The sequence below is a fragment of the Sapajus apella genome, unplaced genomic scaffold (genome assembly GCF_009761245.1).
Source record: "Sapajus apella isolate SASKATOON/1434 unplaced genomic scaffold, GSC_monkey_1.0 scaffold9, whole genome shotgun sequence".
Classification (NCBI taxonomy): Eukaryota; Metazoa; Chordata; class Mammalia; order Primates; family Cebidae; genus Sapajus; species Sapajus apella.
In genome coordinates this window covers 313622-365212 of record NW_022436949.1, presented here as the reverse complement: position 1 = coordinate 365212, position 51591 = coordinate 313622, and the positions used below count along the sequence as shown (strand labels likewise).

The 51591-nt window shown below is 40.5% G+C and overlaps 1 pseudogene; it reads left to right on the top strand.

Moving 5' to 3' along the window:
• Window positions 1-1970: 1970 nt before the first annotated feature.
• LOC116551118 lies at window positions 1971-18945 on the top strand (annotated as a pseudogene).
• Window positions 18946-51591: the final 32646 nt, after the last annotated feature.

Here is a 51591-nt window from a genome sequence, read left to right as displayed (position 1 = left end):
TTGAGACGGAGTTTCACTCATGTTACCCAGGCTGGAGTGCAATGGCGTGATCTCGGCTCACCGCAACCTCCGCCTCTTGGGTTCAGGCAATTCTCCTGCCTCAGCCTCCTGAGTAGCTGGGATTACAGGCACGCACCACCATGCCCAGCTAATGTTTTGTATTTTTAGTAGAGACGGGGTTTCACCATGTTGACCAGGATGGTCTCGATCTCTTGACCTCGTGATCCACCCGCCTCGGCCTCCCAAAGTGCTGGGATTACAGGCTTGAGCCACCGCGCCCGGCCAAGTTTTGTATTTTTTAGTAGAGACGGGGTTTCACTACTTTGGCCAGGTTGGTCTTGATCTCTTGACCTCGTGATCTGCCCACCTCAGCCTCCCAAAGTGCTGGGATTACAGGCGTGAGCCACCGCGCCCGACCTATATTTTACATTATAAATAAAAATATATAATATTTTTATTATTCACCTTGTTCAGATGAGGACTTCCAGCTATAGAGACCGAAGGAGCCACAGGTAGAGCAGACATTAACACCAAGGCATGTGTGATTCTGGGGTGCAGCTCCCACCCTTGGCTGCCTGGGTGCTCCTTCCTGAACCTACTAGAGTCTTACTAGGGCGGTCTCGTGACATCCCCTTAGGCACCCAGCTCAGGCTGCTGTCTGAGTGTAGAACTGAGCCCATTCAATTGATGGCTCAACTTAAGCTTCTGAAAAACCAGTCTGATGTGGTTTGGTACATCTGTCGTTGGCTTATTTGTTTTGCGTTCATTTTTACGGTTTTCAGAAAGATTGGTTGAAGTGCTGCTGGTGGCTGTAGCATTGATATGCAGGGAAGCTTTTTGATCTGTGAGCTTTCTAGGGGGCTCACAGATTGCTAAGCTGCACTAATACCCTAAGCCCCTTTCATTTGGAGCAATGTAGATCCCAGTTCATGACTCCCAGAAGCATAGGTTCAGTAATTTGGCCACAGGCCTAGAGAGTGGGAGGCTGTAGAGACTTGGACTAATGATGAACTCTTGCCTCCCCCAGGAATATGTGGTGTCTGTCATAAGGTCCAGAGAGCTGCCTTCCACGGAGACCAGCAGAAGAGTGAGCAAACATGAAGTCCAGTCCTGCTATCCAGGCTGCCATTGACCTCATGCAGGGGCAGCAGGTACCATCATGTGCCACATAACCATGTTTCTATCGGTGATGGATGGTGTATCTGATGGTGGTCCCATGAGATTATACAACTATATTTTTACTACACATTTTCTGTGTTTAGATACGTTTAGATACACAAATACTTACCACTGTGTTATAGTTGCCTACAGTACCCAGTACAGTAACATGCTGCACAGGTGTATAGCCTAGGAGCAGTAGGCCATGCTGTACAGCCTAGGTGTGGAGTAGGTTATGCCATCTAGGGTCAGGTGTGTATGATCTGTCATAGCACAATGACAAAATTGTGTAATGACATATTTTCAGAGCATGTCCCCGTCATTAAATGATGCCTAACTTTTTCCCAGGGAAAACCCAGTCCTCTCCATTCCTAAAGTACCTTCTAAATGAGATCAAACGAAAGTGGTATGAAAACATTACCTTTCGGCAGAGGGTGATGGCTCACGCCTATAATCCCAGCACTTTGAGAGGGTGAGGCAGGTAGATCACCTGTGGTCAGGAGTTCAAAACCAGCCTGGCCAACATGGTGAAACCCTGTCTCTACTGAAAAATACTAAAAATTAGCGAGGCATGGTGGCAGGTGCCTGTAATCCCAGCTACTTGGGAGGCTAAGGCAGGAGAATCCCCTGAACTCGGGAGACAGAAGTTGCAGTGAGCCAAGATTGCAGCATTGCACTCCAGCCTGGGCAACAGAGTAACTCCATCTCAAAAAAAAATAAAAGGAAAAGAAAGTATTACCTTTCTCCCCCCAGAAGCAATGTGCTTTGCGTTTGGGATGAATCCATTTGATGGATAGTGTAGTGTTGAAAGCATGGCAGAAGACATAGTAGAGTCCATTATTGTTAACACCGTGTGAGTCAGGGTGAGGGGTGGAAAGTACCCGGAACAGCCGGAAAACAACTCAGAGATAAACCCTTGTCTCTTTTTCTGTGAGCCCTGTATGGTTCTTCACTTCCAGCGTGGCAGTCTTCAGAGCTCTTGTGCAAAAATAACACCATACAGTCCTTCCCAGGAAACACCACTTACTGTCCTTACTAGTGTTGGGAAAGAAGAGAAGACACTCTTAGAAATGTCCTTAAAAATGAGACTGATAACGGACTGTGTCTTAGAGCCTTGAAAGGAAAGGAGAAGTTGTAGGTTAGCTGGGAATGTCAGCTAACCTGAGCCTAGGGACCCGAGCCCAAGGGCAGACCGAGGCTCCCCGGCACAGGGAGGTGCTGCCTGTGATAAGGGGGCAGCACTGGCACTGTGCAGGCTACTCCCTAGAAAGATCAGCTTGAATATGCCTCAGGCTGAGGCACCAGGTGGAATGGGAAGTGAGTTCATGGCGGTAATTTAGTTCTCCAGAGTTGTAGTTCTCCAGAGTTCTTGTCTTAGGACTGGATAAGAGTGGTTGGAATGCTAATTGCCCAAAGGGAAACCCTGGACTACCCTGGCCTCCCACAGGATTCTCATAGTGGTTGCAGCTCCCTGAACTGGGAAGGCCAGAGCCGGTGTTGCCCAATGCTCTCCTTATCCAGTATGCCACGCACCCACCACCAGCAACAGATGAGTATGGTCATGAGTGTGGTCACGTCTCACCCAGTCATTTGCTCAATTGTGAAAAAGAAATTGTTGTTCAGAGAAGAGCAAAGTGTTTTTCTATGAGCCAAAGGTTGGTCAGGATATGCTAGTGAGGAGGACTAGAGAGTGCGTCGCAGACACTGATAAGGAGCACTGGGCAAGGGCACTTCTCTCAGGGCAGAGCCCACAAGGAGTGCCCCGGCCCCAGAAACAGGAGAACTGAAGGCTGGTGGGGGTCTACCCAGTAGTCCCTTCCCCACTGTGTGCCTTTAGGCTACAGCCTCCAAGGCCCAGTGCCCCATTTTCTCCCCCACACCACACTGGGGAGGAGGCTGACCCTGAGAATGGTACAACCATCTGCCTGCCCCTGGGCGTGGATGCTCTTGGGCTTAGTTCTTTCTCTGCAGTAGGAGGGTGTTTAGCTACACGAGAGAGTCTCACCTTTGACATTTTATAACCTTCAATCAGTCTAGCAAAGATCTAGAATTTATTGTGATAGAATTAAAAGGTTTACCTTTTCCTACTTACATGCACATGGGTATTTGGGTACCATATTTATAATTTACAATTAGTTTGAGAGAGAGAGATTGCAACAGTATGGTTGGGGGCCTGGTATTTGAGGCATTTGCTGGTGGGCATGTTTTGAACATGTATTGGGCCCTTATACGTACTGACACCTAACTATTCCCATCACTGTTGGACAGGTGTTTCTCCCTGTGCTGGGAAGACAGGGACGCCCCTCACTAAGGTAGAGCTGCTATGGGTAGTCTAACTTCTGAGGACAATGAACCCCTTTTCTGGCAGGGTAGGATGGGGAGGAGCAAGATGTGAGAGGGCACTGGGCAGAGGAGGTGCCCATTAGTGACACAAAAACCTCCATTCTACTGTGAGGCCTGTGGAATGCAGATGGAAAGCAGGATTCCCACTAATGAAGATCTTGTAGAAAAGAGGCCCAGAGAGGGACAGTAGATTTGTTCAAGGTTACACAGCCAGATGGTATGAAGACAGGGCAGTACCATAGTCGCTGGGTCCCTCGTCTGATGATGTTGCTGTCTCTGCTTTAGTACTCTGTAATGGGTCTGGAGCGTGCCACGAGGTGAGGGTTAGTTTGGAGCGTTTGCCACCCTGGCTCTCTGGATGTGGAACTTGCTGGGCTTTGTGGTTTTTCCATCAGCCATTGATAGGAGCAGAGTGTTGTAGTGTTCTGTGGCAGAGGCCACCCAGGGAAGCGATCGACTGTAAGCACAGAGCCAGCTGCCGCCCGAGGTGTTGTGGATGGAGCCTAAATGTGTTGTTTTGCATGTCTCTCCTTTTCCTTTTAAACCAAATTTCCCTTATCACACAGGTTTTCAGCCAGCTCATCTACTCCAAAGTGCCGGGAAGTTCTTATTTCCCTATATGCAGTGGCTGTAAGAGATCTAGAGCTCTAGACAGCTAAGATGAAGGAGGATTTGAAAACTTTAGTTAGGTAATTAGATAATTATTGAAATGAGGGAGCATGGATCCCAAAAGTTAAACAGTCTCAAAGGGACACTTGGTACCACCTTAGGAGTCATTCAACAACTCTAAAACAATGAAGTCACTACTTTGACTACTGTTGCAATGTACCTTGTTTAGCATAGTTGGGGAATGTGGTATTTCAGATCACTGAAGTTTATCCTTTCAAATGCCAAAATTAATAACAACCCCAAAACTTTTTTGATTGCAGTTTCTTGAAAATGGTATGCTTCCCTGCCGTGTTAAACTGAACCTTTATGGATGGCCTCCATAGGGCTGAGAGGGTCTCACCTCTGCTTGGGTGGGCCTGGTCCTGAGGTGTGGAGTCAGCTTCTCTCTTCTTACCTCTCTGCCCTCTTTTTCAGAGCTGTCCCTTCCCTGAGACACTGTCCCTACCTTCCCTGAGACATTGTCCCTATATATAGGTAAAGATTTCCTCTACATCTCATGGTTTACTGACTCTGTGTCAAAAACTGAAAAGCCAAACCATCACCCTTGGTAAATTATTAGGTATGATGTAGTCTGAGTACCTCTCTTGTGGAATAAGATGCTTAGCTGGCCACCACACCGTCTAAAGAATTTTGTTTTGTTTTGAGACGAAGTTTTGCTTTGTCGCCAGGCTGGAGTGCAGTGGTGTGATCATGGCTCACTACAACCTCCGCCTCCTGGGTTCAAGTGATTCTCCTGCCTCAGCCTCCTGAGTAGCCAGAATTACAGGTGCGTACCACCATGCCCAGCTAATTTTTGTATTTTTAGTAAAGGCAGGGTTTCACCATGTTAGCCAGGATGGTCTCCATTTCTTGACCTTGTGATCCATCCACCTTGGCCTCCCGAAGTGCTGGGATTACAGGCGCAAGCCACCACACACGGCCCTAAAGAATGTTTTTGGCCAGGCACAGTGGCTCACGCCTGTAATCCCAGCACTTTGGGAGACCGAAGCAGGCGGATCACGAGGTCAAGAGATTGAGACCATCCTGACCAACATGGTGAAACCCTGTCTCTACTAAAAAAAAAAATACAAAAATTAGCTGGGCATGGTGTCTGCGCCTGGAATCCCAGCTACTCAGGAGGCTGAGGTGGAAGAAGCACTTGAACTGGGAGGTGGAGGCTGCAGTAAGCCAAGATTGCACCACTGCACTCCAGCCTGGTGCTGGAGTGAGACTCCATCTCAAAAAAAAAAAAAAAAATGTTTTTATTTCTCTTTTAAGAAGAATAAGACCAGAAGTGTGACTTCTAGGCAAGTGGAGAAATAATAATCTCTGTCATTTATCCATGGCTTTATGGACTTGGTAGATCTTTGAGAATCCACTAGGTGTCAGGCTCCATGGTTGGTACTGTGTTTAGAACAGTATTCTCTCACTTGAGGGCACAGTGAGTACTGTGACCATGTTGTTTGTAGTAAATTACATGGGAAGTTAGCTTACCCTCACAGAGGATGGGAGACAGTTGTTGCTAGCATTTGCATATTCATTAGCCTCCCACCTTCTCCCTGTTGGAAATTTAACTGTCCCACACGTACAGCAGATGTGTATTGTAGTAACCTGTGATGCCTGAACTGTTCAAGATGATCAAGTTAAAATATTAATGTGCTGAGTTAAATGCTTTATTCAGCTTGTCTGCATCTAGGTTATCTAAATTACGCATCCACTTCAAAAATTCTGACAGTCACCTCTTCTCTTGGAATAATTATTTTAATGTAATTCAGATATCATTTTATCATAGCCCAGCAGTACTGGGGAGGGAATGACTCTAAATTTATCATAGTAAAATCATATTAAATGATATTTCACTAATTCAGAATTGGGGATAATTTGGCAATTAAAGGCAGAGTGTGTCATTCCTCTCCTGGAAGTAATGAACAGTAATGATGGGATCACAGAGATTGTCTTGCTTTTTGCTTAAAAAAGAGATAGAGCAGTTTTTAGATTCTTTGGAAATGTTGGATTATCTGCCAAGAAATAATTGAGAATTAGTATTAATGGCTCCTCCCCCAACTCCACTTTCCAGACTTCAGATGGAATCAACTATGTATAATGTCAAAGTTAGGAAGTTGCATTTCTTAAATATTTTTTGTAAGCCGCCTTTTGCATTTTGATGAAGCTTTAAGAGCTCCTCTTGGGTCCAGGGGAAGATGGTAAACAATAACCACTGGCAGTTCCCATGACACTAACCCTAGTGCAGGTTCTAGGGATGTTGTAGGGCCGTTTCAGTTCAATCTTTTTCTTCTGTTTAGAATTTTTATTGAAACGATTTCACGTGGCTGGGCACGGTGGCTCACACCTGTAATCCTAGCACTTTGGGAAGCCGAGGCAAGTGGATCACCTGAGGTCAGGAGTTCGAGACCCTCCTGGCCAACATGGTGAAACCCTGTCTCTGCTAAAAATACAAAAATTAGCCAGGTTTGCTAGCAGGTACATGTAATCCCAGCTACTTGGGAAGCTGAGGCAGGAGAATCATTTAAACCTGGGAGATGGAGGTTGCAGTGAGCCGAGATCACGCCACTGCACTCCAGCCTGGGCTACAGAGCGAGACTCCATCTCAAAAAAATAAAAAAGAAAGATGAAATCTCAGATATTTCTGACCTTCGACTCCTCAAATCTATTTGGTCCAGACAGCCTCTTCCAGTACTCTGCGTTTTGCTAATGGTAGAAAAGCACAGTGGCTCACACTTATAATCCCAGCACTTTGGGAGGCCGAGGCGGGTAGATCACCTGAGGTCAGGTGTTCACCTGGCCAACACAGCAAAACCCTGTCTCTACTAAAATTATAAAAATTATCCCGGCATGGTGGCATGCACCTACAGCCCCAGGTACCGGGGAGGCTGAGGTGGGAGGATCACCTGAAACCAGGAGGTTGAGGCTGCAGTGAGCCAAGATCATACTACTGCACTCCGGTCTTGGCAACCAGAGTGAGACCCTGTCTCAAAAAATAAAAAATAACAATAAAAAATTTTGTTTAATTAGCCAGATGTGGTGGCACGTGCTTGTAATCCCAGCTACTCAGAAGGCTGAGGCAGGAGAATCGCTTGAACCTAGGAAGTGGAGGTTGTAATGAGCCAAGACGATGCCACTCACTGCACTCCAACCTGGGTGACAGAGTGATACTGTGGCAAAAATAAATAAATAAATAAAATAACAAAAAAGTAGCATCCAGCACCAAAGAGGAAATAATAATGACTTCCTGTAGACATAGCTCTGACCAGTGCTTATAATGAAAACATTACCTCCCTTCAGAGTTCCCCCAGGGCTTAGGTGACCTTGGCTGTGAGTAGGAGTAGTGGATTTCAAAATCATACGGCTGTATTACTCTAATAACAGAAGACTCAAGCAGTCCTCTCACCTCAGCCTCCTGAGTAGCTGGGAGCACTGACTGGAAAGAGAGGCTTGGGTGACTCAGTTGGGTGAAACACAGAGAAGGCAGCACAGTACAACACATGGAATATCTGAAGCAGTTTTTAAAATTAATTCCAGACAGAAGAGGGCAGCACACTTCACAGGGCCAACTGGACAGGGGAGCCATCCAGGAGACCTATGATGGGTGGGGAGCAATAGCAAGGGAGAGGGAGGGACCTGAGAGTAGAAGCCTTTATTGGGATGTAAGGAGCTACCTGAGCAGGTTTCCTATGGGGAGGTCTAATTGATGGGTTAAATGCAAGCAGGCATGCATTCCATGGAGTCATGAATGACTGAGAGAGGTGGTCACTGATATATCCACACAGTCCATGTGAGATCTGTGGGGTGAGGCAAGTAGGTTATATCAAGATGTCCTATAATGAAGCGGTCACCAGGAGAAGGTTGTATAAAGCAGTTATTGGGATTAGTAACATTGAGAAACAGGGAGGAGGTGAACTAGAAACTGTTGAGGGTGACTGAACCCACTTCTGATACCAGAAAGTCCAATTTGTATTTAAGAGGGATGCTGAGGCAACAAAAAAATTACAAGAATTCACTACAGAATACTTGGGTATATACAAGCATAGGTCCTTAGATTCTGTTTAGCACTATCTAAACCAGATTCAAGTATCAGCATTTAAATTAAATATCTATCTTGGAATATATACTATTCCTTGAACATTCTGATAGAAACAGCAAGAGAAAGCAATAGCATTGTTTTACTGCATAGCAGTGATTACATTATGTTTTGCATCTGTTTTTTTAATTAAAAAATTGAGACAGGGTCTCATTCTGTCATTTAGGCTGGAGTGTGCAGTGGCGTGATCATAGCTAACTGCAGTCTTCTTTTGAAAAGTGTTCATATCCTTCGCCCACTTTTGGATGGGTTTGTTTGCTTTTTCTTGTAAATCTGTTTTAGTTCTTTGTAGATTCTGGATATTAGCCCTTTGTCAGATGGGTAGATTGCAAAAATGTTTTCCCATTCTGTTGGTTGTCAGTTCACTCTAATGATTGTTTCTTTTGCTGTACAGAAGCTCTGGAATTTAATTAGGTCCCATTTGTCTATTTTGGCTTTTGCTGCCAATGCTTTTGGTGTTTTAGTCATGATGTCCTTTCCTATGCCTATGTTCTGAATGGTTTTGCCTAGGTTTTCTTCTAGGGTTTTTATGGTGTTAGGTCTTATGTTTAACTCTTTAATCCATCTGGAGTTAATTTTAGTGTAACGTGTCAGAAGGGGTCCAGTTTCTGCTTTCTGCACATGGCTAGCCAGTTTTCCCAACACCGTTTATTAAATAGGGAATCCTTTCCCTGTTGTTTGTTTTTGCCAGGTTTGTTAAAGATCAGATGGTTGTAGATGTGTGGCGTTACCTCCAAGGCCTCTGTTCTGTTCCATTTGTCTGTATCTCTGTTTTGGTACTAGTACCATGCTTTTTTGATTACTATAGCCATGTAGTATAGTTTGAAATCAGGTAGTGTGATGCCTCTGGCTTTGTTCTTTTTGCTTAGGATTGTCTTGACTATGCGGGCTCTCTTTTGGTTCCATATGAAGTTTAAGGTGTTTTTTTCCAGTTTTTTGAAGAAGGTCATTGGTAGCTTGATGGGGATAGTGTTGAATCTATAAATTACTTTGGGCAGTATGGCCATTTTTGTGATACTGATTCTTCCTAACCATGAGCATGGAATGTTTCTCCATCTGTTTGTGTCCTCTCTTATTTCCTTGAGCAGTGGTTTGTAGTTCTCCTTGAAGAGGTCCTTTACATCCTTTGTTACTTGTATTCCTAGGTATTTTATTCTCTTTATAGCAGTCGTGACTGGGAGTTCACTCATGATTTGGCTCTCTGTTAGTCTGTTATTGGTGTATAGATATGCTTGTGATTTCTGCACATTGATTTTGTATCCTGAGACTTTGCTGAAGCTGCTTATCAGTTTAAGGAGATTTTGGGCTGAGATGATAGAGTCTTCTAAATATACAATCGTGTCGTCTGCAAATAGAGACAATTTGACTTCCTTCTTTCCTAATTGAATATCCTTTTTTTTTTTCTTGTCTAATTACTCTGGCTAGAACTTCCAATACTATATTGAATAGGAGTGGTGAGAGAGGGCATCCTCATCTGGTGCCAGTTTTCAAAGGGAATGTTTCCAGTTTTTGCCCATTCAATATGATATTGGCTGTAGGTTTGTTGTAAGTAGCTTTTATTATTTTGAGATATGTTCCTTCGATACCTAGTTTACTGAGAGTTTTTAGCATAAAGGTGGTTGAATTTAGTGGAAGGCCTTCTCTGCATCTATTGAGATAATCGTGTGGTTTTTGGCTTTGGTTCTGTTTATGTGGTGAATTACATTTTTAGACTTGTTTATGTTGAACCAGCCTTGCATCCCCGGGATGAAGCCTACTTGATCATGATGGGTAAGCTTTTTGATGTGCTGTTGCAATTTGTTTGCCAGTATTTTATTGAAGATTTTTGCATCTATGTTCATCATAGATATTGGCCTGAAGTTTTCTTTTTTTGTTGAGTTTCTGCTGGGTTTTGGTATCAGGATGATGTTGGTCTCATAAAATGATTTGGGAACGATTCCCTCTTTTTGTATTGTTGGGAATAGTTTCAGAAGGAATGATACCAGCTCCTTTGTACATCTGGTAGAATTCAGCTGTGCACCTGTCTGGACCTGGACTTTTTTGGTCAGTAGGCTATTAATTGCTGCCTCAACTTCAGCCCTTGTTATTGGGTCGAAACCCTGTTCAAGGTTTCAATTTCTTCCTGGTTTAGGCTTGGGAGGGTACAAGTGTCCAGGAATTTATCCATTTCTTCCAGGTTTACTGGTTTATGTGCATAGAGTTGTTTGTAGTAATCTCTGATATTAGTTTGTATTTCTGTGGAATCAGTAGCAATAGCTCCTTTTTCACTTTTTATTGCATCTATTTGACTCTTCTCCATTTTCTTTTTTATTAATCTGGCTAGTGGTCTATTTTGTTGATCTTTTCAAAAAAACCAGCTCATGGATTTATTGATTTTTTGAAGTTTTCTTTAATTTTTTTTGTCTCTGTCTTCTTCAGTTCTGTTCTGATCTTAGTTATTTCTTCTGCTAGCTTTTGAGTTTTTTTGATCTTGCTCCTCTAGCTCTTTCAATTTTGATAATAGGGTGTCTATTTTAGATCTTTTCTCACTTCTCTGGTGGGCATTTATTGCTATAAGTTTCCCTCCAGACACTGCTTTAAATGTGTCCCAGAGATTCTGGTACGTTGTGTCTTCATTCTCGTTGGTTTCAAAAAACATCTTTATTTCTGCCTTCATTTCATTGTTTACTCAGTTGACATGCAGGAGCAGGTTGTTCACTTTCCATGAAGTTGTGCGGTTCTGAGTTAGTTTCTGAATGCTTAGTTCTAATTTGATTGCCCTGTTGTCTGAAAGACTGTTATGATTTCCATTCTTTTGCATTTGCTGAGGAGTGATTTACTTCCAATTATGTGATCAATTTTCGAGTAGGTGCAATGTGGTGCTGAGAATAATGTATATTCTGTGGATTTGGGGTGGAGATTTCTCTGGATATCTATTAGGTCTGCTTGGTCTAGATCTGAGTTCAAGTCCTGCATATCCTTGTTAATTTTATGTCTCGTTGATCTGTCAATATTAATTGACAGTGAAGTGTTAAAGTCTCCCACTATTATTGTGTGGGAGTCTCAGTCTCTTTGTAGGTCATTAAGAACTTGCTTTATGTACCTGGGTGCTCCTTTATTGGGTGCGTATATATTTAGGATTATTAGCTCTTCTTGATGCATCGATCCTTTTACCATTATGTCATGCCTTTCTTTGTCTCTTTTGATCTTTGTTGGTTTAAAGTCCATTTTATCAGATACTAGGATTGCAACTCCTGCTTTTTTTTTTTTGCTCTCCATTTGCTTGACAAATCTTTCTCCATTCCTTTATTTTGAGTCTCTGTGTGTCCTTGCATGTGAGATGGGTCTCCTGATTACTGATGGGTCTTGACTCTTTATCCAATTTGCCAGTCTGTGTCTTTTGATTGGGGCATTTAGCCCATTTATATTTAAGGTTAATATTGTTATGTGTGAATTTGATCCTGCCCTTTTGATGCTCGCTGGATGTTTTACCCATTAGTTGATGCATTTTCTTCATTGTGTCGATGGTCTTTACCATTTGTTACGTTTTTGGAGTGGCTGGTACTGGTTGTTCCTTTCCTTGTTTAGTGCTTCTTTCAGGAGCTCTTGTAAGGTAGGCCTGGTGGTGACAAAATCTCTCAGCAATTGCCTGTCTGTAAAGGATTTTATTTTTCCTTCGCTTATGAAGGTTAGTTTGGCTGGATGTGAAATTCTAGGTTGAAAGTTTCTTTCTTTAAGGATGTTGAATATTGGCCCCCACTCTATTCTGGCTTGTAGGGCTTCTGCAGAGAGATCCACTCTGAGTCTGATGGGCTTCCCTTTGTGGGTAACCCAATCTTTCTCTCTGGCTCTCCTTAGCATTTTTTCCTTCATTTCAACCCTGGCGAATCTGATGATTGTGTGCCTTGGGATTGCCCTTCTTGAAGAATATCTTTATGGTGTTCTCTGTATTTCCTGGACTTGAATGGTGGCCTGCCTTGCTAGGTTGGGGAAGTTCTCCTGGATAATATCCTGAAGAGTGTTTTCTAGCTTGGATTCATTTTCTCCGTCACATTTAGGTACACCTATCAAACGTAGATTAGGTCTTTTTACATAATTCCATATTTCTTGGAGGCTTTGTTCATTTCTTTTCATCCTTTTTTCTCTATTCTTGCCTTCTCGTTTTTTTCATTGAGTTGATCTTCAGTCTCTGATATCCTTTCTTCTGCCTGGTCGATTCGGCTATTGAAACTTGTGTATGCTTCACGAAGTTCTTGTGCTGTGTTTTTCAGCTCCATCAAGTCATTTATATTCTTCTCTAAGCTGTTTATTCTAGTTAGCATCTCATCTAACCTTTTTTCTGGGTTCTTAGTTTCTTTGCATTGTGTAACCACATGTTCTTTTAGCTCTGAGAAGTTTGTTATTACCCACCTTCTGAAGCCTGTTTCTGTCAATTCATCAGATTCATTCTCCATCCATTTTTGATCCCTAGCTGGTGAGGTGTTGTGATCCCTTGGAGGAGGAGGCGCGTTCTGGTTTTTGGTGATTTCATCATTTTTGCACTGGTTTCTTCCCATCTTAGTGGCTTTATCTACCTGTGGTGTTTGTAGTTGGTGACTTTTATATGGAGTCTCTGAGTGGATGTCCTTTTTGTTGATATTGAAGCTGTTTCTTTCTGTTTCTTAGTTTTCCTTCTAACAGTCAGGCCCCTGTGCTGCAGGACTGCTGGAGGTCCACTCCAGACCCTGCTTCACTGGAGCCACCCACAGGGGCTGCCGAACAGTAACGGTTGCTACTGGTTTCTTCTTCGGTTATCTTCGTCCCAGAAGGGCACCCGCCGGATATCAGCCCGAGCTCTCCTTTATGAGGTGTCTCTTTGGGTATACGGGGGTCAGGGAGCTGCTCGAGGAGACAGTCTGTCCCTTATAAGAACTCAAGTGCTGTGCTGGGAGCTCCGTTGTTCCATGCAGAGCTGCTGGGCAGGTACCTTTAAGTCTGCTGCAACAGAACTCATAACCACCTCTTTTCTCAGGTGCTCTGACTAGGAAAGTTGGCTTTATTTATAAGCTCCTGACATGCTGCTGCCTTTTATCAGAGATGCCCTGCCCCGCACGAAGTAGTCTAGTCACAGTCTGCCAGCAGAGATGTTGCTGCCGCAGGCTCTGCCCAGCTGCTGTGTGAACTGCCTCAGTATTGGCTGACTTGGTAGTGGCGGTATTTGGTAGTGGCCGATGCCCTTCCCCCCACTGAGCTGGACCATCCTGGGTCCAGCTGCGCTTGCTGCGAGACTGTCAATCCAGAGCATTTCAGATTGCTTGTTTTGTGGGGGTGGTACCTGCCAAGCCAGATTGCCTGGCTCCCTGTCTTAGCCCCCTCCCTTTTAGTTGAATGGGTGGCTCTGTCTCCCAGGCATTCCAGGCGCCAATTGAAACGGCCACCCAGATTTGTGTGAGTTTCTGTGCACCAACCTGCAGCACCAGCCGTGCTGAAAACTCATGGTGCTTTTCGGCCCAGGAATCTCCTGGTCTGTGGGCAGTGAAAACTTGTTTGGAAATGCAGTGAGCACTCACCCTGGGCATTGTACTTGCTGGGAACTGCACTCTGGAGCTGTTCCTATTCGGCCATCTTTCACTGAGCCTTTAATATGGCACCACGCCTTGGGAGATCAGCCTGGAAGAGTATTTTTTGTTGTCAACAGACCAATAGGTCTTTTTTGTTTGTTTTTGAGACGCATCTTGGTCTGTTGCCAGGCTGGAGTGCAGTGGCACAATCTCAGCTCACTGCAACCTCTACCTCCCAGGTTCATGCAGTTCTGCTGCCTCAGCCTCCACGTAGCTGGGACTACACATGTGCACCACCACACCCAGCTAATTTTTGTATTTTTAGTAGAGATGGGGTTTCACCGTGTTGGCAGGATGGTCTTGATCTCTTGACCTTGTGATCTGCCCACCTCGGCCTCCCAAAATGTTGGGATTGTCGGCATGAACCACCACTCCTGGCGGGTTTTGTTTTTTCATCCATTCAGCCACTCTGTCTTTTGACTGAAAAGTTTAGTCCGCTGACATTCAGTGTTATTATTGATAAGTAAGGACTTAATCCTGCCATTTTGTTACTTGTTTTCTGGTTGTTTTGTGGTCTTCTCTTCCTTCTTTCCTTCCTGTCTTACATTAGTGAAGGTAATTTTCTCTGGTGATATAATGTAGTTTCTTGTTTTTTGTGTATCTATTACATGTTTTTTGGTTTGAGGTTACCATGAGGCTTGCAAATACTATCTTATAACCCATTATTTTAAGCTTACAATAACAACACTGTTTGCATAAACAAGTAAAAATAAAGTAAAAACTCTACAACTTTGTCTTCCTACTTTTTAACTTTTTGTTATTTCTGTCTTATTATACTGTCTATGTCTTGAAAAGTTGTTGTAGTTAAAATTTTTGATTGGCTCATAGTTTAGTCTCCCTGCTTAGAATAAGAGTAGTTTATACACCCTAGTTACAGTGTTATAACATTCTGCATTTCTCTGTGTATTTACTATTCCCAATGGGTTTTATACCTTCAAGTGGTTACTTAATGCTCATTAATGTCTTTGTCTTTCTGACTGAAGCACTCCCTTTAGCATTTCTTCTAGGACAGGTCCATATTGATGAAATCCCTCAGCTTTTGTTTGTGTGAAACGTCTTTATTTCTCCTTCACTTCAAAGGATATTTTCATTGGATATACTGTTGTGTAGGGTAAATGTTTTTTTCCTTCAGCACTTTCGATATGTCATGCCACTCTCTCCTAGCCTGAAGTGTTTCTACTGAAAAGTTTGCTGCCAGATGTATTGAAGCTCCATTGTATATTATTGGTTTCATTTCTCTTACTGCTTTTAAGATTCTTCCTTTATTTTTGATCTTTGGGAGTGTGATTATTAAATGCCTTGAGGCAGTCTTTCAGCTAAATGTGGGTGGTGTTTTATAACTTTTTTTGTACTTGGATATTGTTATCTTTCTGTAGGTTTGGGAAGTTCTGTTACAATCCCTTTGAATAAACTTGCTATCCCCCACTCGCTCTACCTCGTCTTTAAGGCCAAAATCGCTTAGATTTGCCCTTTTGAGGCTATTTTCTAGATCCTATAAGCATGCTTCATTGTTTTTTATTCTTTTCTTTGTCTCCTCTATGTATTTAGAAATAGCCTGTCTTCAAGCTCATTAATTCTTTCTTCTGCTTGATCAATTCTGCTATTAAAAGACTCTAATGCATTCTTCAGTATGCCAGTTACATTTTTGGTTCCAGAATTTCTGCTTGATTCTTCTTTAATAATTTCAATCTCTTTGTTAAATTTATCTAATTATGAAATCCTTCTCTGTGTTATTTTGAATTTCATGAGTTTCCTCCACACAGCTATTTTGATTTCTTTGTCTGAATGGTCATATATCTCTGTTTCTCCTGGATGGGCCCTGGTGTCTTATTAATTCATTTGATGAGGTCATATTTTCCTGGATAGTGTTGATGTTAGCAGATGTTCTTTGGTGTCTGGGCATTGAAGAGTTAGTTATTAACTGTAGTTTTCACTGTTAGGGCTTGTTGTACCCATCTTCCTTGGAAAGGCTTTCCAGATATTTGAAAAAACTTAGATATTGTGATCTAAGCTGTGTTTGCTTTAGGGGGTACCCCAAGCCTCCTAAACTCTGGTTCTTGCAGACTTATAGTAGTACTGCCTTAATGGTCTTGGACAAGATCCAAGATAATTCTCTGGGTTATGAAGAGATTCTTGTTCTCTTCCTTTTCTTTCTCCCAAACAAACAGAATTTTTCTCTCTGCTCTGAGCCATCTAAAGCTTGGGGTTGAATGATACAAGCACCCCTGTGGCCACCATTACTATGACTGCACTGAGTCAGACCTGAAGCCAGCACAGCACTGGGTCTTGCCCAAGACCTGCTGTAACCACTCCCTAGCTATTGCGTAAGTTTCCTGAAGGCCCTGGTGCTCTACCGTCATCACATGGTAAAAACAGCTAGGCCTGTGTCCTTCCCTTCAGGATGGCAAGCTCTCCCAGGCTCCAGTGGGTCCAGAGGTGCTGCCTGGGAACCAGGGCCTAGATAAAAAACTTTAAAAGTCTACCTGGTGTTTTACTGTGCTATGGCTGAGCTGTCACTCAAACCACAAGATGCAGTCCCTCCCACTCTTTCCACCCCTCTCCAAAGGCAGGGGAGCATCAATCCATGGGCACTTCAAACATAGGCCATGGAGAGTATTGCCAGACTACCGCCAATGTTCTCATGAGGCCCAAAGGCTTTTAAGTCAGCTTGTGGTGAATGCTCCTGTTCATTATTTTAATATGCCTTTTTTTTTTTTGAGATGGAGTCTCGCCCTGTTGCCCAGGCTGGAGTGCAGTGGTGTGATCTCGGCTCACTGCAACCTCCACCTCCTGGGTTCAAACAATTCTCCTGCCTCAGCCTCCTAAGTAGCTGGGATTACAGGCGCCCACCACCAGGCACAGCTAATTTTTATATTTTTAGCAGAGATGGGGTTTTACCATGTTGGCCAGGCTGGTCTCAAACTCCTGACCTCATGATCTACCCACCTTCCAAAGTGCTTCTTATAAAAGTACAATGCAATATAAAAATAATCAAACTTACCCTTCTACAAATACTTGAAGAAGAGCATCCATGAGAGAAAATAAGGCAATAGCTGGAGAAATAGAACGATATTCCAAAGGAATGTATACTTTGCTATCAGTGAAAATTAGGTCTGCAAGGATGAGAGCCACAACCAATAAGATCAGGAAAACTCCAAATATTTGACAATAAATAAGTAAGTATGTAAATAATAGCAAAGGTAAAGGAGCTTTTGTCCGTATAGTTATACTATATTTAGGCCAATGATCAGGAACCAAAATGTTGTTATTTCATGTTAATTATACTGCTCAGTGTCAGGAAAAACTGTAGTGCAATAGAACCTCAGGAAAATCACTGTTTTCACCCAATAGAAGCAGTTCTTAATAAATTCCCACTAAACCACTTCACAAGATGTTATCATGCCCTTTTATAGTAGACACATCAGACTGACACCTCAAGAGAGAAAAGTAAAACTGAATTAAAATTACCTGTGTTTGTTTGTAAATTCTTCTTAAAATTTGAGGATTTTATAAGACATTTATACCAATTTCTCATAAAAAATAAAACCTCATTAATCTGGATAATTAAGAATTTATTAATAAAAACAAAATGAAAGCATGAGTAACATAAGCTCTTAGAAGACCAAGATTTTTTGTCAGTGACATTTTCAATAAGTACATGATTATGTATTTGTGGGTGCTTCTAGCACAGTGATGGGCACATGAGAAAAAATTCAATATAGTATTGAACTCTAAAGTACCTCCTGACACTTGCTATATTACATATTCTCAGAATATTCCCCATAAATTGATTATACTATTTGCCTAATCTATGAAGATGAATTAGTCTTCAAAGCACTTTTTAAAGAATTGTAGCTCAGGCTGTTGTCATCAGCCTCTGAGGTTTCAGGCTCTTGGTGATGAAGGTCAGAGTGCAGACCTGAGACCACTCCTCACCGACTTCAGACTCCAGTTTATCTGTGCCTGGCTTCCTCACTTTGTCTCAGAAGACTTAGGCTGAGGCCCCAGGAGGAGATCTCCATCCTTTGTCCAGAGCAGAACAGGATGGCCATGTCCATCAGAAATCACTGATCCACATATTTGTGGATTTCACCCTGGAAGAGTGGCAGCAACTGGATTCTGACCAGAAGAACCTCTGCAGGGATCTCATGCTTGAGAACTACAGCCACCTGGTGTCTGTGGGGTATCTAGTTGCCAACTCAGATGTGATCTTCAGGTTTGGACCAGAAGAAGAGTCCTGGATGGCACATGGAGGGATCCTGGTACAGACCTGTACAGAATTCTGGCAAGTTGATGAGCAGATAGATTGCTGCAAGAAAGGCCAAGATAAACTTCTGTGGCAAGCTGCATTCATAGGCAAGGAAACGCTGAAGGATGAAAGTGGTCAAGAATGCAGAACATGTAGAAAATCATTTATCTCAGCACAGACTTTGATTCTGTAAGACAAAGACTCCCTAAATATCACTCATGGGAAAATGTATTCAAAACATAAACTTTCTTAGTCAAAATAGAAGCTATGAAAGAAAGAAAGATGATGGATGTAAGACATATTAGAAAGTATGCCTCCATTCTAATCTTCATAAAACTCAACTTGCAGAGAAATTTTTTGACCCTAACCAAAGAGGGAAAGTTCTTTACCAAAAGCCAGCCCTTAATAAAAGTCAGAGAAGTCAAACTGGGGAGAAACTCTTATGAATGTACTGAATATGAAAAAGTATTTATCCAGAAAGCAAACTTAGTTGTACATCAAAGAACTCACACTGGAGAGAAACCTTATGAATGCTATGAATGAGCAAAAGGCTTCAGCCAGAAGTCAGTCATCGTAGCATACCAGAGAACTCACACATAGAAGAAGCTCTACGAATGCAGTGAGTGTGGAAAAACCTTTATCCAGAAGGCACCAATTATTAAACATAAGAAAATTCATATGGAGAAAGACTCTATAAATGCAGTTTCTATGAGAAAGCTTTCAGTAGTAAGTCAGCTCTCATTAAACATCAGATAATTCACATGGGAGAAACCTTACAAATGTAATGAATATGGGAAATCTTTAGTGTTAAACCAACTCTCATTGTATGTCACAGAATATAAATGCATATGTTGCATACTATTGTGAATAATGTGATGAAATTTTGCACTGTCCTGCTCTTTCCTGCTCATGATGGAAAACAGTGAATCATCTTTTTTGTTTGTTTGTTTGAGATGGAGTCTTGCTCTGTCTCCCAGACTGAAATGCAGTGACACGATCTTGGTTCACTGCAACCTCTGCCTTCTAGGTTCAACTGATTCTCCTGCCTCAGCCTCCCGAGAAGCTGGGATTACAGGTGTGTGCCACCACACTCAGCTAATTTTTTTATTTTATTTTATTTTATTTTTTTATTTTTTCTTTAGGACGGAGTTTCGCTCTTGTTACCCAGGCTGGAGTGCAATGGCGCGATCTCGGCTCACCGCAATCTCCGCCTCCTGGGTTCAGGCAATTCTCCTGCCTCAGCCTCCTGAGTAGCTGGGATTACAGGCACGCACCACCATGCCCAGCTAATTTTTTGTATTTTTAGTAGAGACGGGGTTTCACCGTGTTGACCAGGATGGTCTCGATCTCTTGACCTCGTGATCCACCCGTCTCGGCCTCCCAAAGTGCTGGGATTACAGGTTTGAGCCACCACGCCCGGCCAATTTTTTTATTTTTAATAGCGACAGGGTTTCACCATGTTGGCCAGGATGGTCTTGAACTCCTGACCTCAAGTGATTCACCTGCCTCAGCCTCCCAAAGTGCTGGAATTACAGGCGTGAGTCACTGTGCCCAGCTTGAATCATTCTTTTTTGCAGTATTATAACTATGCTGTATATGCTGCCTGCCCCTTAGTTACTACTTAGCTGTCTCAGTTGTCAGATTGACTGTCATGGGTTTGCAGTGCTTGCATTAAAGCTATCCTTATTGTATAATGATCCCAGAGTGCAAGAGTAGTGATGTTGGCAATTTGCATACACCAAAAGTAAGCTATAAAGGGCTCTTTAAAGTGATATGGTGAAAGTTCTTGACTTAATAAAGAAAAATGTATGCTGAGATTGTTAATATTTATAGTAAGAATCAATCCAAGAAATTGTGAAGAAGGAAAAAGAAACTTGTGCTAGTTTTGTTGTCACACCTCACATTGCAATAGTTATAGCCATAATACATGCATGATAAGTGCTAAGATGAAAAAGACATTAAATTTGTGGGTGGAAGGCATGAATAGAAATGGGTTCTGACAGAAATCAGGTTCAGTACTGTTCACCGTTTCAGGCATCCACTAGGGGTCTTGGAACATAACCTGCATAGATAACGGAGGACTACCATACATTGTCATATTGTACATCAAAGAATTCATTGAGTGTAATCATGTATATCTAATATACATCAAAAGAGTCCTCACATATCATTTAGCTTTTGGTAGATGTAAGAAAACTCAAAAGTTACTCAAATCATTCAATAAATAACATATTCTTTTTCTTTTTCTTTTTTTTTTTTTTGAGATAGGGTCTCTGTCACTCAGGCTGGGGTGCAGTGGCACAATCATGGCTCACCAGAACCTCATCTTCCCAGGCTCAGGTTATCTTCCCACCTCAGCCTCCCGAGTATTGGGGACTACAGGCACGCACCACCACACCCAGCTAATATTTGTATTTTTTGTAGGTGTGGTTTTGCTGTGTTGCCCAGGCTAGTCTCGAACTCCTGGGCTCAAGTGATCTGCCTGCCTCGGCCTCCCAAAGTGCTCGGATTACAGGTGTAAGCCACTGAGACCAGCCAATAAATGTTACATTCTTTAACCATGAGTTTTAGTACATTGTACATCAAAAAATTTATGAAGGGTCAAAACCATAAAGATAGCAAACACTGGAAAGCCTTTGGAAACAAGTGAGGTGTCATCTTATATCAGAGCACTTACACTTCAGAAATATCAATTTAATAAATTTGAGAACCCAGTTTTCCTGAATAATATAAGGAAAATCATGGCTCAGATATGTTATCATCCATTTTATAGAAAAGATCGCAGAGGTTACAACCAAGCAGTTGATTATAAATTATATACATATTCTCTGCAGAAGAGGTTTAAAAGCTTCTGAAAGTATAAATATATTTTATAATCAGGAGGACAGAGGAAAAGCATATTAATCCTTACTAGGCCAATCTCCAAGATTATCTGTAAATAGATAATCCCTAAATACATTAGTTTGAGAGCACATGAGCCAGCAGGATTCCCAAGCAGCCCAAATAGACCTTGCACATATATTTTATCTGTCATCAGTGCAAAAGTGGAAGCATCTTACGGAGAAAGGTTATAGTCTTCTGGGATATTTTTCTTTGAAAACTGATCAAAATTTATTATTCTTTCTTAAAGTAATTATGGTGGGGCAATAGGAGGATCAGAATTTCTAGGAAAGATCATATAAAAGGAGTATTAATTGAAATAAAAATAAGCAACTTGAATATCCAGTGATAGGTGATTAACTGTTGATATATTCATAAATTAGAATCATGCTTCCATTAATGTATTCATATTTTAAGGAGTTTGGGAAATGTTCATAGTAAACAAAGACTAAAAAAACTTAAAAAATTGCAGCTCAAATGAAAATATCATTAATTCAAAAGGAAACAATTATATTGTGTAAATCTATATCATAGTATGAAATCTTACTCTTACATAGAGCCTAAGTAAATTGTTTCCAGAATTAAAGAGTAATTCTAGATGTATAATGTACTTAATAAAACACTTTACTTACAGAATTTTAACATTCTATTTTCATTAACTTTACTTTTGCAGATGGAGGAAAAACAATATTAATATGTTACTATTAACCTTAGGCAAAGGCCATTTCTTTGCAAGTCTTAATGTCCAGCTTAAACCAAAATTCCATGATGAATTAGATTACATTAGATGGGGCACATGGCTACTTAGCAACCAGTGGACGGTGGAAGTGCTTTTTGGTTTTGCTTTTTATTTCAGTCTTTCTCATTGAAATGTTAAGTCTCAGATACATGTGTGTGTGTGTGTGTGTGTGTGTGTGTGTGTGTGTGTGTGTGTGTGTGAGAGAGAGAGAGAGAGAGAGAGAGAGAGAGAGAGATGGAGTATTGTTCTGTCGCCCAGGCTGCAGTGCAATGGCACAATCTTGGCTCACTACAACCTCCACCTCCCAGGTTCAATGAATTCTTCTGCCTCAGCCTCCTGAGTAGCTGGGATAACAGGCACCCACCATCACGCCCAGCTAATTTTTGTATTTTTAGTAGAGATGGGGTTTCACCATGTTAGCCAAGCTGGTCTTGAACTTCTGACCTCAGGTGATCTGCCTCCCTCGGCCTCCCAGAGTGCTGGGATTACAGGCATGAGCCACTGCGCCCGGCCAAGTCTCAGATATATTTAATACATGGTGTTTTCTATGTATTAAGCCTCAGATATATTTAATACATGGTGCTTTTTATGTCTCACAAACCCAAATGCAAAGGATGAGACAACTGAATGCACAATTTTCTTAAGCTTTTTTTTTTCTTTTTTTTGAAAGAAAAAAAGAGAAAGAGAGGGAGAGAGAACAGGAGTCTTGCTGTATTGCCCAGGCTGGAATGCAATCTAAAAATAGGTATTAAAAACCTCTTTTATGCCGATAATTGTGCTTAACAGCGGAGACAGGAAGGAATGAGGGAAGAAAATAACAAACAGCCAACCAATATTTCATTTAAGTCTGTGAAATGCTATGCAAATACTGAAGAGTGATTTACTTCCAATTATGTGGTCACTTTCAAAATAGGTGTAATATGATACTGAGAAAAATGTATGTTCTGTGGACCTGGGGTGAAGAATTCTATAAATATTCACTGAGTTTACTTGTTCCAGGTCTGAGTTCAAATCATAGATGTCCCTGTTAATTTTCTATCTCGTTGCTCCGTCAAATATTAACAATGTGGTGTCAAAGTCTCCCGCTATTATTGTGCAGGGGTCCAAGTCTCTTTATAAGCCATTAAGAACTTATGTATCTGGGTGTTCCTATATTGGGTGCATATATATTTATGATCATTGACTCCTATTGTTGCATTGATCCTTTTACCATTATGTAATGTCCTTCTTTTAGTTTTTGTTACTATTAAAGTCTATTTTGTCAGAGACGAAAGTTACAACTCCTGTTTTTTTTTTTTCTTTTTCTCTCCATTTGATTGGCAAGTTTTCCACATACCCTTTTAGTCCCTGTGTGTCCTTGCTTATGAGATGGATCTGGATACAGCGAACTGATGGGTTTTGACTTTTCATTCAGTTTGCCTGTTTGTGTCTCTCATTGGGGCATTTAATCCATTTAAATTTAGGATTAATATTGATATTTGTGAGTTTAATATTGTCGTTTAATGCTAGCTGGCTATTTTGCCCATTAGTTGATATAGATTCTTCATCATGGAGATACTCTTTACCTTTTGGTAAGTTTTTGGGATGACATACTGGTTGTTCCTTTCTGTGTATAGTGCTTCCTTCAGAAGCTCTTGTAAAGCAGGCCTGGTGGTGATGAAATCTCTGAGTGCTTGCTTGTTAACGAAAAATTTTATTTTTCCTTCATTTATGAAGCTTAATTTGGCTGGATATAAGATTCTGGGTTGAAAATTCTTTTCTTTGAGGATACTGAATATTGACCCCCACTATCTTCTAGTTTGCAGGGTTTCAGCTGAGAGATCTGCTGTGAGTCTGATAGGCTTCCCTTTATGGGTAACCTGACCTTTCTCTCTAGCTGCCCTTAGAATTTTCTCCATTATTTCAACCCTGGTGAATCTAACTATTATGTGTCTTGGGGTTGCTCTACTTGAGGAATATCTTTGTGGTGTTCTCTGTATTACCTGAAGTTGAGTATTTTCCTGCCTTACTAGGTTAGGGAAGTTTTCCTGAATAATATCCTGAAGAATATTTTCCAGCTTGGATTCATTCTCTTCATGTCATTCAGGTACACCTATCAAACGCAAATTAGGTCTTTTCACGTAGTCCCATATTTCTTGGAGACTGCTCATTCCTCTTTACTCTTTCTTCTCTAATCTTGTCTTCTCGTTTCATTTCATTAAGTTGGTGTTTGACCTCTGATATCCTTTCTTTTGCTTGGTCAATTCGACTGTTAAAACCTGTGTATACTTCATGGAGTTCTCGTATTGTATTCTTCAGTCCATTAATTCACTTATATTCCTCTCTAGATTGTCCATTCTCGTTAGGATTTTGTCAAACCTTTTTTCAATGTTCTCAGTTTCTTTACATTGGGCTACAACATGCTCTTTTAACTCAGAAGTTTCTTATTATCCACCTTCTGAAGCCTAAATCTGTTCATGGAATGCACTCGTTCTCCATCAGGCCTTGTTCTCTTGTTGATGAGGAACTGTGATCCGCTGTAGAAGGAGAGGCATTCTGATTTTGGGTATTTTCAGCCTTTTTACGCTGGTTTCTTCCCATCATTGTAAATTTATCCACCTGTCGTCTTTGTAATTACCGACTTTCAAATTAGGTCTCTGAATGGACAGCCAACTTATTGATTCCCAGCGCCGAAATCTGAGCAACCCACTGCACTGGCCAAAACAGCGGCGTTAAGATTCGTGGTGCTTTTCTGCCCGGGAATTCCGGTCTGGCTTCCCTCTTGAGTCCCTTTTTCAATCAGCTGAATACGCAACTCTGCCTTCCCGCAGCTCCAAACGTGGACCAAAAGGGGACCCAGTCCCGTTTACTCTGCACCAAGAACCGCTGCGCCCGGGCACCGGCAAAACTGCCACGCTGGCCGCAAGAGTCGCACTGGTGATCCGTGGGGCTTCTCCGCTGGGAATCTCCTGGTCCGTGAGCAACAAAAATTCATCTGAAAGTGTGGCGTCCTCTCATTCTCTGCGCTTTCACTGGGAACTACAACCCTGAGCTGCTAGTGATCAGCCATCTTGGATCTCTCCAATTTTCTTAATCTTGCTGCTGCAAAAAGTAAAAATAAAATTAATCAGATTTCTAACATATAAATTTAGCCAAAAAACAAAGGCCTTTATAAATACAATTTTAAAAGAAAATTGTTCAGAAGTTGTGTAACAAATGCTTTTTACTAATAACTAAAAATGTATCCTTTCTACTCCATGAGTATTTTACTTTCCTATCCAGAATATATATGAATAAGACAGTAAACTTTGGATGTTTAGTAACATTTCCATTGCATGTAAAGCCCCAGCCCCAACTTTATGGCAATACTAAAGTTACACTTGTGGTCATCAACTCAAGGAATGTGGCATGGAGACAGAAAAGAGTGGTAGAAGAGAACTGTATTTTAATGCCAGCCTGGGCAAGTCATCCAACTTTGGCCAGATCTCAGTTTCCACAATAATAAAATAAGGTATTTCAGGGATGCGTATAGGGAGTAAATGATGCTTTTGTCATCTCTTGAAACTAGACACCTAATGAACAGATACACATTAGTGAGAATTGCATTTGAGGTTGCAAATGAACTTCAGAGGTAGACATTTTAGTAAGATATACTTCGAGGGAGAAACACCTGAAAGACTGGGCTCCTTCCATTAATCAAAGGAAGGAGAACCTATTTGATGGAGCCTCCAGTAATGCCTCATTTTACCTTATGGCCGGAGACAAGGTAGCTGATGAGGAACACTTTTTTGTCCTCCTGAAGCCTCCTGTGTTGGAGGCTCTTCAGGAGGAGAAGCATCCAACAAAGGAGGTTCAGTAGCAGAAGCCTTCAGGAGGTTTCTGTCATACTGAAGCCTCCAACACAGGACTCAAATTCTACTCCAAGAGGCATGAATCCTAAGACAATGCTCACAGCCTGTGCCTAAGACTGGAGAACAGAGGACAGATACTGAGCAGAACTGGGACACTGCCAAAATTGGTCTTTGACATCAATAGACATTTTCAAAAGAAGACATACATGTGGCCAACAAGCATATGGAAAAAGCTCAGTATCACAGATTAGAGAAATACAAATCAAAACCACAATGTAATACCATTGCACACCAGTCGGAATGGCTATGAATAAAAAGTCAAAAAATAACAGATGCTGGCAAGGTTGCAGAGAAAAGAGAACACTTATACATTGTTGGTGGGAGTGTAAATTAGTTCAACCATTGTAAAAAGCAGTATGGGGATACCTTGAAAAGCTAAAGGCAGAACTACTGTTTGAGCAATCCCATTATTGAGTATATACCCAGAGGAGTATAAATCGTTCTACTATAAAGACACATGCATGTAAATGTTCACTGCAGCACTATTTACAATAGCAAACACATGGAATCAACCTCAGTACCCATCAATGACCGATCGGAGAAAGAAAATGTGGTATATATACACCATGGAATACTATGCAGCCATAAAAAAGAATGAGATCATGTCTTTTGTGGGAACATAGATGGAGCTGGAGGCTATTATCCTTAGCAAACTAGTGCAGAAACAGAAAACCAAATACTGAAGGTTCTCACCTATAAGTGGTAGCAAAATGATAAGGACTTATGAACACAAAGAAGAAAATAGATATTGGGGTCTACTTAAGCAGGGATGGTAGGAGGAGAGAGGGGACCAGAAAAGATAACCATTTGGGTACTGAGCTTGATACCTGGGTGATGAAACAATGTGTAAAACAAACCTCCCTGACACATTTACCTATGTAACAAACTTTGACATGGACCTCCAAACCTAAAATAAAAGATTAAAAAAACAGACCTTTGATGAATGATGTTAGGTTAACCTGAGATAAAGAAAATCCGCAATCCTTCTAATCTTCCCTTCCTCCACCTGGACCCATCACCTCCACCCAGGCTTGGAGAGTTAAAGCTGATGTAGATGGAGGATCAATTGGCCAAAAGAGATGAATTCTTTTCTGAAGTTGCCTTTCTCTTACTACAAGAACCTCTGATCCCACACAGTCTACTGGATCTCTGGGTATCAGCAAAATGTCATAAATCTGAACTCACTTGCTAGTGTCACCATACAGAACCAAGCCTGACAGATTACAAAGGCATGAAGGAGTAGCTTGGGTGCCTTTAGCCCCTTCAATCTGTTTCAGAAACCCCTGAAACTATACCAAGAAAATATACAATTGAGACATTTTTGGTTAAAAATTTGTAGCATGTAAATGCAGCTTGAAGCAGTTACATACAGTTTGCAGGGAAATAACTATGACTCAATAAATCCATATCCAGGAAAAGTACTGTTCACACTTGGGAGCAACAGACACGCCAACATGCAGCAACTCGAAGCATAGCCTCCGTGTACCTTTTCTAAAAACAGTTACTCAAAGTACTTGAGTCAGCTGAGCAATGAATCAAAATGAAGAACATAAAAATAAGGAAGATGACATATAGACAAAAGATGGTAAATAATATAAACTCAGAACTAAGTAAGACTAAATAATAATTGTTAACGTAGCATAAAAATGTAGCTGGTGAAAATGTAAATACATGATTTTAAAAGTAAAGATAACTAATATAAAATTATCAATAATAGTATTGATTTGAAGTTTTAGGCATTCTTACACTAAGATTCAAGGTTTGGAAGAAGACAGAAATAAAGGCAGGTTGCATTTCTTATTTTTCACAGGTACAAGTCCAGCTTTATTCTCAATATTGATGGAGAAAAACAGTATAATTATGTTTTCTAAACATTTAAATATAAACATTGATAAACTAGAAATAGGCTTCTAACTTGTGTATCACTAAAAAGTGAAATGGACAAAAACAAATCAATAGTAAAATGCAATTTAAAAAAGAAAATAACCAAGTATTTTAATAAAGAGATGATACATAAAACCAAACATACCAGAAATCATAAAAACAAACATATTATTCTTATATTGCATATTGAGAAATACTCTCAGATAACTTTAAAATTAAAGGCCTTACATGCTATACACAACAAAAACTAAATTTAAATGACAGTTTAAAAATAAAGAGATAGAGGCTGGTGCGGTGGCTCACGCCTGTAATCCCAGCACTCTGGGAAGCCGAGGTGGGCAGATCACTAGGTCAAGAGATTGAGACCATCCTGGCCAACATGGTCAAAACCCGTCTCTACTAATAATACAAAAAATTAGCTGGGTGTGGTGGTGCACACCTGTAGTCCCAGCTACTCGGGAGGCTGAGGCAGGGGAATCGTTTGAACCTAGGAGGCAGAGGTTGCAGTGAGCCGAGATCGTGCCACTGCACTCCAGCCTAACGAGAGAGTGAGACTCTGTCTAAAAAAAAAAAAAAAAAAATAGATGAGATACTAAACCATGTTTAATGAAATGGGATTTGTATTGAGGGCAGGTGTTATCTCTCCCACTGGACACATTTTTCTCTGGTACAGACTCAGGGGTTAGAGAGATGGCCAGGATCCAAAGCACTAGAAACACTAGTGATTGACTCTCTGGTCTTCCTGCTGTCATTCTAGATTACTACAACAGGGTAAAGACAATACAGAGGGATGACATTTTGATGCTGAGAGTGAGTCACTTAGGAGAAAAGTAAATTTCTATACTTTATACCTTAAGACAAATTCAGGGCAGATATTTTATTTAAATGAAGAAAATCAAAACAAATTTTGGTGAATATATTTAAAATCTTAGGATAGAGAAGGACTTTCTGAGAATAACAGTAAAGGCATACATCACAAAGATAAGTACAGATACATTTGATTACATGAAGATTAAATACTTTTATATAGTGAAAAGCAAGACAACCTGGAAAAAATTACTTATATTACATAAAATAGAAAAAGGATCAATAGATTTAACTTTTCAGTCCAAAGACAGAAAAACACCCCAATTTTAACTGGGCAAAGATAGTTTGCCAATGATGAAATATTAACTGACAAAAGCATAAATGAAGGTATGTCAAAGAACGTGCATTAGAACAAATATATTTAGTAATATCAAAGAAATCAATGATGGCTAGTGTTAAGTGTGGGAGGAGAGAAATGTACACTTTTGCATCTTGATGTTAAAGCACATATCAATATCAATAGCATCACAATCATTCCCTTTGACACAATTTCCACTTCTGAGAATTTATAAGCAAATAACCAACAATATACAGAGATTTAGCCTCAAATATATTCATTTTCTGTAACAGTAAAAACGTGTAAAAAACTTAACTGTTCAGCAATATCTGACTATTAAATAAATTATAGCACATCTACACTATGAAGTATTACACAGCTATTACAAATAAGTACACATGAATATAAAGAAAATGTAGTCATGCTATCATTAAGTAATAAGGTTATTTACAACAGAATATAAGTATGGTGTCATATCTGTAAGCAAAAAAGTATATGCTTAAAGAACTTAGAAATGCATGTATCAAAGCTTAAGAATGACTATATGTGGGTAAATTTGTTGACTGTATTTTCTGATTTTCCTTTAATTAACTCTTATGTTATTTTCAGTTTTTAGCATAAAATCTATTTACAGAGTTAGAGTTTTCAAAGTATTTTTGCATGTTAATTACTAAGTTTTTACAATACAATATCCAGTACACAGATAGCATTATAACTAGTTTACATTTGAGTAATCTGAAAGAGAGATTTAGTGACTTTCTGAGTATCAGGTCAATGAATATATGATGTCAAAGCCAAGCACTGATTCCAGTTTTTACTATAAATCCAAGATCATCCCCCTGGTGTGAAACACCAATATTTCTCACGGGGACTACTATAAATTCCTCCTATATTTATTCAATGAGACTTTGCAATTTAAAAATAAAACAAAAACCTGCTTAATTTTATTTTGAGTGGGGAAAGAACAAGGAAATGCTTGCCTTGCTCAATCTGTCTAATTTTGCCTCAGCACTGGGCAGCTCCATTATAGAAAATGTATAGCTAATATGCAGATACACAGTTTAATTAAGTGGTATTGTGAATTCTTCATTTGATGGCCCATGATAAAAATTTCTAGAAAATGAAAATTCAGGGCAATTTGAAGAACTATTTGTATTTGCCCTCTTTGTTTCCCATGTAATCTTTGTTTAGACAACAACAGTTTACAACTATGATGAGTTAACTTCCTCTGTGCCAATATTTCCTCTCCAACATTGACACAGCTGGTGAGCAGTTATACAACTGGGCAAAAAAGAAGCAGATGAAAAACCTCCTGAATATGTCTGCAGTTCAGACACAAGCCAGTTTAAGAACGTACTGTTTCATTAAAGTGGAGTACATGGTAAAATGCCTTCAGGTCAGTGCAATAGGAAGTACTCTAGTGAGATTTGAAACAAATAAGAATAAAATCCCAATGAGCATAAAGAGGTCTTTAGTCAGCAAAACATGTTTGCTTTTGCTATCAATACCATTTGCTCATAGGCAAAATCTACAAAACTGGGAATCACACAATATCCAGTAAAAATAAGAAAGATTCACTATTGATGAGTAAGTAGCATTCTGCATTCCTGTTTTAAACAAAAACTTTTAGGAAATTAATTTCTTCTAAGGATACTTTTTACATTTTCAAGCTAGGAGAACATTTATTTCTGAATGGATGGATTTTTTTTTTTTTCAAAATAATACTTGTCTAAGAATTCAGCTAGAGTAAATATGGTATACCTTCCCACCCATACATTTTGATATCCTTCCATAGTTTCCTCTTTTCCATACTGCCTCAGCGTAAGCCCTGTTTAACTAAAGATAAGAGACCCATCAATGGCTCCCTCCTTCGAAACTTCAAACTGACTTACTCATATGAAGTGACATATTCAGCATCTTCATCTTCAAACCTAGAAAGTCATTCTGACATACTTTAGCCATCAAAAAATGCAAAAATATATCATTAGATATTTGCTACACAAAAGAGTGATAAAGAATTTATTTGAATAACAAGAATTCCATGAATCTAAAGGATATAGTAAACATGACTTAGCTCACTCAAAGACCTAATATTTAAGAAAGAAAATTAGTTATTAACCAAAAACTCTTTTCTCATGGATATTGCCAACACTGAATTTTGCATATTTTTCTCTTTTCTATGTATATATATATATATATATATATATACACATATATATAAAATAATATACAGATACAGAATATATAAATAATATGTGTATAGGCATATCTCAAAGACATTGTGGGTTTCATTTCAGACCACTGCAATAAAGCAAAAACTGCATTAATCGACTCACACAAATGTTTTGGTTTTTCTGTGCATATAAAAAGTTATTTTTACACTACACTGTAGTCTGTTAAGTGTGCACTGGCATTATGTCTAAAAAAATTATGTACATACGTCAATTTAAAACTATTTTATTGGTTAAAAAATGCTAATGATCACCTGAGCCTTTAGCGAGTCAGAATCCTTTTGCTGGTGGAGGGTGTTGCCTCCATGTTGATGGCTGCTGACTAATCAGAGTAGTGGTTGCCAACAGTTGGGGTGGCTGAGGCAATTTCTCAAAATAAGACAACAACAAAGTTCACTGTATCAAATGACTCTTCCTTTCACAAGTGATTTCTCTGTAACATGATGCCATTTGATAGCATTTTACCCACAGCATAACATTTTTTCAAAATTGTAGTGAATCCTACACCACTGCTGTATAAACTACAGTTTACTTATATGGAATGAGTTAGGAAGACGTTCCTCTAATTTTTTTGAAAAAGTGTAAGAATTGATATTAATTCATTTTTTAAAGTAGATAGAATTAAGTGGTGAAGCCATCAGATCGTGGACTTTGTTGAAAGCCCTTTTATTACTGATTCAATCTCATTACTAATTTTTGGTCTGTTCAGGTTTTCTATTTCTTCTTGGTTTAGTCTTGGTGGGTTTTATGCGTCGAGGATTTTATCCACTTCCTCTAGGTTTTCAAATTTATTGTAGAGTTGTTCATAAGTCTCTAATAATCCTTTTTATTTTTGTCATATCTGTTTTGAGGTCTTTTTGTTTCTGATTTTATTTATTTGGGTAGAACTCTTTTTCTTAGTCAAGCTAACAGTTTGCTGATATTTTTAAACCTGATTTTTTGTTGTTAACCTTTTGTAATTTTTGCCTCAATTTTGTTTATTTCTGTTTGGTCTTTAGTATTTATTTCCTTTTAATAATTTGGGCTTTGGTTTGTTCTTACTAGTTTCTTGAGGTAGAATTATTAGGTGGTTTATTTTAAATTTTTCTAGTTTTTTTAAAATTAGGCATTTATTGCTGTAAAGATGCTTCTTAATACTGCTTTTGCTGTGTCCCCTGTGTTTTGGTATGTTGTGTTGCTAGTTACATTTGTTTCGAGGAATTTTTAAATTTCATTCTTAATTTCTTTCTTCACTGATTGTCACTTAAGAGCATGTTGTTTAACTTCCATATATCTGTATGGTTTTGAATGTTCCTCTTGTTATGGATGTCTAGTTTTATTCCATTGTGGTAAGAGACTTGATATAATTCCAGTTTTTAAAAATTTGTTGAGAATTGTTTTATACCCTAACATATGATCTATCTTGGATAATGTTCCATGTGCTGATGAAAATAATGAGTATTGTGCAACTGTTAGGTGAAATGTTCTGTAAATGTTTGTTATGACCATTTGGTCTATGGTGCAGTTTGAGTTTGATGTTTCTTTGTTGATTTTCTGCCTATATTTGTCTAATGCTGAGAGTGGAATACTGAAGTGCTCAACTCTTATTGTAATAGGGCCTATCTCCCTCTTTAGATTTAGTAATATTTGCTTTATATATTTGGGTGCTGTAGTGTTGAGTGCATATATATTTACAATTACCTACATATTACAATTATGTTGTATTTCTTACTGAATTGAACTCTTTATTATTACATAATAATCTTGTCACCTTTTATGATTTTTAACTTGAAGTCTGTTTTGTCTAAGGATAGCTATTCCTGCTCACTTTTGGCTTCTGTTTGCATAGAATATCTTTTTCCATTCCTTCATTATCAGTCTATGTGTTTCTTTACAGGTAAGGTGAATTTCTTTTAGATAAAATACAGTTTGGTCTTATTTTTTAATCCACTCACCAAGTCTATATCCTTCATGGGGTATATAATCTACTAACATTCAAAGTTATGTTAGGAGTTACTTTTGACATTTTATTGTTTTCTGGTTGTTTTGTGTATGTCTTTTTTTTTTTTTTTTTTTTTTGAGACAGAGTTTCGCTCTTGTTTCCCAGGCTGGAGTGTAATGGCGCGATCTCAGCTCACTGCAACCGCCGCCTCCTGAGTTCAGGCAATTCTCCTGCCTCAGCCTCCTGAGTAGCTGGGATTACAGGCACGCGCCACCATGCCCAGCTAATTTTTTGTAGTTTTAGTAGAGACGGGGTTTCACCATGTTGACCAGGATGGTCTCGATCTCTTGACCTTGTGATCCACCCACCTCGGCCTCCCAAAGTGCTGGGATTACAGGCGTGAGCCACCGTGCCCGGCCCTTGTGTATGTTTTTTTTTAGTTCCTCTGTTTACTTTTGAAGTTGGGTAGTTTTCTGTAGTGATAAAGTTTCATTTCTTTCTCTTTATCCTTTATGTATTGACCCTACCAGTGGCTTTTAAAGTTTTATGTTTTTATGATGGTTTTCATCTTTTTATTTCCAGATGTAGGACTCCCTTGGGCTTTTCTTGTAAGGCTGGTCTAGTGGTGATGAATTATCTTAATTTTTGTTTATATGTGACAGATTTTATGTCTTCTTCATTGGTAAAGGATAGCTGGCTGGGTGTGGTGGTTCACACCATGTGTTGTGGTGGCTCAGTCCCAGCACTTTGAGAGACCAAGGTGGGTGGATCACAAGGTCAGGAGTTCGAGAGCAGCCTGGCCAATATGGTGAAACCCCATCTGTACTAAAAATAGAAAAGTTAGCTTGGCAAGGTGGCATGTGCCTGTAGTTTCAGCTACCTGAGAGGCTGAGGCAGAAGAATTGCTTGAACCCAGGAGATGGAGGTTGCAGTGAGCCAAGGTAGATAGCACTCCATCCTGGACAAGAGTGAGACTCCATCAGAGAGGAAGAAGAAAGGGAAGGAAGGAAAGGAAGGAAGGAGGAGGGAGAGAAGGAAGGAAAGGAAGGGAGAGAGGGAGGGAGAGAGGGAGGGAGGGAAGGAGGAAGGAAGAAGGAAGAAGGAAGGAAGGAAGGAAGGAAGGAAGGAAGGAAGGAAGGAAGGCAGGCAGGCAGGCAGGCAGGCAGGCAGGCAAGAAAGCAAACAAGCAAGCTGTGCTGGATATAATATTCTTGGTTAAAAGATTTTTTTCTTTTTCTTTCAGAACTTTGAATACATAATCCCATCTTCTTCCAGCCTAAGGTTTCTGCTGGGATATCAGCTGTTAGTCTAACAGGGATTCCATTACAAGTGTCTTGATGCTTTTCTCTTGCTGTTTTAAAATATCTTTGTCTTTGATTTTTCACAACTTGACTGTATGTCTAGATTGAATGTATTTGGGGTTCTTTGATCTTCCTGGAAATAGATGTCTAGTGCTCTCTGAAGAGTTAGGAAGTTTTAGGCTATCATTTTATTAAATATGTTTTCCTCACATTTTCTCTTCACTTTTTTCTGTAATGCCCTAATATGAATATTTGTTCAAATTAATGGTGTCCCATAAATCCTGTAGGCTTTTTTCATGCTTTTTTGTCTGCCTGTGTTATTTCAAAAGACTTGTCTTCAAGTTCAGAAATTATTTCTTCTGCTTGTTCTTATAGGTAAAGCTGTTAATTGTATTTTTCATTTTATCTATTGGACTGTTTAGCTCTTAAGGCTTCTGTTTGGTTCATTTGATGATATCTGTGTCTTTACTGAATTTTTCATTCAAATCATGTTTACCTGATTTCATTAACTTATCTATCTGTATTACCTTATATCTCACTGAATTTCCCTAAGATTATTCTTTTGAATTCTTTTTCTGACATTTTGTATGTTTATGATTAGGGTCTATTATTGGATAATTATTATTTCCCTTTGTAGGCAACATGTTTTCTTGCATTTTCATGGTTGTGTTTCTATGTTGATTTCTATGCATCATGTGAAAAAGTCACCTTTTCCAGTTTTATGGAATAGGTTTACTTGTATGAATTTATTTGTATGAATGGGTCTTGGGTGTCACTTCATTGGGGTATATTGGCCTTAATTCTACATGGATGTAGTAAGTGTAGTCCCTATGTAGTTTATTCAGCTGTGATAAACTCTAGTAACATTTGCAAGTTTCTCAGTGGAGTAGGCTAAGGAAGTGTGTGGTGATGGTGGTGCAGCTTTGCCTGGGGTGGGCTCATTGGGCTGCTTCTCAGGGTAGGGGTATGGGCAGGCATACATGGAGTCATAGGAGTATGTCTTTGTGGGAGCTGGCCATGGTATGTTACTGTGGCTAGGAGCATGGGGATGCAGTTGCTCAACCAGGGCATGCCTGCCAGATGTGGCTTACACGGCAGTTTCTCAGGCCCAGAATGCAGGCACACAGCTATTTACCTGGCCTTGGAAGCATGCACTCCAGGAGTGGCCTGAAGGGCTATTTCCCATGCCTGGTATGTGAGTACACAGCTGCTCATCTGGCCTGGGGCCAGCGTGCTGGGGAAAACTCATGGTCCAAATGTATAGCGGCATGGCTGCTAAGCTGGACTGAAGGTATCTTTGCCAGGGCTGGCCAAGAGGGAGTGTTTCTCAGGCCTGGGATACAGTCAAATGACTTCTCAGCTGTCCTGAATGTGTGTCTGCTGGGGGTGGTCTAGGATGTGGACTAGCTCAGGATGTGGGCATACTGCTGCTCAACTAGCCTGGGTGGTACCTGCCAGGGGAAGCCCAGGGGACTGCTTCTATGACCCAGGATGTGGGCACAAGGCTCTCAGCTGGCCTAGGGTTATGTCTTCTGGGAGTAGCCCATGGGGATCTTTCTCAGCTCCAGGACGTGGGCATTAATGGCCGACTGGCTTGTCTGAAGGTACATCTGCTGGGAATGGGTATAGTACTGTTTCTCAGGCTCATGAAAGGTTGTACAGCTGCTTAGTTGGCCTGGGAGTGTTTCTTTGGGGTGTGGCCTATAGGGCTGTTGCTCAAGTTGGGACATAGGTATGTGACTGCTTAGTTGGCCTGAGGGTATGCTGGCCAGAGTAAGCTCCCAGAGTTGTTTCTCAGTCCTGAGGCTTGGGCACACACAGCTGCTTGTTTCTCAGGTGTGAGACACAGGTGCGAGGCCCACTCAGTGGTGTGCCTGCTGGGGGCAGCCTGTGGGACTGTTTCTCAGGCCCTTTATTAAAGGCAGAGGGCTGCTGGGCAGGCCAGGAGCATGTCTGTGCTGGATGGGCCTGCAAGGCTGTTTCTCAGGCCCTGAGCATGGGCTCAGAGTTAACTCTGCTGACCTGGGGGTGTATCAGCTGCTCAGAGGCTTAGTTAGGGACCTCTCCCACTTGGGAGAGGGCATGTAGTGGTTTGGCTGGCTCAAGGGTGAATTCACCCTGGATGGGACTGCAGATAATTCCTCTGTCTGGAAGCATGGTGGCGAGGGGTTGATTTCCTTGCTCTGCAGGACTTGAGTTACAGCCAATCCTGGGACCAACCTCCACACAGCTGGGGTTATGTATTTAACCCACCCATGTAGCATTGGTGTACTGAAGATAAAGCTCCAGTGCTGGAGAGGTGTAGTGGCTACTGGCCCCTAGAGGAGGGCACACTCAAGAGATGACTCTGGTCTCAAGATGGTGCTTTGTTGCTGCAGCTTAGATCTCTGGGGGTGGGACGTCTTCACCTTGTATTACTAGTCCAGGACATACAGTAATATCTAAGGGGCAATAAAATAAAGCACAATAAAATAAGGTATACATGTATACACACACACACATATATATAATATGTATATATGCACATATGCTAAACAATGTATATACATATGTACATATATATGTAAAAGTATGTATAAAGACTACTGATGTTATTAATTTGGGTCAGTGCTACGGAATATATAGATACATATACATGTACATATATAGATACACATATTAAGATGTATGTATCTATATGTGCACATATATAGGTGTGTGTGTGTATATATATGTGTGTGCACATATATAGGTGTGTGTGTATATATACACACACACACACACACACATATATGTGTGTAGGTATCTATATATATCAAACATATATATAAAGGATATATCCGTGCACACATACATATATACAAATGTGTGTGTGTGTGTACACATATATCCTTTAACACGGACTCAAATTAATAATATCAGTTCATCTTCAGTGACACTACCATTGAAAGGCACATTATATCAGATATATCAAAGTAGTGAAAGACTACTGATGTCATTTTATCCGGGCCAGTGTTAAGGATTAAAAATGTACATGTCAGATCAAGCGACTCCAGAGACTTAATTTTCAGAGACTTGGTTGATGTTATGTACAATTGCTCTACATTTATAAATGGGTTGAATTCTGAAAATGTATATGTCAATTAATATTTGGAATCTAGTATTAATATATCATTTTTTTTCCTAAAAGAAAGCCTTATATAATGTAAAGAATTCTTGTTTGGGCCTTAATAACAGCCTAGTGAATCAAAATTTAAGTGGAGTTATTTATTATTTCATTTGTGAGTGAATCTTACCAATCTCACTATCTCCCTCTCTTCTTTCTCTCCATACATTGATGACTCTCCCACAGAGTACTCTTTTTAATTCAGTGGGGTAATAGCCAAACAATTAAAAATGAACATAGCAAGACTCCACATGTCTTCCTAGATGTATTTTTCTAATACAAATTAGCAAAAATTACTCTACAATTTATAATCTAGTTACCCTAAAAAAATTGACATGTTAATCAGTTATTTATTTGAACCTGGTATTTAATTTTTCTCTAGAAATGAGGTTTCAGATGTTTGTAATGAAATTCTTAGGCCTATAAAAAAAACTTGTGAATCAACTTTATCTACATTTCTTTACTCCTAACCCTAATCCCCAAGTTACCGTTTCTGGAAAAATTCACATAAATTCAACTTCAGTTTGTAAATACCCACCTTGCTTGCCCTTGTAGTTTTCTGCCTTCTCACTTTTAAATACCAATAACTCTTCACCAATCATGGATGTCCAATTGGTTGGTGGGTTTGCCTTTGGGGCAGTAGCCTCATGTGATAACAGAGGGAGAGACCACGGTTCTGCTAACTGTATTCTTCACTGTTGACAGCTTCTCAGCTCCCTGCCCACTGTTACCTCCTCCATGTTAAAAATAGGACTGCCTCATCTCTTGGTTCACTCCAATAGTGTGTCATACACACATTCTCATATTTTCCTAAGGTTTTTGGCTGCTGCTAAATAAGAGTGATCAATGGAATAGGAATAAGTAGTATTGCTCTTATGACTTGTTCTTCTTTTATCCAACTGGATCCAAAAAAGATAGAAAGATAACTGCAGATACTACAGTAATTAGGCTTTAGAAAACAGTATCTAAGACGCTCTGTATTGTTATGAATGCTCCAGACAATGAACTTCCCAAATTTGAATCTCTTTCTCGACATGTATGTTTTTTTGTGTGTCTATGTGTATATTTACATATATATGTTTACATCTAGCTTTTAATTTATTTAGACCTCACATTTTGCTGAAGGTTGCTTCATGAGTTACTGATGTCTTTTCACTGAAGTCAGTGATAATGGAGTAAAAAGGTACACAGACATAAATACCACATGGTTTTCTCTTTTTTTGACACTATTAGCAAAAACATTTTTTGCACCAAAGGAGTTTTCCCATAAAAATAAAATATCAAATATATACATATGTAATGGGTGAAGGTATGCAAATCCTGTAAGTCCAGTAAGTAAATTCCAACAATTAGCAAAGACTAATTTTTCAATGGCCAACTAATTAAACCACAATTAAATGACAGTATAAAAATTAATCCTATCTGCATATTAGAAATACATTTTAATTCATCCATGCCTCCACTGTACTATAAAATGAATAGAGAAAATTTTTATTTACTAGCTTAAAAAATAAATACTACATATTCAACTAGTGTACTACTGCTTAATGAACAATTACAAAACTCTTACCCTGATGTTTCCTTGCAAAAGAAGTGGTAATACATAGTGCAAAGAACCTCTTTAAAAATCAGTTACTGATTAAACACACTCTTTTCATAGCTTCTATAACATCTGATTAATTCTGTAAATTTTATTGAGCATTACACTATAATTAACTTGCATCAGGTTTTCCCTATTACTTAAATTTTTAATGATTTACTTCCAGTAGAGGTTTGAACATGCCTTTGAAAACCATCCATCACATCCTTCCTTTCATCTGTCATGCTACTCTTTCCTGTCCATGAGACACAGACAGGTAGCTGCAGGCCTAAGAAAGGGCTGCATCCAGTGACCTGGTGGGTTTGGGGATGGGTCTGAACACCAACCTCACATGTTCACAGAGCTCTGGAGTGTGAGAGACAAGTCCCTATTCCACTAGCTCCATTCCTTTCTGCCCGGGGCTTCACTGCTTGTCAGCTGCTATCTCCTCCATGTTGCAAGTAGGATTCTCTCCTCCCTTAAGACACTCTGGTAGGCAATTGAACTCAGGAACTCTAAGTCCCTTAAAAAACTGCGTACTAAGAACTAGGGATGGCCAGGCGCGGTGGCTCAAGCCTGTAATCCCAGCACTCTGGGAGGCCGAGGCGGGTGGATCATGAGGTCAAGAGATCGAGACCATCCTGGTCAACACGGTGAAACCCCGTCTTTACTAAAAATACAAAACATTAGCTGGGCATGGTGGTGCATGCCTGTAATCCCAACTACTCAGGAGGCTGAGGCAGGAGAATTGCCTGAACCCAGGAGGCGGAGGTTGCGGTGAGCCGAGATCGCGCCATTGCATTCCAGCCTGGGTAACAAGAGTGAAACTCCGTCTCAAAAAAAAAAAAAAAAAAAAAAGAACTAGGGATGACAAATACACAAGCAGAAAGAAGCAGCTCTTCTATGACTTGCTCCTCTTTATGTAACTCCATCAAAAAAGGATGCAAAGTTATATACAAATGCTACAATGAGAAGATATAGAAACTCTGTTAAAAAACACTCTGTATGGCCATGCAGGCTCCTGAGAGAAAATTCCACAAATGTTCGTCCGTCTCCTTGTTTTATGATTCAATTGTGTGCATGGGTTTGTTTGTGTATGTGTGTTGAGAAAAGTGTGTATAGATGGATGGATGATGACTAGATAGATGGATGGATATGTTTGATTATGTGCCTGTGTGTATGTATACTTCTGTGCACACTTATGCATACATATGTCTTTATCTATTTATAACTCACCTTTCATAGATAAATGTCTCCTGGGTTTCTCCTGTCAGTTCACTTGTGTGTGGACTAGACGATGATAAAAGAATACAGTCAGACAGGTGACATAATTCAAAATTTACTTTTCTTGAAAAACTAGCTTTCTTTACACACAAACTGGTTAATTTTTGACTATTCATGTGTATAGCACTATTTGGATCTGAAATATCTTTTTCGAATTAGAAGTCAGGATTTATATGGCTACCACCATGTTAGGATGTGGAAAATAGTAATGCTTCCAAATTTAAGTAAACCTTTTTATTACAACCTCAGTTCCAATGTGTGAGAGCCTTTATGGTGGCAGTTATTTCAAACTCAACTCCAAAGGCCGGGCACGGTGGCTCACGCCTGTAATCCCAGTACTTTGGGAGGCCGAGGCGGGTGGGTCACGAGGTAAAGAGATCGAGACCATCCTGGTCAACATGGTGAAACCCCGTCTCTACTAAAAATACAAAAAATCAGCTGGGCATGGTGGCGCGTGCCTGTAATCCCAGCTACTCAGGAGGCTGAGGCAGGAGAATTGCCTGAACCCAGGAGGTGGAGGTTGCAGTGAGCCAAGATTGCGCCATTGCACTCCAGCCTGGGTAACAAGAGTGAAACTCTGTCTCAAAACAAACAAACAAACAAACAAACAAACAAACTCAACTCCAAATTTTAGGTAGTAGGCCCTCTTACTCCATTGAATGTCCTGTTTCAGAGGCCTTCCTTACCTCCTTACTTTCACGCACCATGGTAGTCTCCCTAGCCCCACAAAAAACAGTCAGCTAACTCGAGGTCTGACACAGGGGCACAATGCAATATGACCATGATTTGAGGTTTGCAGCACCAGCCTCCACGGTGGCAGAGGTCTGGAGGGTGGAGAACACCTCCAGGCTATTAGCTGTGTTCCTCTCTGCTGAGGGCTTCACAGGTCCCTGACTACCCCTACCTCCTCCTTTCTCCAAATAGGATTCTCTCTTCCTTCGGCCCACTCTAGTATGTCTCATACACAGAAAATCTGAGTTTCCAAGGCATTTGACTGCTACAAATTAAGGGTGACAAGGCAGTAACTGACAAAAGCCTCCCTCTATGGTCTGTTTCTCTCTTTCCCAAAACAACTGTAAAAATGTGGATGTTTACCTATAGGTGGTACAGTGAGAAGATATAGAAACTGTGTCCAAGACACGCTGTATTGCCATGGACACTCCTGAGAGTAAATCCCACTAATCTCAATCTCTTTTTCTGTCAGTGTTTTGTTTGTGTGTACATCCTTTGTAACTCACATATCATCAGGGGTTTCATCAGTGTTGACTTCCAGCAGGTCATTCGAATTGGGACTAAAGGACAAATATGGTCAGTCAGACATGACGTATAATTCTAGTATTTTGTATCAAATAGCTATAGTTACTCTATGAGTGATTCCTTGGTTACACTTTAAATATTCACTTGTTTGTATATCACTAAATTGACTTGGGATGGAATTTTTAAATTAGAGATTAGTTTTTCTATGCCTACAGGGAATACCTTAGGCTGTGAATAGAGCCATGCATTCAGATTAAGTAACTCTATCTTTACCTCAATGTTTAACAGCCTTTTGTGAGGGCAGTTAATTCAACTTTACTGTTTAAGTCCATCCTCTTATAATCCCATCTGAATTCCTCACTCTTAGTCACCTCCAATCACCTCCTCACTTTTCACCCATCCTAGTTGTCTTTCCTGCCCAAGAGTTACGGCCAAGTAGCTGCGGCCTCAAACATGGGCTCCATCCATTCCATGTGATGGTGGGTATGGGCCAAGGGAGTCAGCATCACATAATGGTGGAGCTCTGGAGGGTGTGAAATACTTCCAGGGTTATTAGCTCTGTATTTTTTTTTTTTCTGGGGTTTCTCTGTTCTTTGTCCACTCCTATCTCCTTCTTGCTCCAAGCAAGATTCGCTTCTCCCTTGGTCCACACTACTAGTACATTCTCATTCCCACAGAAATGAAAGGTGACAAACACTAACGTAAAAGCCTCCCTCTATGAGTTCTTCCCCATTTTCCTCCCTCCATCCAAAAAACAAGAGAATATTCAGTACAAAGCTCATCCTGAGAAACCTTGAGAAATACTTTGGAGAGAACTCCTTGTTCCCATGGATGCTCGTGACAGTGAACAGCCCAAATCTCAATCTGTGTATGAATGCACGTATGTGTGTGTTCATATGTGCATATATACATGTGTAATTGTATTCCTTTATATCACATGTTGCATTGGCCAGCCTACTAGAAGATACTCTCAATTCACACACAGGGCAATGCCAAAGGACTTAAAGCGTACAGAGTAACACAACATGTAACTTCCTAGACTTAATGTTTTCAGTGAAAAAGAGTTCCCAATACTTTTTTTTTTAAATAAGTTCTGGGGTACATGTGCAGATCTTGCAGGACTGTTGCATAGGTACATACATACCATGGTGGTTTGCTGTCTCCATCCCTCTGTCACCTACATCAGGCATTTCTCCAAATGTTATCCCTCCCCAATCCCCCCACCCCCTGCTGTCCCTCCCCTAGTCCCCACTCCCCAGTAGACCCATGTGTGGCATTCCCCTCCCTGTGCCCATGTGTTCTCATTGTTCAACACCTACGTATAGGTGAGAATATGCAGTGTTTGGTTTTCTGTTCTTGTGTCAGTTTGCTGAGAATGATGGTTTCCAGATTCATCCATAACATGAACTGATCCTTTTTTATGGCTGCATAGTATTCCCTGTAACGTATGTGCCACATTTTCTTTATCCAGTCTATCACTGATGGGCATTGGGGTTGGTTCCAGGTCATTGCTATTGTAAACAGGGCCGCATTGAACACATGTATGCATGTGTCTTTATAACAGAATGATTTAGAATCCTTTGGGTATATACTCAGTAATGGGATTGCTGGGTCAAATGGAATTTCTATTTCTAGATCCTTGAGGAATCGCCACACTGTCTTCCACAATGGTTGAACTAATTTATGCCCCCACCAACAGCGTAAAAGTGTTCCTATTTTGCCACATCCTCTCCAGCATCTGTGTTTCCAGATTTTTTAATGATCACCATTCTAATTGGCATGAGATGGTATCTCAATGTGGTTCTGATTTGCATTTCTCTAATGACCAGTCCGGATGAGCATTTTTTCATATGTTTGTTGGCCTCATAAATGTCTTCTTTTGAAAAATGTCTGTTCAATCTTTTGCCCACATTTGAATGGGTTTGTTTTTTTCTTGTAAATCTGCTTAGTCCTTTGTAGATTCCGGATATTAGCCCTTTGTCAGATGGGTAGATTGCAAAAATTTTTTCCCATTCTCTTGGTTGCTGGTTCACTCTGATGATTGTTTATTTTGCTGTACAGAAACTGTTAAGTTTAATTAGGTCCCATTTGTCTATTTTGCCTTTTGTTGCCATTGCTTTTGGTGTTTTAGTCATGAAGTCCTTGCCTATGCCTATGTTCTAAATGGTTTTGCCTAGGTTTTTTTCTAGGGTTTTTATGATGTTAGGTCTTATGGTTAAACCTTTAATCCATCTGGAGTTAATGTTAGTGTAAGGTGTAAGGAAGGAGTCCAGTTTCAGCTTTCTGCACATGGCTAACCAGTTTTCCCAACACCATTTATTAAACAGGGATTCCTTTCCCCATTGCTTGTTTTTGTCAGGTTTGTCAAAGATCAGATGGTTGTAGATGTTTGGCGTTACTTCTAAGGCCTCTGTTCTGTTCCACTGGTCCATATCTCTGTTTTGGTACCAGTACCATTCTGTTTTGGTTACTGAAGCCTTGTAGTATAGTTTAAGTCAGGGAGTGTGATGCCTCCTGCTTTGTTCTTTTTGTTTAGGATTGTCTTGGTTATGCAGGCACTCTTTTGGTTCCATATGAAGTTTAAAGTGGTTTTTTCCAGTTCTGTGAAGGTCAATGGTAGCTTGATGGAGATAGCATTGAATCTATAAATTACTTTGGGCAGTATGGCCATTTTCACAATATTGATTCTTCTTAACCAGGAGCATGGAATGTTTTTCCATCTGTTTGTGTCCTCTATTTCCTTGAGCAGTGGTTTGTAGTTCCCCTTGAAGAGGCCCTTCACATCCTTTGTCAGTTGTATTCCTAGGTAGGTATTTTATTCTCCTTATAGCAATTGTGAATGGGAGTTTGCTCATGACTGGGCTGTTAGTCTTTTACTGGTGTATGGGAATGCTTGTGATTTCTGCACATTGATTTTGTATCCTGAGACTTTGCTGAAGTTGCTTATCAGCTTAAGGTTTTGGGCTGAGACGATGAAGCCTACTTGATCGTGATGGATCTTTTTGATGTGCTGTTGCATTTGGTTTACCAGTATTTTGTTGAAGATTTTTGCATCAATGTTCATCATAGATATTGGCTTGAAGTTTTCTTTTTTAGTTGTGTCTCTGCTAGGTTTTGGTATCAGGATGATGTTAGTCTTATAAAATGAGTTAGGGAGGATTCCCTCTTTTTGGATTGTTTAGAATAGTTTCAGAAGGAATGGTACCAGCTTCTCTTTGAATATGTAGAATTCAGCTGTAAATCCGTCTGGACCTGGACTTTTTTTGGTTGGTGGACTATTAATTGGTCTCCTGAACTTCAGACCTTGTTATTGGTCTATTCAGGGATTCAACTTCTTCCTGGTTTAATCTTGGGAGGGTGTAAGTGTCCAGGAATTTATCCATTTCTTCCATGTTTACTGGTTTATGTGCATAGAGTTGTCTGTAGTAATCTCTGACGGTAGTTTGTATTTCTGTGGAATCAGTGGTGATATCCCCTTAATGATTTATTATTGCATCTATTTGATTCTTCTTTTATTTTTTATTAGTCTGGCTAGCAGTCTATTTTGTTAATATTTTCAGAAAACCAGCTCCTGGATTTATTGATTTCAATCTCCATCACAATAGGGTGTTGATTTTAGATCTTTCCTTGCTTCTCATGTTGTCATTTATTGCTATAAGTTTCCCTCGAGACACTGCTTTAAATGTGTCCCAGAGATTCTGGTACATTGTGTCTTTGTTCTTATTGGTTTCGAAGAACATCTTTATTTCTGCCTTCATTTCATTGTTTATCTAGTTGTCATTCAGGAGCAAGTTGTTCCACTTCCATGTAGTTGTGCAGTTTTGGGTGCATTTCTTAATCCTGAGTTCTAATTTGATTGCACTGTGGTCTGAAAAACTGTTATGATTTCCATTCTTTTGCATTTGCTGAGGAGTGATTTACTTCCAATTATGTGGTCAGTTTTAGAGTAGGTGCAATGTGGTGCTGAGAAGAAAGTATATTCTGTGGATTTGGGGTGGGGAGTTCTGTAAATGACTATTAGGTCTGCTTGGTCCAGATCTGTATTCAAATCCTGGATATCCTTGTTGATTTTTTTTTTTCCCCTGGCAACTTTCATTTAAATCCTTGTTGATTTTCTGTCTCATTGATCTAATATCAACAGTGGAGTGTTAAAGTCTCCCACTGTTACTGTGTGGGAGTCTATGTCTCTTTGTAGGTCATTAAGAACTTGCTTTATGTATCTGGGTGTGCCTGTATTTGGTACATATATATTTAGGATGGTTAGCTCTGCTTGTAACATTGATCCTTTTACCATTATGTAATGCCCTTGTCTCTTTTGATTTTTATTGGTTTAAAGTCCATTTTATTAGAAACTAGGATTGCAACCCCTGCTTTTTTTTGCTCTCCATTTGCTTGGTAAATCTTCTTCCATCCCTTTATTTTGAGTCTGTGTGTATCTTTGCACGTGAGATGGGTCTCCTGAATACAGCACACTGATGGATCTTGACTTTTTATCAAGTTTGCCAGTCTGTGTCTTTTGATTGGGGCATTTAGGCTGTTTATATTTAACGTTAATATTGTCATGTGTGAATTTAATCCTGCCATTTTGTTAATGGCTGGTTATTTTGCCCATTAGTTTACACAGTTTCTTCATTGCATCTTTACCATTTGGTATGTTTTTGCAGTGGCTGGTACTGGTTGTTCCTTTGCATGTTTAGTGTTTCCTTCAGAAGCTCTTGTAGGGCAGGTATGGTGGTGACGAAATCTATCAGCAACTGCTTGTCTGTAAAGGACTTTATTTCTCCTTCACTTATGAAGCTTAGTTTGGCAGGACATGAAATTCTGAGTTGAAAGTTCTTTTCTTTAAGGATGTTGAATATTGACCCCCACTCTCTTCTGGCTTGTAGGGTTTCTCCAGAGAGATCCACTGTTGAGTCTGATGGGCTTCCCTTTGTGGGTGACCTGACCTTTCTCTCTGGCTGCTCTTAGCATTTTTTCCTTCGTTTCAATCCTGGTGAATCTGACAATTATGTGCCTTGGGGTTGCCCTTCTTGAGGAATATCTTTTTTTTTTTTTTTTTTTGAGTCGGAGTTTTGCTCTTGTTACCCAGGCTGGAGTGCAATGGTGCAATCTCAGCTCACCACAACCTCCGCCTCCTGGGTTCAGGCAATTCTCCTGCCTCAGCCTCCTGAGTAGCTGGGATTACAGGCACGCGCCACCATGCCCAGCTAATTTTTTTGTATTTTTAGTAGAGACGGGGTTTCACCATTTTGACCAGGATGGTCTCGATCTCTTGACCTCGTGATCCACCCGCCTCGGCCTCCCAAAGTGCTGGGATTACAGGCGTGAGCCACCGCACCCGGCCAAGGAATATCTTTGCGGTGGTCTCTGTATTTCCTAGATTTGAATGTTGACCTGCCTTGCTAGGTTGGGTAAGTTCTCCTGGATAATATCCCAAAGAGTGTTTTCAAGCTTGGAGTCATTCTCCCTGTCACATTCAGGTACACTGATCAAGCCTAGATTATGTCTTTTCACATAATCCCACATTTCTTGGAGGGTTTCTTCATTTATTTTGACTCTTTTTTCTCTAATCTTGCCTTCTCATATTATTTCATTGAGCTGAACTTCAATCTCTGATATCCTTTCTTCTGCTTGATCAGCTTGGCTATTAAAACTTGTGTATACTTCGCGAAGTTCTCATGCTGTTTTTTTCTGCTCCATCAAGTTATTTATGTTCTTCTCTAAGCTGGTTATTCTAGTTAGCATTTCATCTAACCTTTTTTCAAGGATTTTAGTTTCTTTGCATTGGGTTAGAACATTTTCCTTTAGCTCAGAGAAGTTTGTTATTACCCGCCTTCTGAAGCCTGCTTCTGTCAGTTTGTCAAACTCATTCTCCATCCTGTTTTATTCCCTTGCTGGTGAGGAGTCATGATCCCGTGGAGAAGGAGAGGCGTTCTAGTCTTTGATGATTGCATCCTTCTTGTACTGTTTTCTTCCCATTTTCATGGATTTATCTATGTTTGATCTTTGAAGCTGGTGATTTCAGATGGGATCTCTGAGTGGACGTCCTTTCTGTTGATGTTGAAGCTATTTCTTTTTGTTTTTTAGCTTTCCTTCTAACAGTTGGGTCCCGCTGCTGGAGGTCCACTCTAGACCTTTCTTGCCTGGGAATCACCCATGGGGGTTGCAGTGCAGCAAGTAATGCTGCCTGATCTTTCCGCTGGTAGCTTCATCCTGGAAGGGTACCTGCCAGGTGACAGCCAAAGCCTTCCTTTATAAGGCATCTTTTTGGTTATACAGGGGTCAGGGGGCCGCATGAGGAGGCAGTCTGTTCCTTGTCTACCTGCAGAGGTGCTGCTGGGCTGTCACAGACTCAGTCCTGCTGCTGTGTAAGCTTCCTCTGGCTTTCATTTACACAGGTAGGTTTAAACCTGCCTCAGCAATGGCAGACGCCCTTCCCCACACAGAGCTCAGTTGACCCAGGTCAAGTTGAACTGATGTGCTGGCTGCGAAACTCTCAAGTGAGAGGGCTTCAGTTTGCTGGTCTTTGTGGGGGTAGAACCCACCCAGCTGTATCACCTGTCTCCCTGCTTTCAGCTGCCACTCTTTCTGGGGAGAGGGTAGCTCCATCCCACAGTTGCTCTCAGTGCTAGTTGAAACATTTGCCCAGATCTGTGCCGACAACCCGCGGTGCCTGCCAGAGCTGCCACTCAGATCTGTGTAACTCGTGGTGCTTTTGAGCCTGGCGGAGATCTCCTGGTCTGGGTCTGTGGGTTGCAGAGGACATGGGAAACATGCAGTATCTGAACCAAAGTGTTGGGGGTGGGGTGGGAAGTCCCTGATTCTCTGGTCAGTTGCACTTCTTGGGTGAGGCAGCGCCCTATCCTGCCACAGTTTGCCCTCCTTGGGCTACACCCACTGTCCAACCAGTGCCATTGAAATGAACCTGGTACCTCAGTTGGAAATGTGGAGGTCATTCACCTTCTGCATCTCTCTCGCTGGGAGCTGCACTCTGCAGCTGTTCCTATTCAACCATCTTGTTGGAATCCCCACTTTTGTTTTTTTTGTTTTGTTTTCCTTTGTTTAGACAGAGTCTGGCTCTGTCACCAAGGCTGGACTGCAGTGGCGTGATCCGGACACTGTAACTTCTGCCTCCCGGGTTCAAACAATTCTACTGCCTCAGACTACCAACTAGCTGGGACTATAAGTGCACACCAGCATGCCCAGCTAATTTTTGTATTTTTAGCAGAGACAGGGTTTCACCATGTTGGCAAGGCTGGTCTTAAACTCCTGACCACGTGATCCACCAGCCTCAGCCTCCTAAACTGCTGGGACTACAGGCATGAGGCACCACAGCTGGCCATCCAATTACTTTTCCACCTGTAAACTGCTTTACCCTTACAAACTCCATGTGTGGATTTGGTTCTTGGGGTTCTCGGGAAGCTGCCATGCCATTTTCCCTACACGTCCTACTTTACATGATTGCAGCAATCATTTCACACCTATCCAGGACTCAATGCCTCAAGATTTAACCAAAATTCTCCACCACTAAAGCTGAACAATGCATGACAGACTTTTGTGGCCAAATGGCTTTTCAATCAACTCTACTGTCTAGGCAGTCATCCCTCTATTCCCATCTAATGGATTCACTTCCTGGATCTCCCTATCACATCCTTCCTTTCACTTATCATGCTAGTCCTTCCTGTCCATGAGACACAGACAGGTCGCTGAGCGCCTAATAAAGGGCTGCATCCAGTGAGGTGGGGTGCTTGTGTTTGTGTTTTAGCACCAACCTCATATGTTCACAGAGCTCTGAGTGTGAGGGACAAGTCCATGTTCCATTAGCTGCGTTCTTTTCTGCCCAGAGCTTCACTGCTCCTTCTCAGCTGCTGTCTCCTCCATATTCCAAATAGGATTCTCTCCTCCCTTGTGCCAACCTGGTAGGCTCTCAAACTCAGGAAACCTGAGTCCTTTAAGAAGCTGCATACTAGGAACTAAGGATGACAAATACACTAAGAGGCAGAACCAGCACTCTTGGCACCTGCTCCTTTTTATACAACCCCAGTAAAAAGAAAACAATGTTACCTACTAAGCCTACAGTGAGAAGAATTGGAAACCTTGTTAAAAACCACTCTCTGTGGCCATGTGGGCTTCTCACAATAAACTCCACAAATGTCCATCTGTTTCCTTGTTGTATGTTTCCATTGTGTGCATGGGTTTGTTAGCGGACGTGTGCTGAGAGAAGTGTGTATGGATGGATGCAAGGATGGATGCATGGATATGTTTATGTGCCTGTCTGTGTGAATACTTCTATGCACAGTTATGCATTCATGTGTGTTTATTTATCTAATTATAACTCACCTTTCATCGATGTTTGCCTCCTTGTTTGCTCCTGCCAAGTCATCTGTGGGTAGACTAGAGGAGGATAAAAGAATACAGTCAGACAGGAGACACAATTCGAAATTTACTTTTCCGGAAAAACTAGCTTTCATTACTCAACACATAAATCAGTTAATTTCTGACTATTCATTTGTATAGCACTGTTTGGTTCTGAAATGTCTCTTTTTAAAATTAAAAATGTGGATTTATATGATGGCAACCAACATCTTAGGCTGGGGAAAACAGTAATGCTTCCAGCTTAAGTAAACCTCTTTATTATGACCTCAGCCCTAATGTGTGACAGCTTTTGCAATGGCAGTTATTTGAAACTCAACTTTTGTTTGGAGGTAGTCAGCCCTCTTATTTCACTGAATGCCCTGTTTCAAAGGCCCTTCATTACCTGCTACTTTCCCCCAGCATGGGTGTCTCCCCAGCCCTATAAAAGGAGTCAAGTAACTAGAGGTCTGACACAGGGGCACAATCCAGTATGATGGTAATTTGAGGTTTGGAGCTCCAGCCTCAATGGTGGCAGAATTCTGGAGGCTGGAGGACTTCAAGGCTGTTAGCTCTGTTCCTTTCTGCTGAGAGCGTCACAGGTCCCCAACTACTCCCTCCTCCTCCTTGCTCCAAATAGGATTCTCTCTTCCTTTGGCCCACCCTAGTATGTCTCATAAACAGAAAATCTGACTCTCCAAAGTATTTTTGACTGCTATGAACTGTGGGTGACAAGATAATAATAGACTGAAGCCTCCCTCCATAGTCTGTTACTCTTTTTTCCTAAACAACTGTAAAAGTGTGGACATTTACCTATATATGATACAGTGAGATGATAAAGAAACTGTGTCAAAGACACTCTGTATTGCCATGGACACTCCTGAGAGTAAATCCCACTAATCTCAATCTCTTTCTCCGTCCCTTTTTTGTCTGTGTGTGTGTGTGTGTGTGTGTGTGTGTGTGTTTATTGTTTTTTCTTTTTTGTTTCAGATGGTGTTTTGCTCTTTCTGCGCAGGCTGGAGTATAGTGGCGCTGTCTTGGCTGACTGCTAGTTTCACCTCACAGGTTCAAGGAGTTCTCCTGCCTTAGCCTCTTGAGTAGCTAGGATTGTTGTATTTTTAGTAGAGACAAGATTTCATCATGTTTGTCAGGCTGGTCTCAAACTCCTGACCTCAGGGTATCTGCCCCCCTCAGCCTCTCAAAAGTGCTCAGATTACAGGTATGAACCACTGCATCTGGCCATGTGTTCACGTTTTATAACTCACATGTTATTGGTGGTTCTATCAATGATGAGTCCCTCCAGGGCATTCAGATGGGGACTAAAGGACAAATATTGTTGAGTCAGACATGATGTGTAATTCTAATGTTTTGCATCAACTAGCTCCAGTTACTCTATGAGTTATTCCCTGATTACATTTTAAATATTCACATGTATGTATATCACTAAATTGACCTGGGATGGCATATTTTAAATTAGAAATGAGGTTTTATATACTAACAGTGAATATCATAGGCTGTGAACATAGCAGTGCATATTCACAGATTAAGTAACTGTATCTTTATCTTAATGTATAACAGCATTTTTGTAGGGCTCTTAATTCCAGTTCAACTTTAGTTTGTAAGTCCCCCTTCTTATAATCCTGTCTGAATTCCTCATTCTCAATCACCTCCAGTCACCTTTTCTATTTTCACTCATCCTAGTTGTCTTTCCTGCCCAACAGTCAATAGACATTTTAATCTCACAATCTACTTTTTGTTAACTAAATCACCCTGCTGACATTTCAAAAATATGTAAAAGTAGCTGTTAGACATTCTGTTAAGTCCTCCTGGTGAAAATTGAAATGTATGGAGATTGCATCTTTGCATCATCTTCCTATATCCCACTTTTTTTTTTTTTTTTTTTTTTTT